The sequence below is a fragment of the Triplophysa rosa genome, linkage group LG10 (genome assembly GCF_024868665.1).
Source record: "Triplophysa rosa linkage group LG10, Trosa_1v2, whole genome shotgun sequence".
Classification (NCBI taxonomy): Eukaryota; Metazoa; Chordata; class Actinopteri; order Cypriniformes; family Nemacheilidae; genus Triplophysa; species Triplophysa rosa.
The window spans coordinates 8,537,637-8,598,584 of NC_079899.1; the positions used below are offsets into that span (position 1 = coordinate 8,537,637).

The following is a 60,948-nucleotide window of genomic DNA, read 5'->3' on the forward strand; positions in this document are numbered from 1 at the left end:
GACTCGAGAGTAATCTCTCCCCTTCCACACTGAACGTGTATGTAGCCGCTGTTGCCGCTCATCACGACCCAGTTGCTGGTAGTCTCTAGGACAGCACAACCTGATCATTTGGTTCCTAAGGGGCGCGGGAAGGCTACCACCTCACCCACGCTCCGTACCCTCTTACGACCTTGATGCGGTCCTGGAGCCCCTCGGAGATGCCGCTCTTTCTCACTTCACGATGAAGACGGCTCTCGGGAGGACGCTCAAGAGGGTAGCGGACCTACAAGCATTCTCCGTGTCCACAGATTGCCTAGAACTCGGGCCCGGTTATTCTCACGCTATCCTGAGACCCCGGCCCGGCTACGTGCCCAAAGTTCCCACCACTCCCCCGAGACACCAGGTGGTGAACTTACAGGCGCTCCCCACCGGGGAGGAAGACCCAACCCCATCCGTGTTGTGTCCAGTACGCGCATTGCGCCTCTGCTTGGACCGCACGCAGAGCCGCAGTAGCTCTGAGCAGCTCTTTGTCTGTTTTGGAGATCAGCAGGGAGGGCTGTCTCAAACAGAGATTGGCGCATTGGATCATGGACGCCGTCACTATGGCGTACCTGTCCTAGTTCGCCTACGCCCACTGGGTGAGAGCTCTCTCCACACGGAGTACAGCCTCCTCGTGGGCACTGGCTCGAGGCGCCTCTCTGGCAGACATCTGCAGAGCTGCGGGTTGGGCTACACCCATCACCTTCGCGAGGTCCTACAGCCTTCGCGTAAAACCGGTCGGCGAGTCTTGCGGGCATCAGGCAAGACCGGCGACCGGTAGGGTGTACGCCTATGACAGTACCTGACCCTAGGGGGTCAGCGTACTACTAGCCTCCCTTCTTCCCCCACTGGGTGAAGAACAGGCACTCCATCCATCACTAGCAAGCACCTCCTGTGGGCGGGCTGGGCAGAGCAGCCCTGCCCCTTAGGCCGGGTATCACCTGAGTTATTCGCAACATAGCTCTAACCGGACCTAGTGCTACCAGACGTTGCAACCCCCCAGCAGGGCGGTTCCGTCTGATGTATCCTCATGCTGGTTCCCACCTTGGTAACCCATGACCTCCTTAGGTGGACCTCCACCTCGCGGTTAACTCCTTCAGTCCGCACTTTCTTCCCATGAGTTCTCCCCCATCGGTGAGACCATGTTGGTATCTCCACTAGTCTCCTCCCTGTGGTAGGAAGTGGTCTCTGTAGCGCATCCCCCGCTTGAGGAAGTAGCGCTTACCCAGTGGCCTTACGGTTCCGGGCGGCTTCTCGCTGTTAGAGAAACAAGGCCACCGCCTGTGAGGCCGAAGGTAGGGGCCTTCCCACCTTTCAAGAAAGCTCTGGGACCCCCTACCTACCCACTGGTAGGTTACAATTTCGCGGTAGCGTCACGGCTGACACGCCCAGGCCAGTCACCGTCGCTTCGTTGAGATTGTGACAGGGCACAGTGTTATGGCGTTTTCCATTGGAACCCCATCTGTCGGTTCGACACAACGTCGAGAGACCGACAGAAAGGGAACGTCTCGGTTACGTTTGTAACCTCGGTTCCCTGATGGAGGGAACGAGACGTTGTGTCCTCTTGCCACAACACGTGCTGTCCACTGCAGCAGTCGTGAGAGGTCTCAGGCTCCTCAGAACTAAGGTGAATGAATGAGGCACGCCGTCTCCCTTTTATACCCGGATATCCGTGGGCGGAGTCCGGCATGCAAATTTCATTCGCCAATTTTCATTGGCCTTTTCTAGAGAAGTCTGAAGCGATTGGTTCTCAAGGACGAAACCCATCTGTCGGTTCGACACAACGTCTCGTTCCCTCCATCAGGGAACCGAGGTTACAAACGTAACCGAGACGTTTTAATGTTAGTTTTAATCATAAAGAAATATCATTTATAATCAAAGAGAAAATGTTGAAACAATGAAGGTTATTTGTACGTGATTGTATGATTATTGTATGATTATTTTAAAACTCGTACCTCTAAAATAAAATGCCACCACACGTACTACTTTAAAAAGTTTTTGTGTTTCTGTTTGTGGAGTGAAGATGTGGAACAGATTAAGTCCAGTGATCAAGCAGTGTCCAAGTATGAGCCAATTTAAAAAGCGGTGCAAAAATGTGTTTTTTACAAGGTACAAGGGAGGAAGAAGGGTTTTGACTAGGTGTTTTCACCAACTATTTATTTATTTATTATATTGTTGTTGTGTTTTTTTTTTGTGTCTGTTTGTTTTGTTTAGTTTTTTGACATTATTCATCTTTACGGTGGATATATATGTAACTGTGGGTTTCTGGATTTTTTGAGTTGTATGGGGATAAAAACAAATACATGTAGAAAATTGTAATCAATTTAGGTGTATGGTGACAGAATTACAAAGATAACATGATGATCATATTTGAGCAGTGGAGAAGGGGGTAGGACTATATAACCTGTTGCTTCTTCCTACTCCTTTTCAGATATGTGTATGTTAAGATTATTTTGTTTAGTTATTGTTTTGTTTATTAGCTAAAATTGTTTTCTTTTTACATGTTCGAAATAAAGCTTTTTCTTTCATTCATTCAAGTTGTCTCGCTCTCCTCAAAGGATCCTGACACCCAGCTCAAGCTCCACTGGTCACCACTTACGTCTGGCTTCATTCCACGTCCACAGGCCCACTTTTTAAGATCCAGTCAATTTTCAATGAGTGAAACCAAGTCCATACTACATTTTCTTCATGAGGAATGAGTTCTTTAAAAGTATTGTTATACAGTTTCACCATTTCATTATATCTGTTACCCTTAAACATGCCCATTTCCTGTTACTTATTTTGGACTGTCTATCTCCACCTCCAGCATCAGTTCTTCTAGTGCCCCCTCATCCATCATTCCAGCAGTGGGAGAATCAGGGGGTGTTCAGATTGACCCCAGAGACTTCTAAATATGTTACCCTGTCTTGGTACTCCTCATATCCTCTAAAAAAGGTGAGTTTAACCACTAACTGAGAAGACATGAGCCAACAGCTGCATCATATAACACACTATCACTATGTTGAAGTAGATTACAACTTCTGCATACTCCAACATGTGATGTTCAGACAATGCCAACCCTGACCTCCTATGTCCAACAACACAGAGTGATGTGTGGTTTAGACCAGATGTAATTACTTAACACAATTTCCTTCCTGTGTTGATATAATTCCTATTAAAACAAGAAAACTGAGCATCAGAAGGGATTGTTTTATTTTTAGCCAGTAGGCGTATGCCATATGAACCATGATTTTAGAACAGAAGAAGGAATCTTCTCATTTACTCTTATATTTTGACTTCCATGTGGCAGCTACAGTATATGTGTTTATAAAGTTTATAAAGACATGGGATAATGGCGACAGAATATTACTACAAAATATGGTCAACAAATCGTCGCCTTAGAATGATAAGGTTCTATCTGACATTTTGGTCAAAATTGAGTTATTCACATGTGCTTATTCTGTAACAACTCATTTACATTATGCCATGTTTGTTTTTTTAAATGTGTGCATTTTGGGACTTTTTTAAGAAAACAAAAAGGTTCTATCTACAAAATCGAATTATAATTTGGTGCTATAAGGTTCTATCTGCAAGAGCCAATCAGCACTTTGAATGCACACAAGAGGTCCAATCAGTATCAGTTTCTTTGTCATGTGACCGGACTCCTCAGCAGTGTTAATTCTGACAGCAAATTTTGATTTAGTTTTAGTCATAGTCTTTTAACGAAAATGCAATTTAGTTTTAATCTAGTTTTAGTCGACGAAATATGACAAACATTTTAGTCGAATAAATATACATTATATTTAGTCTACAAAAATCTAAATGGTTTAAATCATTTACTTGGTGTAATTAAATGTTCCATACAAAGATTCAACTTTTTTGACATAATTTAGTTCACCTTAGAATGAAATTAAACCAGGTAATTACCTTTATTTTTCAGAAAAGTTCAGTAACTACATATGCATTGTTGGAACACAGAATATTAGACCATCAACGACATGTTCCAGTTCATTCAATCCCATTGATTTAAATGACTCGTTAAGTAGGGCGTATTCATTCAGTTCATTCAACCAATGAAACGCTCTGACAGGGCTCACACTCAAAGGCTATTGGCTCATGGCATGCCTCTTTGAAGAAAGAGGAGGATTGCTTGAGACAGCAATGGATGAGGAATAGCTTTCAAAAAGACATATTATATAAATTGTATTACATTTCTTTAGTCATGCAAACATGTTACATATTTGGTTCGAATGTACAGTTTGACTCACTTCATCACTTCTATAATCAGTAGAGGACAGCGCTGGTTTTCTTTTGGCTGACTTTGTTGCATTTCACGTTATGCAGCAGCTCGTGTTAGTGGATAAGTTAAAGGTGCAGTGAACTAGGACCACATTAACCCGAGCTTTTGTTATATAAGAGGGAATCGTATTCAAGCGAACATCCTGTAAGTGTCAGACCTGAAAACGCCCTTGTTACTGAAATAACAACTGTTATTGACATGAGCCTCAGCAAACGGCAGGTTCTGGAATGCACCTATCCATTCTCCCCCTGTCGATAGATTCGGTGGAGGGCCGATGCGGGCCTAAAAATGCCAGGGCCGATTTTTCTTCCCAGACCAGCCCTGCACATAGATAGGTTGAACACCGCCTCCACAGAAGAATATCAACGCCTACTTCTCGAGCCCTGCCCACTGGTTCGCGCATGACAGTACTGAACACAAGCTGCACGGAACCAGATAGAGCGAGTGTAAGCATCATGCCGTTAAAGATCGCAAAATATTGTGCATTGCCTGGTTGTGGAAGAACACAGTCGCTGCATAACCTTCCTTCGGATTCCGAAGGACACATTATTATAAACTAATTTCGTGTTTTAACAAAAGTTATAAGTAAATTGTTTGTGTTGCTTGAAAATGTATTGATTTAATGAATGTTTTGCAGATAGAACCATATAATTAGTTCTATCTGTGTTTGACCGGTTCCAAAAAACCCCATTTACAAATTTCATAAAAAGTTGATATTGTACATTTGGAATAAGGGTCTCTGACTTTTTCATGTATAAAAGAGATTTGTTCCTCATTTAATTTTGAAATGCAAAAATTTTAAAACTCAATATCTCAAAACTGCTCTGACCGCAGATAGAACCTTATAATTCTAAGGCGACTAAATATTAAAGGAGTCATATTGCACGGCTAAAACGAATATTATTGTTTGTTTTAGATGTAATGCAATGTGTATACACCATTTAAAGTTTAAAAAATTCTGTATTTTCCACATACCGTGCATATTCGTATCTCCTATTTGCCCCGCCTCTCTGAAACACGCTGATTTTTTACAAAGCTCATCGCTCTGAAAAGCGAGGTGTGCTATGATTGGCCAGTTCACCAGTGCGTAGTGATTGGTCAAATACTGCAAGCATTTCACGGAAATGTAACGTCTCTTACCATATTCGGAACATCAGGTTCCAAAGCAATTGTACTGACAGGTGGATACAATGAGATTTACAATTACGGCCACCTTAACTACGTGTAGATTTGGGCGGTCTTAGTCAAATCATGTTACAAAGTTCGGCAGATTCGCCGGGGTGTGGTTACTCGAGGCGTTTCAGGCAAGTCTGGTTGAGCATTCGCTTTTAGATAGACACAGTTGTTCCCACACTTTCATTTGTGCAATTTTATGTGTATAATACATGCATGGGCAACTTATAACACACCAAAAACACAGAAAAACACGTACTTCCGCCATATGACCCCTTTAATAACATATATAGTATTGTAATTATTATATGCATTAGTTCCACTGAGCTTTTTGTTTTTCTATGCTTTTTTTCTATGCAGCAGTTTGCTTTTTTGCCCAACAATTTGGTAAATATCTTAAAAGTTTAGTGTTTTGTTTTGTCCATTTTGTACATATTTTGATGTTTTAATGGGGGTCATTAACAGCAAATATAGTTCCCGGACATCACTTTTGGTCACTACAGTATTTTTTATTTTTATATGTATATAAAACAGCACAATAACTTGAAGGCACAATAAACAAACCAGTAACTTCATCGGTTTGATTTTTGAAATCAGCATTTTCTTTGTTTGCTGTAAAATCCCACAATCCTTTGCATGGTTAGTGGTTGGAGGAAAGGAAAATTACAACCATTGAAGTGATTAAATAAAGCAGATTAATTCACATATTTTTTACTTGTATTAACCTATGATTGCATCATGATTTTATTAAGGTATATTTTGTGCGCCTGTCTGTCTCCTTACACTTTTATACAAAAACACTGACAGCTGGTTTTGGTTTAGGACACAGCCAATGTCTAAATAAAGGTGTCCATAAAAGCCATTTCTTACACTTGCAAGATTTATACTGCTTACGGATAAAGTGCTCGGACACTAGAAGCAACATGTGATGAAGTTGTAGTTTTGAGGAAAGGGCTTTCACACAAATCCCCAAAGGGAATTCTTAAAAGGTTTTGAATCACAGCAGTTGCTTCGGTTTCATTCTCATCGAGTCACTAGATTGCTGACTACAGAGCAGTAAAAAGGTATCCCCCCTTGAACTTCAAGACATTTGTCAAACTAAAGGCCATTCTGAAACTGATCTGATCTGCGTGTTTAAGATTTTTACACTGTGTCAATTTTTCCAATGTGCAAGGAAGAGAACCCAGGTGAAGGCAGCGGTACACGAAGAACTTAAACTTTATTAATACAAAAGCCCACGATGTGGGTAAAACAAGAACAGCATAAAATATAACTGAAACAAAAGACTTCCCATGATCGAGGGGGCATAAAACAAGAGAACAGGAACAAACTAAACACTCACACGATTCAGACAGGACTAGGAAAATAAGGCATCAAGACAAGGTAACACTCCAAGATGACAAAGTAATAAATCAACATGGCAAGGCAAACGTATCAGGGTAACAAGCAAAACAAAACAGCAAACACAGGGGCATTAAATAGGGAACCAAATCAAGAGGGTAACAGGTGAGGCCCATGAAAATAATTAACAATCAATAATGAGGGATCGAGAGGGCGGGAACAAAGACGAGATCGGAGAGAGCGCATGGCATGCCAAAACAAACAATGCCATGTCTCTCTCCACACTAAACACGTGGGGCTGTCATGACTCTGCCACAAGACTAGAAAAGCATGACAAGGAGAGGCAGGATAATGACACACTGTAAGATTGCTGTAAGATGAGACCTGTGGCTTAACTGTTAAATTAATAATAAATACAACCACAGTCTTAATTAAAATGGCTCCAAGAAAACTGTAAATTAACATAAATTACATCAGTATATGAGTGTATACAAGTGAGCCTATTGTCAACCTAAAAGCTCTAGCATAATGGGAACAACCATAATCACCAATGTAACAGAAGCTCTTTTAAATATCAACATAACAAAGCATTAATAAGTATATCCCTTTTTTCATCTTGCTTGAATGCATATAACACTTTCTATTTTTACAGTCTCCTTATCCAGTCCCATGGAAAGCATGCTGAGAACTGGAACCCCTCTGCCTACTTTTTGCAATGGTTCTTGTGCACCGCCAAAAACAGTCATATACTGTAGTCCTGCATATTTGTCCACTTTAGGGTTATTTATTAATCCTGTATTAAACCAGGATAGGTTTGACAATCCTTGACATCAGAGGTTTGTTTAGTTTGTCAGCCTGAGCCCAGTCCTGTAACCCTGAGTTATTCAGTTTACTTCATTGAACAAGCCTCTTTTCAAGCATAAACCAGCAATGATCCAACAAAAACCAGCATGACCAGCACATTTCTGGGTAACAGTTTCCTGCACATTGCAATTCATGTTGGACTTATCTCCTCAGCAGAGAGATGCTCTTATGTTTAAGCCTACACTGGGAAAAGAAATCCAAGAAATCCTTTTAATTGAATCCTGTTACGCATCAGGAACTGTTCTGGTTCCCCGGGTGGGGGGACATGTATTGCTGCGCTCCTGCTATGTCCATGCAAGGCTGCATGGACGGGAAGAGCGTTTGCCCAGAACAGTTTCATTCCGCCAAACTAAATATATCGTCGCTGTCGGGCGGAAACCTCCTATGTCCAAATTTGGTCAATTTCATATTTTTTCACAAATCGATGCTATTGGTCAGTCCCCATGTGGGTCTGTTATTTTTACAAATTATTAACCAATCTAAAGTGTTGAAAATAGCTTGAGAGCAAATCTCTTAACTCCATTGGACACTTCAACTGTCTGAGAAGTCTCGTAACTCCACCTCTTCTTCACTCCGCGGGAGCCTCTCGGCATTACGTCTCCTGATTGAAAGTTTTTTAGACAATAACGAGTGAAAATAGTTAGGTTAGATACATTTGAGTAGGCCTGTTTTGTTAAAAATCGATAGCTGTAATGCTTCAGTGCAGAAGGAAGCCCGTGAGCCACGAAGGTAAATTTGCGAGCAGATTCGGCTAATTTCTGTTTATTAGACAGCCTAGTCAGCTCATCGTTTTTTTGTATTACATCACTTATAGTTCTTAAACCTTTAAAATAGAGTTTATGAAGATGTATGTAACCACAGTCGTTAACTTTGGTTAACTATTGAAGCCTTTTCTCTTGTCAAGAGGCTCAACGCGACTGCCAACTTTATTTGCCTGCAGATTAATTTCCGCTATTAGACAGCCTGTTTAACGTTTTATTTTGGTATTGCATCACTCATAGCTCTAGCGTTTAAAATAGAGATTAGGAAGATGTATGTGACCACACTCATTAGCTTTCATTAGCTCTTAAAGCCTCGTCTCTTGTCAAAAGGCTCAACGCGACCGCAGACTTTGATGAACACTGCTGGCAGCAGCGACGTCTGTGTCCGTACCATTCTTACCAATGACAGCATAATCTCGTATCTCCCTGCTCCCAAGTCATAAACCTTGTATCTCCGATTAAACATGGTTTTGGGGAAATGTTGTGTTAATGTTGGTACACAACAGTATATGATAGCAATATAAGGTATAATACCAACTTTAACGATACAATGTTTAATAACTCAAAAAATATGCATTTTTTTTATTTCCTGAAAAATAATGGTTTTGGAGATGTGAGGATTCCGCCCGACAGCGACGATATGCTATAGTTAAATAATTGACGACATCCGTAAAATAAAGTTTTTCCCATGTAAAATGATAGGATATAAGGTTATATATGAAATTGTTGTCCCCATTTTTCTTGTAAATGTGTTGTCTTTTTCTGTAATTTTATAGTTTTTGACCGTATTTAAAAAATGAACTGTAAAAAAACTGAAATTAAATGGTAAAATAACGGTTTTACCTGTAAAATTACATGTCCCCCCTGGGTTTTTTTGTTGTTGTACATTTGCGGTCTTTTTCTCTAATTTTAAGGTTTTTCACTGTTTTTTAAAAAATAACATAAAATCTGTAGTTTTTTTCAGTGTATTATAGTTATAGTTTAGCAATAATGTCATAATAAACAATAATATACACAAGGGGCATGTTATAAACAATAACCACATTTAAGGTTAAAGATGAAGAAGGATTTAAGCATTTATTCTGAAAATATTACTTTACTGGTAAATGAGTTTTCCATTGGACTTAATTTTGCCACGATCCCTTACTTGTACCTCGTTTGTTTAACTCGCACATGTTAATTGTTATCGTCATCACTTGTACACTATTTAGCCACTGCCTTTTTCATTTGTTCTTTGTCTTGTCTACTGTGTGGTAACTGCCTTCTTGGAGTTCTGTTTATTAGTATCGAGTGCTTTCATTAAGTATAGATACTTTCGTCTCCATAACAATGAGATGGTATTTCTGAATAGAGAATTATTGGACAATCATGGTCCATAAAGGTTTTGAAACAATGACATCATCATTATTGTGTAACAGTGATTTAATGTTTCTTTAAAGACATCACATTGTGGTGTATATGGTATGATTTATGGGAAAAGAATGGAACATTTTCAATTCCCCCTAACATGAAACTTGCATGATTTTCTTTCTTCTGCAGAAAACAAAGAAACATTTTTGAAGAATGCTGGTAACCAAGAAACATTTTTGAAGAATGCTGGTAACCAAAAAACATTGGCGCCCACTTCCATTGTGTGGCACACAAAAGCACTGAGGCATTTTTCAGAATATTTTATTTTGTGTTCTTCAGAAAAAAGCTTATGAACATGAGGGTGAATAAATTATTTTTAGGTGAGCTCTCTCTATAAAACAGGGACTCCAGGTATAAACTATAGAGTCCAGAGAAACGTATACAGTAGTCATAGATTGTTTTAGACAAAGTCTTGGCTCACAGATGAAAAAGAGAGAGAAAGACACTGCATGTTCACTGCGCTATGATGGCGTTTCCCTCTCACGTTTGCTGATGCATGCACATTGAAAGGTCAGATGCCCACCGTAGCAACAGATAATCCATTTGCTATTAATTCACTGCCGTGTGAACAATTGATGATTTATGCTCTTATTTACAAGTGTGTTATGTCATGGCTATTTTATGTTGAAATACCTAAACAATATTTTCCTAAACATTATTTGCATGATCAAGACAAGGCCAAAAAACTAAGCAATTAAGATATATAATTAATACTTTTTGGTGACAAATGTGCATTCATGAATCATGGATAAACCAGATCAACAAAGCAGATAGGATTTGGGATTCATTGTTTAACTGTCCTTGTTAAGTCATCCATAACTCTTGTCTGAGTGGATCAATGTACTGTAGGTGTATTAAATATTCATGAGCCTGTTTTATACATGACCTTTGTTGGACGACTGGCCATAAAATGAACAACATGGAGACTACAAAGAATATGGACGACAACTGAAAACTACATTACATTTTTTAAACCCTGTGCAAAAGATACCACTTTGCAGTTGCTAGGGTATTTATGGTGCTACTGGAAACAAAATGATTCCACCCCAAAGTCTTTATGACAAAGATATTGCTTACAATCCTGCTTCAGTATCTACAGGATTGACACAGCCAAACAAAACTCATAAATCCGATCAAAAGAAAAGCAGGTGCCATAAGGGCATCTGTAATAATTTTAGGCTTGAAACCCCACGGTTATCTTTAGCACACAAGGAATATTTATTCCAGCTGGGGGTGGCTGTTGAAGACACCGATCACAAAGGTGACCCATTAGCCCAGAGAAGCAGGGTTGGACTTCGGATTACTGCTCTCCTTCAAGTGTCCCCGTACATGAAATGCTTGATAGCCATACTTTATGACAGCTGTATCTCAAAGCCTCACGGTCAATATGTGACATAAGAGAGTTTTTGAAGCGTGCCTTTGAATGCATACCGTTATGCATGCAGTACATACACTTGGGGATTAAATAATTTTATATCTGTAAACACAAACGCGCTAGGGAGCTATTTCTGAACACCAATAAAAATCATCTTTAACAAAGAGGTACAAACTTAATGCTGCTATTCTATATATAGAATCTGATATTTGCGAGCTCTGTGCTGGACCAATATCCGTATGCGCGTGTAGAGATGGAATTGTTCAAAAAATTTCAGAATGCAGTCCAGCTGGAAAGTTCCGGGCCTCGTGGTCAGCCGCATGGCTCATCAAGTTGTGCGAGGCAGCAGAAGTCCATTGTTCCTTCTTTCCCCCCAGTGGGGGGAAAAAGGCAGTCTTCAAAGAGACGCCACAAACCAGTTTCTGATGAGGGCAGGTATAGAGAATAAAGGCCAAGCTTCGTTTTTCAGAGCAGGCTCGATATTTAACTTCATGAGAGGGCATGTCCACCTGAGTTTGAATCGACCAATCAGAGTTGAGCAGGGAAGAGGTTCTTTGTCCACTCAACAGCTAATTTGCATCTTTATGACCTCCTAGCAATTTTACAAAATACCATTCCAAATTATAACATAATGTAAAGAAAATGTTCTATGGTCACACATATATAAACACGGAGGAATTGTAAAGACAAACATTTAGATATCAAATATTCTAAGGTTTGAATTGCATGAAGTCATGATTCATCTCGGATGTACGAATACAAACAAAGCCTGAATTACAGATTATTTAAAATGGCAAGAGCGACAACATACAGTATAACCTAGATAAGTAGATATATTTATAGAAAAGGACAGTTTAATCACACAAGTTCCTATTTGTCAGAGGAGTTTCTCTGGATAGCCTCAGATGTTAAGTTCCTGGTGAGACAAAACAGAGAGACTTCTCACCTCTGCTTTGAAGCTTAGGAGTCGTAAATATCCCATGGAGAAACAAAAGGGGTTATCATCACTTTCGGTGAGAGCGCCAACCTAAATCCAGGCCCCCTGGTTTCTTGATATCAACATCAAAAGACCAAAAAGAGAGTGGAGGGGGTTTATGGCTCTTCTTGATTCCGAACATTTGGCTTATGCTAAAGTCTCTACAATACCCTTAACCATTAGAATACCCTTACAATGAATTTTGTAATGTTTTAAAATTACTTATAAGGGTATTCTAATGGTAGTGTGTTTTGTGCATTATTCCAGTAGGATGTAACATCCCACCAATAGAATCCACCATATACTTAAACATATTAAATTTAACTAATCGATATTGTGCTTATATATGTCATATTGTAACATTATATGCGCTAAAAAAAAAACATAATTTTGTAGAATCTGTTATTTTATTTTTACAGATTTTTTATGTATAATGTTTTTTAAATACGGTCAAAAACGTAAAATTACAGAAAAGACTGTAAAAACAGGGAAACGTAATTTTACAGGGAAAAACGTCTTGGGTACGTATGTAACCTCAGTTTCCCTGATGGAGGGAACGAGACATTGTGTCAAACCGACAGATTGGGGTTCGTCTTGAGAACCTATCATCTTCTGAGTATTTTGACAAGGCCAATGAAAATTGGCGAATGAAATTTGCATGCCGGACTCCTCCCCGGATGTCCGGGTATAAAGGGAAGCCGGCGTGCTCATTCATTCACCGTTTGGTCTGAGGAGCCTGAGAGCATCCCCCGACCGCTGCGGCGGGTGGCCAGCGTTGTGGCATAAAGGACACAATGTATCGTTCCTTCCATCAGGGAACTGAGGTTACATATGTAACCAAGACGTTCCCTTTCTTTCGGTCTCTCGACGTTGTGTCGAACCGACAGATTGGGGTTCCTATGGAAAACGCCACAGCGCTGAGCTGCATCACAATCTCTAGCGGAGCGACGCTGACTGGCCTGGGCGAGTCAGACGTGAGCAATATCGCGAAATTGTAACTGTAATTGTAATTGAAATTGAGAGGTAGGGGGTCCCAGAGCTTTTTCGAAAAGGTGGGAAGCCCCTGCCACTGGCCGTCACGGGCGGAGGCCTTAATTCTCTAACAGCGAGAAGCCGCCTGGCACCGTAAGGGCCACTGGGTAAAAACGCTACAGAGACCACTACCTACCGTAGGGAGGAATTAGTGGAGACACCACATGGTCTCACCATCAGGGGAGAACTCATGGGAAAATGTGCGGACTGAAGGAGTTAACCACAAGGTGGAAGTCCACCTAGGGAGGTCATGGGTTGCCGAGGTGGGAACCATTCATGAGGATACATCAGACGGAACCGCCCAGGGGGGGGGGTTACCACGTCTGGAGCACTAGGTCCGGTTAGAGCTATGCAGATGGCTCAACTGTTCCCTGGCCTAAGGGGGCATGGCTGCTCTGCCCATCCTGCCCCCAGGAAGGTGCTTAGTGATGGATGGAATGCCTGTTCTTTAGCCAGTGGGGAAAGAAGAGAGGCGGAAATAGCCGCTGACCAACCTAAGGAAGGGGGGAAGGGCTTTCGCAGGCTGCCGGTCCTACACGTTGCCCTGCAGGATGCTGGCTGACACCGGTTCCACATGTAGGTATTAGAACCTCACAAAGGTGTTGGGTGCAGCCCAACCCCCAGCTCTGCAGATGTCTGCCAGAGAGGCGCCCTGAGCCAGTGCCCATGGGGAGGCTACACCCCGAGTGGAGTGTGCCCTCCCTCCTAACGGGCAGGGGCGATCTTGAGATCGGTATGCCGTAGCAACGGCATCCACGATCCAGTGCGCCAGCCTCTGTTTGGAGACAGTCCTCCCCAAAAACAGACAAGAGCTGCTCAGAGCTTCTGACGCTCTGTGTACGGTCCAAGTGCGCGTACTGGACACAACACGGAAGGGGTTGGGTCTTCCTCCCCGGTGGGGAGCACCTGCAGGTTCACCACCTGGTCTCTAGGGGGAGTGGTCTGAACTTTGTGCACGTAGCCGGGCCGGGGTCTCAGGATAATGTGAGAATCACCGGGCCCGAGTTCTAGGCAATCTGTGGACACGGAGGGTGCTTGTAGGTCCCCTACTCTCTTGGAGGTGAGCGCCATCAGGAGAGTCGTCTTTATCGTGAGGTGAGAAAGCTCCGAGGGGCTCGAAGGGGGGGCCTCTTGAGGCCCGCCACCTAGGTCGTAAGAGGGTACGGAGCGCGGACAAGGCGGTAGCCTTCTCGCGCCCCTTAGGAACCTAATGACCAGGTCGTGCTGTCCCAGAGGCTTCCCAGCAACTGGGTCGTGATGAGCGGCCGTAGCGGCTACATACACTCCCAGTGTGGAGGGGGAGAGGTTACTCTCCAGTCTCTCCTGAGGAAGGGACAGCCTGTTCCCGTTCGAGCAACTCCGCGGGTCTTCTCACCGAGAAGAACACCAGGATGAGAAGAGGCGCCACTTCTGGGCGTATAGCCGCCTAATGGCCGAGGCCCTAGCCTGAGTGATGTCCCAACCAGCGCAGGGGGTGGGCCACTCAGGATCTCCTCGTCCCGTCCAGACATGGAGGTTCCAGGGGTCTGCCTGGGATGCCGTAATGTGCCCCTTCCCCTGGGAAAGCAGGTCCTTCGCCAAGGGGAGCGGCCAGGGGGGAGTTGTTGTCAAGAGCCTTAGCTCCGAGAACCAAGTCCGGTTAGGCCAATAGGGCGTAACTAGTACCACTTGATGCTCCTCTTCCCTGGCCTTGCACAAGCCCTGTGCAATGAGGCTACTGGGGGGAAGGCGTAGTTCCGCTTACCCTGCGGCCAGCTGTGCGCTAGGGTATCCATGCCGAGGGGTCCCTCTGTCAGGGAGTACCAAAGCGGAAATGGGAGGAGTCCAGGGAGGTAACACGTCCACCTGCGCCTGGCCGAACTGCTCCCATATGAGCTGGACTACGCGGGGATGGAGTCGCCACTCTCCGCGAGGCGTCGACTGACGAGAGAGCGCGTCGGCTGTCTGGTTCAGGTCGCCCAGGATGTGTGTGGCTCGCAGGGAGCTGATCACCTGCTGACTCCAGAAGAGGAGGCGTCGGGCGAGTCGTGTTAGCTGCCGTGAGCGAATGCGAAACACTCTCCCCGAGGGGAGTGAGGGCGGCTTTCACGGTCTTCGTGAAGACTCGTGGGGACAGGGACAGACCGAAAGGGAGGACTCTGTACTGATACGCCCGCCCGAAAGCGAGACATCACAGTAAGCATCCTTCAGGTCGATTGCCATGAACCAATCTTGACGTCTGGTAGACGCCAGGCTGCGCTTCTGCGTGAGCATCCTGTACGGCAGCTTGAGTAGGTGCCTGTTTAGGGTACGCAGATCTAGCAACCCCCTTCTTTGGGGATGATGAAGTACGGGCTGCAGAACCCGTTGAACATCTCGGCCAGAGGGATGAGCACGATCGCTTGCCAGAGGGGTGGTGACCCTGGCCCGAAGCACGGATGTAAGACTGAGGTAAGAGGATGTCCCGAACTCGAGCGGGCGTCTGGTAAGTTGTATCGCGTAGCCGAGACCGATCATATCCTGTAGCCACCGTGACGGTTTGGGGGCTCTAGTCAGGCTCCCAGGGACCGAGACCAGGGCTAGGAGTACGATCTGCTTCATCGACCTCCCAGGGGGTGGTTCGATGGCTGGCAGTGCGGATTCCTTGCCGTGGGGAAGACCCCGGGGAGGAGATCGGCTCTGCTGACTTACCTGCCTGGCGATGATGTAGCATCTGTCGATTGAGAGTGCTGAGGGCTACTGATTATCCTCGACATTGGGTCTCGCCGTGACGCATCGTCGAGTTGCCGAACACCGTTGTGTAGAGGGTGAGAGCGGCTGTGATACACACCCAGAGAGAGAGAACTCTTAAGCCAGTGGGCCATTGGGGACGGGGCAGGCGTCTCGGACCGACTACCCAGCGTGGAATGGCCGGGGTCGGGCCCGATGGTATTCTCGATCTCCCCGGTGTCTTCCCATGAGGGCCTCTGCTTTTCCCGCGGCTGCTGACAGGGCAATGGTCTCCTCCTCGATGTCTCTTCTGGGGGGCCGCCTGAGTGGGGGCCCCCCAGCAGACGGCCGAGGCGGCCGAGTCGCGGCGCGGGAGGATATGCTTCTTTACTGTCGACTGCGGGTCGACAGAATAACCAACCAGCCCCCCCCCCTTGCGAGATGGGTGCATCGAGAAAGCGGACCTTCTCTGCGTTACTCATCTGTCAGAGGAGTTTCTCATGGACCACAAGTGTTGACATCGGCCGACCCAGGGCCCGCACGGTCACCTTGGTCGCCCATAGAGCGAGGTCGGTGATGGCGCGGAGTTCCTGCATAAGCGCTGGGTCGGTCTTACCCTCGTGTAGCTCTCTCAACGCCTTGGCCTGTCAGTAGCCATAGCGTGGAGAGAGGAGGCAGCTTGGCCCGCAGCAATGTAAGCTCTCGACACCGGAGATGCCGAGACCCTCCATGCTTTGGACGGGAGTCTAGGTCGAGCCCCCCGCACGAGTGCACCGCGGCGGAATACTCCACCTGGGGGACATCGACGTATCCTCTAGCTGCCTCACCCTCGAGGGAAGAGAGGGTGACAGAACTTGTTTGACGTGAACGTGCCGGAAAGGGGGCGTTCCAGGTCTTACTAAGTTCCCCATGCACTTCCGGTAAACACAGCACTGGGGGTGGGCATGGCTTGGAGCCACGCTCAAGCCCGAGAACAGAGAGCAGACGATTCCAGCAGAATATTGATCACTGAAGATCGCTGTGTCGCTCATCAGATGCACAGGCTCTGAAGAACAAACGGTGAATGAATGAGCACGCCGGCTTCCCTTTATACCCAGACATCCGGGGAGGAGTCCGGCATGCAAATTTCATTCGTCAATTTTCATTGGCCTTTTCAAAATACTCAGAAGATGATAGGTTCTCAAGACGAACCCCAATCTGTCGGTTCGACACAACGTCGAGGGACAGACAGAAAGGGAACTTTTAGTGTTACAGTTCATTTCTGGCACCCCAGCTGCCGGAAAATTGTTGTTTTTTAAGGGATTTTTTTTTTTAAGTTTATTTTTTGAAAATAAAATCAAAACCGTAAAATAACAGAAAGAGACAACAAATTTACAAGGAAAAACAGGGGGAAACATGTAATTTTAAAATTCTGTCACCCCAGCTGACAGAAAATGTCAGTTCCCCTTCATTCGGTCTCTCGACGTTGTGTTGAGAGACAGACTGGGGTTTGATCTTGAGAACCTATCATCTCCGAGAGGAATTTTAAAACGCCAATGGGCTTGGCGAATGGCACACGCACGCCAGTCCCTGCCCTGTGCATACGGGTATAAAAGGAAGATGGCTGCGGTCATTCATTCATCCTTTGTTCTTCGGAACCTGCGTAGCACATGATTGTCAAGTGTTATCTCTTCAAGACTCTTCATACTGCTGGACTTACGACGCAGAACAGCGGACTTCTCCCTCCTGAGAGCGGACTTCCCCTGGGCGTCTCGGCAGTGAGCTACAGACTTAAAAGAGCAAATTTCTCGAGCATGTCTCACAGCTGTGTCCTTGGGTGTGACAGACTCATCCCTGAGTCAGACAGGCACGACACCTGCGTCACATGCTTGGGGGTCAAACATGCTGAGGCAGGGTTTGTCAATCCGGCATGTTCTGTCTGCGAGAAGGTGTTGCGGTTTACGTTCTTTGTGAGCACTGCCGCCACCCCGTCTGCTTCCCAAGCGAGTTCGACTGCCACTTCGGCAAGGTCGACCGCTTCGGCGAGTAGCGGGGGTGATTTGGGGGTTCCTATGGATGTTGCTCCATCAGCTTCGGCTTTGCGGACCACCCATACCCCAGCACGCTCACCTGGCTTGTCCCCGATGGGCGGCGGTAGACCGTCCCATAGCGGGCAGACTCCACAGAGAGATGAGGACGAACTCTCTGTCATTGCATCGGACAGCTACCTCCTGGCATCAGATGCGGAGGACCTATCTGAGCTCCCGCCCCCAGGCAGTCGAGCTCAAGATGAGGCCGACGCTGAGATGTCAGCCACGCTTGCCCGGATTCGTGGTTTCTGGGGTCAGAGCGGGGTCAAAAGCCACGCACCACCCCGGTGCCATTTTTCCCGGAGGTGCATGAGGAGCTCACTAAGTCCTGGAATGCACCGTTCTCGGCGCATTCCAGGGTAGCGGGCTCAGTGACTGTTACTTCCCTGGATGGCGGGGTGACCAAAGGCTATGTCGACATCCCCCAGGTGGATCGTGCAGTCGCGGTGCACCTGTGCCCACAGACAGCTGCCACCTGGAGGGGTCGACCTAGACTTCCATCCAAAACTTGTAAGCTTTCTTCGACACTCTGCTGGACAGGCCGCTTCCGCTCTCCACGCTATGACGATCCTTCAGGTCTTTCAGGCTAAAGCCCTGAAAGACCTGGACGATGGGAAGGCCAACCCAACTCGCATGAGTGAGTTACGCACTGCCACTGACCTCGCGCTACGGGCGAAGAAGGCCACAGCACGTGCCTTGGGTCGGTCGATGTCCACACTCGTGGTCCAAGAGAGGCATCTGTGGCTCAACCTTGTGCAGATTGGCGACATCTCGCAAGCTGGGCTGTTTGGTGACACCATGGAGGATGAGTCACAACAGTTCTCCGCAGTGCAGAAGCAGACTAAGACGATCAAACAGATCCTGCCACGCCGTGACCACCTATCGGTCGTCACGGTCCCAAGCGCAGCCCGCTTCCCAGCAGCCCCCCCCCCCCCCCCCCCCGCGGTGGCTCCTCCAGTTCCAGGGCCCTCCCAGATGACGGCCCACCTGAGACACAGACCCCCGCGGAGGAAGGCATCTGCCCCTGTCAGCAAGCCGCTAAGAGGTCCTCTAAGCGGCCCTAATGGGAAGAACCCGGGGAAACTAACATCGGGCCTGACCCCGGCCTTTTTAACGCCCACGGGTCGGAGAGGGACGCTGCCTGCTGAGTTCCCATCAAGTACGGCGCCCACATTCTCACAAAGAAAGAGTTTTTTCCCTGGGTTTCCTTCCTCCACAGCACCCTTGACTCGACGGTGTCTTGGACGGATCAAGCTGCCGGCCGTAACCTCCACCGGACATTGCATTGCTCAGCGACAACAAGCATGTAAGTCAATAGAGCCGTCGACCTCCCCGGGGTTCTGCCCCGTGCGAGGTGACTGCTCTGTCAGTCACCAAACCAGTCTCCCACGGGCACGGTGAAGCAGATCGTCCCTCTGGTTCCACTGTCACGGTTCTTGGGCGCTTGGCAAGAGTGCACCAGCCCGTCATGCTGGCTAGAGAGGACGATCCGTCTCGGTTATGCGATCCAGTTCGCCAGGCGCCCGCCCAAGTTTCGGGGCATTCTCCACACCTCGGTTTGAGGGGAGAATGCTCCCGTGCTTCGGGACGAGGTTGCCGCCCTTCTGGCGAAAGGTGCGATCGAACCCGTCCTTCTAACCTAGATGTCTTCCGGGTTTTACAGCCCGTACTTCATAGTGCCCAAAAAAGGTGGGGGGCTGCGCCCCATTCTGGATCTGCACCTCCTGAACAAGCACCTACACAAGCTGCCGTTCAGGATGCTGACGCAGAAGCGCATCTTGGGCTCAGTTCGTCACCAAGATTGGTTTGTGGCAATCGACCTGAAGGACGTGTACTTTCATGTCTACATCCTCCCTCAACACTGACCGTTCCTGCGGTTCGCGTTCGAGGGAAGAGTGTATCAGTACAAGGTCCTTCGGTCTGGCCTTGTCTCCTCGAGTTTTTACCAAACTCTTAAAGGCTGCTTTAGCGCCCCTCAGGGAGCAAGGCGTGCGGATACTCAACTATCTCGACGACTGGCTTATCCTGTTACACTCGTGAGATGTGTTGTGTACACACAGGGACCTCGTGCTCCCCAGCGCAGAGCTCCTCTTATCTCGGTATGAAACTAGACTCTGTCCTTATGTCAGCACGTCTCACCAGACGAACTGTCTGAAATTGGTCAGGCAGACTCCAGCGGTCCCGCTGAAAAATTTTCAGAGGCTCCTGGGGCACATGGCGTCCTTGACAGGGGTAATCCCTCTCGGGTTGATGCACATGCGGCCACTTCAGCACTGGCTTCAGAGTCATGTTCCCTGGATGGCGTGGCACACCGGCACCAGGTGCATTACGGTAACGCCTCAGTGTCTTCGCACCCTCAACCCCTGGTCAGATCTGGCCTTTCTCCGAGCGGGGGTTCCGCTCGGGCAGGTTTCGAGGTGCGTCGTGGTCATGACAGATGCCTCCCTGCAGGGGTGGGGTGCTGTGTGCAATGGGCATGCAGTATCGGGGCAGTGGACGGGTGCCCGGCTGTGGTGGCAAATCAACTGCCTAGAGTTGCTGGCTGTCCTTTTGGCACTGAGGAGGCTCCGGCCCCTCATGCAGGACAAACACGTGCTGGTCCGGTCGGACAGCATGGCTGCCGTGGCGTACATCAACCACCAAGGCGGCATACGCTCACGGCAGATATTACGACTCGACTAGTTTTACAACCTCTGCCTGGAACCAGTGTCAGCCCGTGTCTTACACGCTACCGGTTCCTCCTTTCACCACAAAACTCTGTTTGTTTTCTTTGTGATATGACTTGAATCTGAAGTATTTCTGCGCGCATCTCTTGTGGATCAGAGCCGCGCTTATCCGCTCATCACGTCTTATTGCGTCTATAAAAAGTTTCCGACTGACAACCTGTCAGACAGAGCATCAATACCCTTTTGACCCGGTACGTCGGTGGTACCGGGTCTTATGAAAATTAGGTACCTACAACTTTTTTATTTTTAGGTACCGACTTGGACCCGAAGTACCGGTACTTTTGACAACACTACACACAAGTGAAAGTACCGTCTGCGCATGCTCCTTCTCCTGCTCTCCTTGCTGCTGCATGGGCGTGCCGCGTGCTTTTCCGGGAGAATTGTCCAATAAGGGACTAAGAAAAATTGTCACGAAACTTTCCGAAATCTGTACGATCGCTGGGGGAGTGTATCGAGCACAGAAATACTACGTAATACGCCCAACTCATTTTTTGACAAGTTGACCATGTTAAGCATGAGAAGACAGCACGTTTAACATAGTCAGAATGCATGACACACCGTTGCACCACCCCTTTAAGAATTTGCTCAATCTAATTCTGATCAAGCCATTTACCATTTTCATTCTTATCAATTTCTTTTTGTTTCTACATACTCTACAGAGTCTTTCTTTTTTGCTATTTGCGAATTTGAAAAGCAAATGTATTTTTTATTTGAAGCAAAGTGTCTGTAAAAGCCCCTTTGGGATTTTTTCCTTTTCCAGCACTTCTGATCCGTTATAATAAGTCTATTTGTCTCACTTTAATGTTTCTATATTATCTGGAAGTAACAGTACATCCTCCGACTCCACACCTCCATGAAATTATAAGCACATATTTTGTTACATTTCATTTAGCAGCAGCAGATATTTTGACTCTGTTCCAAAACCTAGTAAGCTGCCTACCTAGACATTGTAAGTCATCAAAAACTTGTTGATATAAGGTTTTCCAAAAGGCATCCAGCTTAATTTTCTGACTCATAAGATACCTTGTTTCGCATCTTTTGCTGAGAAGCACTGCAACTCATTCAGAAATGATAAAGAATTAAGGAATTAAAATAAATGTAACTTTTTCACCCAATAATTGTGAATCGTTTTTGCTTATCAGAAAATCAACTTCACAGTAAAGATACCTTTGGACTACATATGAACAAGTCTATTATATGCTGTGTCTCAAGTGGGGAGAGCTTCTTTTTGTGATGCACATGTAGAACCATTAATGGGCCTGTTGCCTTTGTAAATCAAACACTTATGAGGTTCCGTTATGATTTTGATGCTGCTCAAAGTATTAACTGGACATCGATTTAACTCATCTTTTGTACCTTTTTTAGTAATACAGCTCTAGAGTATATGTAACAAAGTGCATACAAAAGAAAGAACTGAACCAGATCAGGACAGTGCTATGTGGTTGCTAGGTGGCTGTGTTTTTTAGCATCATGCTATTTGTTTATGTGGTTCGTCGGGTGTTTTCCGGGTGATTGTGAGTTGGCTGTTTACTGGGAATTGAGAAAGAACCAATTTCCAACTATTTTGCTAGTCTCTGTAATACTTGGTAATAGTAATTACTAGGAATGCATGTCTGAGGCATCACTATTCCAGACTATTAACTTAAGAGCCAGTTGTCTAATGAAGAGGACATAGAGAGGAAAAAACAAGTATAATTGCTACATCTTATAATTAACCAGTTTATATTACTCTCTCGCCAATCAAGCCTGTGCAATGTTACACTGAGGAGAATCTCATTACGATCATGTCTCTCCCACTGACAAACCCTCCCTCCTGTGGCAGCCAGACAGACACTTAAGGTTTACGGCAATTATGCATTTAAAATCTGTCTACTCTGCTTCTGATTGTGAATTTCGGTTCGACCTCCCCAGCTCTCCCTAAGCATGCAAACGACAAATAAATAAATAAAAAGTGATTCCAAGTAAAATAATGAGGGAGAGAAAGAGCAGATGAACTCCTATCACATTTTTTTAAAATACAATAGTGCCTACACCCGTATGTTGATAGGGCATTAGCCGCCCAGTGAATTATTGACTAGGCTGTGTCGTTTCTCTGAGCACAGAATCAGATTCTAAGGACACTGTGGAGGGCAGTCTGTTGGGTAAAATCCTTATTATCATGTTGAAGACCTCCTCACTATTCCTACAATTCAATTCAATTCAATTCAATTTTATTTATATAGCGCTTTTCACAATGTGCATTGTTCCAAAGCAGCTTTACAGGAGCAAATAAGAAAAACACAGAAAGGTAAAACACAGCACAGTGCACGGTGTTTATAGACCAAGTAAGATCATTATAATAAATAATATCTAATAAATAAATGAATAAATAAATAAATGCAGTCTCCCGGTGAGCAAGCCAACACTGCACTGCTCTGCTGTGGTGAGGAACCCAAACTCCAATGATGAATAATGGAGAGATAAAAAAACCTCGGGAGAAACCAGGCTCAGCCTGGAGGGCCAGATCTCCTCTGACGTGTCATAGCTGCACTCAGTGACCCCGACCAAAGCCACCGAGCAACGTCCACGAAGAATAGGGAGAGCCCACGAGCCGCGACCCAGGAAGCCCCACCCGCCGAAACCGTGCAGGTCCAACCCGGTCCCATTCCGTGATCAACAACAGACAACAGAGGAACAACCAGGGAAAAGTAGTAATGGCATAATTAACTTTATTCCTCTGTTGTCCGACATCGACCACAAAACAAGACCAACCAGACCAGACCCACACAGTCCCAACAATTCTGAAGACCTGCACTATTCCACTCTCGTCTCTTTCAATTTGTCTCCTACTCTCTAGAAGGTATATTTGCAATTTTGTCCGTATTGCAGCACTAATGCTAAATGGCCGTCAATGGTAAAAAATGTGTTTTTGTGGCTGCTGCAAGGTGTAGGCTACAGCATCTTCCAACAGGGGCATTCCTGATACTAACCAGGCATTATGGATCGTTTGACCAAACAGAAAATCCCCAAATTCATGGCATTTGTTGAACCGGTGTTGCTGTGTCGGGACAGTTGCGATGTTACTATTTTAACAGCAGCACAACCAAAAACTTTTAATTCTTTATTTTTAGGAAAATCAATCGCTTACTTTTAGCTACTACATTAAGTCTCTAAAGTGCATATAGGGCTAAAATGTAGAATATTGAATTCATAAGAAACAAGTGTGGTAATAACATCGTATAACCGTTTTCGGTAACACTTTAAAATAATGGTCCGTTGTTAACAAGTAACTATGCAGAAAGTAATAGGTAGTACTACATTAACACTTACCTTAATACTATTAACTAATATAGAAGCAAGATTAACTAAGCAATAAGTAATAGCTAATTTAGGACAAAGGTAGTTCCTTATTTGGTATTTGATCATTACTAAAGAAAAATGCCATCATTGAGAACTACTTGCGAAATATGACCAATTAATAAAGAGAAAACAATTAATTACTAATCTCAACATTAACGTACATAAAGTGAAAAAATAGGTTGTTTGTGGAAACAAATTTATGAATAAATACAAATACCCAAAGCCTAATACCAAAACATGAATGGATATGTTCTACATATATAGCCTATCCATAGAAGTGTTAATGTAGTACTACCTATTACTTTCTGCATAGTTACTTGTTAACAACGGACCATTATTTTAAAGTGTTACCCAGTTGGGTATGTAATTTGTGTCTACTCTGGAAAATATACAATTAAAGGGATTGTTCACCCTGAAATGAAAATTCAGCAATGTTTTATTCACTCTTATGACATTCAGAACCTGTATATGACTCTTTCTTAGTGGAACAGAACAGAATATATTTTAAGAAATGTGATTTTGTGTCCATATTAACAGGGTAAGTCAATGGAGACCAGTATTGTTTGGTTACCTACGTTTTTCAAAATTCTTCTTCTTTGGCAGAAAGTCACACAGGTCTAGGAATGACACTGATCTCTTAATTACACAATTTTACTGTGAAGAATGGTAGGAGCAGTGTTGGGTGTAACTAGTTACTAAGTAATTAGTTACTGTAATTTAATTACTTTTCCTTTGAAAAAGTAAAGTAAGGGATTACTCTAATTTTTTCTGTAATTTAATTACAGTTACTTTTGATGTAATTAAACTAAATACTTTGTGTAATATGTGTGTGTAATAGTGGAATTGACATCAACATTCAGAGTCTAACTTTAAAATCTGTGCTTTAATGTATAATTCTCACATTTGTAATACTTTGGTCAGTTAATAATACTACTTGTTTACTATTATTTATTTGAATGAATTAAAAGAGCCCTTTCATGCCTATCCTTGAATCACTTAACTAATCAAGGTTGATGTAGGATATAGAAAGTAATAAGTAATAAGTAACTAAATACTTTTTGGACAGAGTCATTTGTAGTAATCTAATTACACTATTGAATATGTAATTAGTAACTAGTAATTAATTACTTTTTGAGAGTAACTTGCAACACTGGGTAGGAGTCAGAGATAGTAATGCAGTCTGCACAGAGAACAAAAGGAAACAAAACAATGTGGAGAGCAGATTGGTTTAGCTATACTGCGAGGGATGGGAAGCTTATAGAGTCTGGCACTGTAATTGGGCCACATATGAAACTCAGCAGGTGTCCCACTCTCCAAGAAAATCCGAGCGGACCGTGAGAAAATTCCCCTTCATGTGCCGGGGATCTATTTCACACAAAGTACTGAAGACTTGATGTAGAGCCATTGAGGAGTCACTGAAATAGACTTGGCTTGTAATATTGGACTAGGTTTTACATGAACCTCAGCACTTTCTCTGGACGTTCTTTGCAAGAAGCATTGCTTTTGAATAAGGTGCTTTAAGCAGAGAACAGCAACTTTAAACTTTATTTCGCTTTGCTCTGAAGTTCCTTATTGCAGAAAAAAAGTAGTTTTTACAAAAAACTTCTGCTCCAAACGGTTTCTGAATGCAAATTATATTTTCATGATATATTGATTTTCATTCCATTTTAAAGTTCCTGTCTGTCACATAGCCTATTCTATAAAACATTTCAGTTCATCTTTTACACTCAGGATTCAAAGTCACATGCGATTTAAGACACTAGGTGGGTTTAATTATTATATCCATGAAAAGTCGTCTGTTTTGTCTCTTGAGAAGCATATCAAACGCTGAAATATTGGTATACCCAACAGTATCATCATGACGACAGGACACACTGATGCTGTGAGTCTATTCGTTTCTCCTCTTTTGTAATAAGGTCTTTTAAAATGGATCTTGCACACTCATAAGTCAGCATTTGACTTTGTAGGCTACACCCTGCACTATATAGACAAAGCCAATGTTACTAAAAATATCACAAATGAACATCTGCGAACACAAAACTCGGTTATTTGTCTATTTATACCGTCCGCACGAACCGATTCGCTGAAGTGAACGGACTTTCTGAATCTTGCCGCCGTCTGTTCGGAGCATCGTGACGCCCCCTACTGCTTGACAGACGCTGGTTTGGGCAAGTTTCACAACCCTGAGCGACTCCTCAAAGCAACGTGCGTTGGAATTTGATCGGGTGATGCTCTCCACAGCGGGTTTCGCATGCTTATCTTTCGTGACCTAACAGCTGCCGTTTTGCCCGTACGGAGGTAAAATGAGCAGCACGGAGAGTCCAGATTTGGGAGAGCAGCCTTGCTTTCGCCTGGAGAACCTACCGGGCAATAGCACGCACCTAACGGGCAAGGCGTCTCCGCAGGTGAACAACCGCTGGGATGCGCCTGAAGTGACGGCCAACGGGGTGCAAGACATTGAGAACCGGATTTTACGAATTACTGGCTATTACGGTTATAACCCTGGATACTCTAGCCATAAAAGTAAGTGTTTATAAACACGCGACAGAAACAAATGCAATAGTAATGTGGTGGTGCAAAGCATGCACATGCACGTTTGTGCGTAGATCACATCATTGTGGTGGCCTTTAATGATGTATATCAATACAATACCGAGGTGTGAATCTAGAGGGAACATAAGCTTTGTTGTCTGCTTTATTTTGCTTTATTTTAAGTTAGTGTTTGCTCACTAAACTTAGCTTTTGCAGAACTTTCTCTTACATTATTAAATAAGTTTTAATAGAATAAAGCAGGTTAGAACAGAATAAAGAATACAATAGCATACAGTAAAATAGAAGTATGAATCTATAGCCTATTTAAATAGAATCTCTTATAGATCTGAAATTAGAATATTAAAAATGCATCAATAATAATACATTTTTAGACAGAAATATGAGTGGACTTTTTTGCCAGTGTGTAAATGTGAAATGTCTGCTGACAATTTGATTTTAAATTATACATTTGATGTTTTAATAGTGTAAGAGGAATAGCATATGCTTTATAAAACAGGTTTGTTTACAAATCAACAAATCTGCTTACTACATTGCATACTGTGGCTGCGCATAAATGCAAATATGTAATGGACATAAACAAGCCATTGTGCTGTTACAAGCAAAATTAGGAGCAACAAGAAATGATGAGCAGTAACAAACAAAGTAAGGCATTTGGCTAGATTGGCTTGTAACCGAATGCACAGACACTAGATGATATTCTAAAAAGCTTGTTTAAATGACAATGTGAATGGAATGGAGTGAGTATCGGATGATGCTAAATTTAGGTCTGTGTGCCTTTCCTGAATTTCACCACCCTATAGGCTATTTTAATGCAATCGAAAGAGTCTTGGGACAAAGGATTTGAGGTTCTGCTTCGGTTGGCATGCAGAATTTTAATGGGCTTTTTTGAATGCCGCCAACTGCAACAATTGAGGTGAATCTGTCTGTTTATATATAAATACCCCCCCCACACACACACACACACACACTACACTGCGCAATGCTGTATGTGTGAGCATCTAAGGTCTAGTCTGAGTCTCTGGTGTGCCGTTCTTACACTGGTGCAGTATGTCATGTACATGAATCATGTCTAATGAATATGTGTGTGTGTCTATGCGTATGTGGTTTTTTACATCCCTGAGGACTGTAGATGGGAATGTTAACCCTTCACATGCATTTATCTTTTCCACTATTTTTATTATATAAGCGCATCATTGATGGGGCTGTTTCAGAGATGTCAATCACAGCAAAGAAAATACAAAGCAACACACTAACAAAGAAAGATTGGTGATTTAAAGAAACATCCCACTAAAAAAATCATAGTGAATTTTTCAAGAAATTCTCTAAAACATTTTCTGTGAATTTTTTTCTTCGTTAAAGTCATAGTTGACCCCCCAAAAAAAGGAAATTATGTCATCATTTACTCATCCTCTTGTCATTTCAAACCTTTATGACTTTCTCTCTTCCGCAGAATACAAAAGAAGATATTTTTAAGAATGTTTGTAGCCGAACAGTACTTGCCCCCATTCACTTCTATTGTATAGACACAAAACCAATGCAAGTGAATGGGTGCCAGTTAACAACATTTTTCAAAATATCTTCTTTTATGTTCTGCAGAAGAAAGAAAGTCATACAGCTTTAAAAAAACAAGAGGGTGAGTAAATGATGACAGAATTTTCTTTTTTTGGGGGGTGAACTTTAACTTTAAAATCAGAAATTACAATTGTGCATAACCCCTCAAAAATTCTCTAAAACACAAAAATAGCTTTTTTTGTGTCACAATGATCTGTCTCCTCTGAAAATATGCTATGCTTATCACTCCTTTAAAGGTCCAATGTGTAATTTTTTGGAGGATCTATTGACAGAAATGCAATATAATAAACATGTCTTCAGAGGTGTAAAAAGACCTTTCATAATGAAGCGTTATGTTTTTATTACCTCAAAATTAGCTAATTCTGTCTACATTCACTACGGGTCCCCTTGCATGGAATTGGCCATGTTGTTTCTACAGTATCCCTAAACGGACAAATTTCTCTACAGAGCGCGTTTCGTAAATATGTTATCTCCTTCGGCAAAGAAGCAAAAACATGACGACATGGAGTTAGTTCTGTGTCAGCCACCGTAATGCTTCGAGCCATTGGTTGCAATTCGCAACCTCACCGGATGCTGCTAAATTTCATACACTGCACCTTTAAGACCTGAGTTAGTACTTTATACAAGGAATGAAAGTGACTTAGACAGGCAGGGAGAACAATGTGAAATAACTATTAGCTGTAACCACCACACATTCTTAAGAACTCCGCCTGTACATTTTGTCATTGACAGGAAAGTCCAAATTGATGCATAAACATTCAAAGACCGGATATGTGGAGGAAGGGATTTGCTGAGATAAATCACACAATAAATGCTCATATTGTGTTTGGTCCAAGCAAAGCAAAGGGAAGATGAACATATTGTGCATATTTCTCATAGTCATGCTGATTAAAAGCAAGTGGTAAAGTGAAGTCTTGTCCATTTATTGACTGTGAAAGTAACAGATCAATATCTTCTTGGTCAAAAGTCAGTAAAGTCAATTTGACCTTGGCATTCACAACCTAATTCACTTTTGTCAAAATGTACAACAGGGCTTGATTTTACTGGCCCTTCTATTCCGAAAGAGGACCTTCTCATCTAACCCACATTTAGAACGCCGTTTGATGTAGGGACAAAGAGGCCAAGGTCATATTCAACCAGTGGTTTGGTTGCACTAAAATTCATTAAAAAGTCCTTCAGGACGATTTGCAGATCTGTTACAAACATGCAAGGTCGACCTTTGACAGGATAATTCTATAAATAAAGTATTATGATACGTATTACTCCTCTCAAGCGATTTATGTCTGCATTTCGCTGTTCCCCACTTACATTCACGACACACATTCAATGAGGGCTCATACTGTAATGACACACACTGATGACAGACACGATAAACACCAAAGGTAGATCAAATCCGGTTTATAGAGTCAAAAGGGTAACTTGAGAAACATCCAATTTACACAGAACAGAAGTCAGCGATACGGTTAACATGTACATGAAACAACTAGATCTGACAATGGTGAACGGATGAGTGCAGGATATAAAGGGTGTTCATGATAGAGTACGGTTGTGAGTGTAATCAGTAATGAATGAAGTCCATAACTAAAAGTCTGGTGAAAGTGAGCGGGAAAGTATATGGCGAGGCACTGGTGCGGGAGGTGTGGCCGGTGTTGGTACTGCGGTTGTTACACATACTACCCCTGCTTGACATTGTTACTTTTATTGTGGTTTACATAGCCTTGAATTTGACTAACACTAACCTAATGCTTTGTTTTGAAATATACATTTTATGCTATGAAAATTACTGCATAAACTATTGCCACTACAGTAGATTCAGTAATTTATGTTGCAATAGTGAATGCATTACCTCTAAAAGTAGACTAAAACAGTGCTAAATTAACTGTTTTACTATAACATTATTTCCATCAAAAGTGATGTCAGTCGAAATAGAAAAATGTACACTTTTTTACTGGAATGGTGTGCATAAAATAAAAGCAAAATAATGGAAATGAAAACCATGTTTGCACGCTGGTAAACCTTTTTAACTTTTAATTGAGGGGTATTTAAAGGTGCAATGTGGGGATTTTAGAGGCATCTAGTGGTGAGGTTGCGAAGTGCAACCAACGGCTCACTCCACCCCTCCCTTTCGAAGCATTACGGCGGTTGACACAGAACTAAGATGTCATCACATTTTCACTTCTTTGCCGAAATAGATAACATATTTACAAAACACACTCTGTAGAGCAGTTTGTCTGTTTAGGGCTACTGTAGAAACAACATGGAGAATTCCATGCAAGGGGACCCGCGGAGTATGTAGATAGAAATAGCTCATTCTTAAGTAATAAAAACATAATGCTTCATTATGTAAAATCTTCGTACACCTCTGAAGACATAGTTACAGTATGTATATTATATTGCATTTCTGTCAACAGATCCTTCCAAAAAACTACACAATGGACCTTTAAATAGTAGTAAAATGTGCAACAGAATTGTAGAAAGCCTGGTCAGTGTAGTGTGAATGTTTCAATGTTTCCCAGCAGCCCCTAACCAGCCCTGATGATACATACAGTACCTACCATTATGGTGTAATTGCATCAGATCAGTCTGGTTGAAATAACTGATGCACCCTTTGTTTTCAAAACTTAAAGGTGGGGTGGTTGACTTGGAAAGGTGCTAACTTTAGCCTGCTAGCACTGAAATTATAATCCCACCCTCTATGTGATTTGCCGTCCAAAGCCACGCCTCCTCCAAACACATTAATGTATTTCATAAATCCACGAAATTAATTACAAAACTAAATCCTCTAAATTCTTCTCGAAGCATGTACATACGTGTTCAAAAGAAAGAGAGCAACCATGGTACCTTGCAGGGACCCCTCTACATCGTGTAAAAGCTGAACCGATGTTAATTCGTTTTTTCGTCACTGCTTTTTCAAAAACTGACTTTAGTTTTGTAGACTTATTGTCAGTTCCGCAGGAAAGTTTGATTGCCATTCTCCCTTCATTGATCGCCACAGGATCGCCACTGCTCCCCCCGGAGTGGGAAGGGCTTCCGCAGGCGTACGCCCTACCGGCTGCCGGTCCCACACCTTGCCAGGATGCGGGCTGACACCGGTTCCGCGCGTAGGTATTAGAATCTCACGGAGTTGTTGGGCATAGCCCAACCCGCAGCTCTGCAGATGTCTGCCAGAGAGGCGCCCTGAGCCAGTGCCCATGAGGGGTGTGCCTCACTCCCAACGGGCAGGGGCGGATAGTGATCGGTATGCGCTAACGAGGGCATCCACGATCCAGTGCGCCAGCCTCTGTTTGGAGACAGCCTTCCCTTCTGCTGACCTCCGAAACAGACAAAGAGCTGCTCAGAGCTTCTGGGCTCTGCGTGCGGTCCAAGTAGAGGTGCCGTGCGCGTACTGGACACAACACGGATAGGTTGGGTCTTCCTCCCCGGTGGGGAGCGCCTGCAGGTTCACCACCTGGTCTCTCGGGAGAGTGGTGGGAACCTTGGGCAAGTAGCTGGGGCGGGGTCTCAAGATAACGTGAGAATCCCGGCCCCGAGTTCTAGGCAATCTGTGGACATGGAGGGTGCTTGCCGATCCCCTACCCTCTTGGAGGTGAGCGCCATGCGGAAAGCCATCTTTATCAGGACTGAGAAAGAGCGGCAACCCCGAGAGGCTCGAAGGGGGCGGTGCCTCTTAAGGCCCGCCACCTAGGTCGCAAGAGGGTACGGAGCGCGGAAGGTGGTCACCCTCTCGCGCCCCTTAGGAACCTAATGACAAGGCCGTGCTGTCCCAGAGGCTACCCAGCACTTGGGTCATGATGAGCGGCCGAAGCGGCTACATACATTCCCAGTGTGGAGGGGGAGAGGTTACTCCCCAGTCTCTCTTGAGGACGGGACAGCTCGTACCCGACCGAGCAACTCCGCGGGTCTTCCGAGCACCAGGACAAGAAGAGGCGCCACCTATGGGCGTATAGCCGCCCAGTGGCCGAAGCCCTAGCCTGAGTGACGTCCCAACCAGACCGGGGGTGGGTCACTCAGGATCTCCTCGTCCCGAGCAGTTATGCCAGACACAGGTGGTCCTGTTGCCTCCCCGGACTCCACCCATTGTCCGCTTTGGTACTCCCTGTCCGAGGCAACCCTTGGCACGGATGCTCTTGCGCACAGCTGGCCGTGGGACAAGCGGAAGTACGCTTCCCCCCAGTGAGCCTCATTGCACAGGGTCCTGTGCAAGGCCAGGGAAGAGGAGCATCAAGTGGTACTAATTACGCCCCTTGGCCTAACCAGGACTTGGTTCTCGGAACTAAGGCTCTGACAACGACTCCCCCCTGGCCGCTCCCCCTGGCGAACTGCTTCCCCAGGGGAAGGGGCACGTTACGGAGAACCTGGTCTCCAGCCGGCTGCGCGGGGATGGAGTCGCCACTACCCGCGAGGCGTCGACTGACGAGAGAGCGCATCGGCTGTCTGGTTCAGGATGCCTGGGATGTGTGTGGCCCGCAGGGAAGTGATCACCTGCTGACTCCAGAGGAGGAGGCGCCGGGCGAGTCATGTTAGCTGCCGTGAGCGAATGCCACCAATGAAATGCGCCACAGCAGCTGTGCTGTCCGACCGGACCAGCACGTGCTTGCCCTGCACGAGTGGTAGTAGCCTCCTCAATGCAAGTAGCACAACCAACAACTCTAGGCAGTTGAAATGTCAACGCAGGTGGGGGCCCGTCCACCGCCCCGACACTGCGTGCCCGTTGCACACGGCACCCCAACCCTACAGGGAGGTATCCCTAAGGGGACCCCTGTCCACAAGAAGGTCATGGGAGACCAGGGGGTTAGGGTGTGTCGGCAGAAAAGCGTGATGACTAAAACGCCTGCTGCCGGTGTGCCACGCTCTCCAAGGAACTTGACTCTGTAGCAGTTTTGGAGCGGTCGTATGTGCATCGATCCGAGGGGGACCACCCCCGCCGAGGATGCCATGTATCCCAGGAGCCTCTGAAATTGTTTCAGGGGGACCGCTGACTGCCTGAGAGCTTCAGGCAGTTCAACACTGATCGGGCTCGCTCTGTAGTCAGTTGCACTGGCTCTGGGAGGCCGCGTGGGCGCGGCTTCCTCGTCGCAGGTCTCGCGTCCCCCGCGGGGGGTGAGCGGGGCCGCTCATGAGGACAGAGTCGAGTTCCATACCGAGAATGGGGAGAGCACCGGGGAGAGCTTGCTCTTCTCAGTTGACCTGTAGCCCCACTGATCTAGGTGCCGGAGCACCAGGTCCCTGTGTGTACACAACAGATCTCGAGAGTGCGCCAAGCTGAGCCAGTCGTTGAGATAGTTTAGTACCCGCACACCTCCTTCTCTAAGGGGAAGGAGGGTGGCTTCCACGACCTTCGTAAAGACTCGTGGAGACAGGGACAGACCGAAGGGGAGGACCCTGTACTGATATGCCCGTCCCTCGAACGCAAACCGTAGGAACGGCCGATGTCGAGGGAGGATCGAGACATGAAGTACGCGTCCTTCAGGTCGATTGCCATGAACCAGTCCTGACACCTGACGGACATCAGGATGCGCTTCTGCGTGATCAACCTGAAAGGCAGCTTGTGTAGGTGCCTGTTCAGAACACACAGACCCAAGATAGGGTGCAACCCCCCACCTTTCTTGGAGTCATTGAAGTACAGGCTGTAAAACCCGTTGAACATCTCGGCTGGTGAGACGGGCTCGATCACTGCCTTCGCCAGAAGGGTGGCGACCTCGGCCCGAAGTATGGGAACATCCTAGCCTCTGACTGAGTTATATCGGATGCCCTGAAACTTGGCGGGCGTGAGGCGACTGGATTGCGTAGCCGAGACGGATCGTCTTCCCTAGCCAGCCTGACAGTGTGGGAAGCCGGACAGGCTCCCAGAAATGAGACAGGGGGACTAAAGGTACGATCTTTTTCATCGTCCCCCGGGTGGTGGTTTGATGGCTAGCAGTACGGATTCCTTGCCGGGGGAGGTCCCCCGGGGAGGAGATCAGCTCTGCTGTTTTTCCTGCCTGGCGACTGCGCAGCTCAACGCACTGTCTGACTGAGAGTGCTGAGGGCTGGTGTTTATACTCGACATTGCGCTTCGCCATGACGCAACGTCGAGTTTGCCGTTCACCATCGTGCAGAGGGTGGGAGCGGCTGTGATAACCCAGAGAGAGAGTAAACTCTCTTTTTTGAGAGTAAGTGGGTGCTAGCCCCCCGGAGGGGGCCAGCAGATGGAGAGACGGGGCAGGATCCATCCCTATCCGACTTCCCAGCTATGTGGCTGGGGTCGGGCCCAATGGTAGCCTCGATCCCCCTGAGGTCTTCTCATGAGGGCCGCTTCGCCGCGGCTGCTGATGGGGCGATGGTCTCCTCTTCGCTGTCTCCTCCAGGGGGGCCGCCTGAGTGGGGGGTGCCAGAGCTGGAGGGCGTCGAAGAGGACCAGGGCTGCTGGGAAGCAGACAGTGCACGGGACTCGACGGCCGAGGCGGCCGAGTCGCGGCACGGAGGACTGCTTCTTTACTGTCGAGAACCCTCCGGGGGAGGCCGCGTGCTGGTCTCTCGCCCCCGACGGGCGGGGGGTGAGCTGGGCCGCTGCGGCTCGACAATAACACCAACCAGCCCCCCCTTGCGAGACGGGTGCTTCGAGAAAGCGGACCTTCTCGGCGTTACTCATCTGCGCAAGGATCGGCCAGAGGAGTTTCTCATGTACCACAAGTGTGGACATCGTCCCACCCAGGGCCCGCGTGGTCACCTTGGTCGCCCGTAGAGTGAGGTCGGTGGCGGTGCGGAGTTCCTGCATAAGCACTGGGTCGGTCTTACCCTCGTGGAGCTCTCTCAACACCCTGGCCTGGCAGGTGCCATAGCGTGGAGAGAGGAGGCAGCTTGGTCCGCCGCAATGTAAGCTCTCGACACCAGAGATGCCGAGACCCCTCATGCTTTGGACGGGAGTCTAGGTCGAGCCCCACGCCCAGGTGGCCGCCACCTACGGGCACAAGTGCACCGCGGCGTCATACTCCACCTGGGGGACATCGACGTATCCTCTAGCTGTCCCAACCTCGAGGGAAGAGAGGGTGACAGAACTTTTTTTGACGTGAAACGTGCCGGAAAGGGGGCGTTTCCAGGTCTTACTAAGTTCCTCATGCACTTCCGGTAAACACGGCACTGAGGGCGGGTGCGGCTTGGAGCCGCGCTCAAACCCGAGGCGCCATGTAGCCAGCCGCGAGCGCCGGGAGAGGCAGTGCGGGCACTGCAACCCAACACTCACGGCGGCCCGGGAAAGCATGGCTGACATTTCGACATCCGCTTCTTCCTGGGCTCGAACCCCCCGAGGGAGGGAGCCCGAGGAATCGTCGGAGTCGGATGGCAGTACGTCACCCCCCGATGCTGCAAGAGACATCTCATCATCACGCATCGTGTCCGAATACGTGATTGAGGAATAAGACGGCGGACCGTCTCCTGGGGAACAGTCAGACGAGCGAGACGAGGTGCGAACGGTCCGTGAGCCAGTGGCTGGCGGATTATCGCTCACAGGAATCCTCATATCACCCTCGCTGCTTGCCGTAGCGGATGGCAGGGCCATAGTCCTGCCGCCACGGAACGGGGAGCAAACGAGGTGGTGGCTGAGTCCTGTCCAAACACAGCCACCCGTGACTCAACGTCTGAATCGTCACCGCCCGCAGTGCGGGCAGGACGTATCCACAACGTCTGCCCCAGCGTACAGGAAGCAGGCATCGTGTCCGTCCCCCTCCTCGATGAGTGTGTTGCACCCACGAGAACAGCGGGACAAGCCACGATGGAGAAATTTGCTCTTTTAGAAAAGGAAATTTGCTCGAACACCTCCGGAACTGCCGAGACTCCCAGGGGAGAGTCACTGCAGGAAGGGACCGTCCGCTGCACCACGTTGAAGATTCCAGCACCAAAATGATCACCAAAGATCGTAGAGAAGCTCATCAGATGCGTAGGCTCTGAAGAACAAAAGGTGAATGAATGAGCACGCCGGCTTCCCTCTTATACCCGGACATCCGGGGAGGAGTCCGGCATGCAAATTTCATTCGCCAATTTTCATTGGCCTTTTCTAAATACTCAGAAGATGATAGGTTCTCAAGACAAACCCCATTCTGTCGGTTCGACACAACGTCGAGAGACCGACAGAATGGGAACTGTATCTCAGCTAAAAGCCTTAGTACTGCGGGTCCTAACACGTCTCTGCTGTACTGTAAAGTCTTTATAATATTAACACATGTCCTAGCTCCTATTCTGACTTTTATCCTTCTTTTTAAACTTAAAATCCACAAACCTTTTATTTTATGTAATAAATAAGACGTAGCTCTTTCTACAGTCTTTCTAATGCCCGCAAAAATCTCTTCCCTGCATCAACATGAGAACGACATCTTTTTGTACTGTGGTGGCCTCCGTCGTGTTTGGACTGAGCGATTCATGGCAAATCTATAATACAACGCTAGTGGCCGCTGTTAATCAAGAACTGCGCCTTTAAGCCATTTTGTCTTATAAGGCTCATGCTTTGGATGAAACTGTTTTTAAATTTTGCTCATTAGCTGAAAACCCTTTCAAACTCTGCCGAATGAGAAAAAAATATATTTTTATCCCCTAATGTGTGCACCAGAAATAATCTGCTGATATTGTCACTGGGATAAAAGCAGCAGCCATGTTGCCTTCTGACTTCTCATGTATGGAGATGTCTGCTTTAGTATGACCTGATCTAAACATATCCTCAGCGGGCGCTCTGACTGCAGCACATACTATGCATACACCATCCACTTCCATTTCTCCACAGACCACCTCGCCTAGAGAGCTATTTTTAGCTGCATGCCTGATGGGACTTTTCTCATCTACTTAGCCAGAGAGGCACCTTTAACTGTGGGCTTGCTAGGGAGCATCAGAAACTTAAGAACAGACAGTTGGCAGCCAGACATTATCAGCAAAGAATCGTAGACCCTAAAATAAATAAAAAGGCTTATGCTTAAAAGCTTATGCTTAAAATGTTTTTTTTTCTGCTCAAGTCCTATTATATTTTGGTGACGTTGCCCTTTAAATGTCCAGTGTATGAAATTTAGTGGCATCTAGCGGTGAGGTTGCGAATTGCAATCAACGGCTCACTCCACCCCTCCCTTTCGAAGCACTAGGCTGACACAGAACAAAGATGTCATCACATTTTCGCTTCTTTGCCGAAGGAGACGAATTCCATGTAAGGAGACCCGCGTGTATGTAGAAAGAAATAGCTCATTCTAAGGTAATAAAAACATAACACTTCATTATGTAAGGTCTTTATACACCACTGAAGACATAGTTATGTATATTATATTGCATTTCTTTCTATAAACACACCGGCATGCATACATCCCCTTACACTGACAAGTTAATAATAACACTATCAACTAATTTTTCTAATATAATGCAGTATTATATGAAATGAGCTTTCCTGTGGCTCAGTGGTTAGAGCACGGCGCTAGCTATGGCAAGGTCATGGGTTCAATTCCAGGGGATTGCACATAGTCAGAAACGAATGTATAATACAATGCAAAGTAAGTCGTGTCTGCTAAATGTAAATAAAAAAATAAGAGTGATCAGTCTTCAATTGAATTATTAGCATTATTAACAATTTGAAGTAACATTTTAAGAGTGTAATTAATTTCATTGCCACTATTGAGTTTTGTCTATTGTTGTTTGTACAAAGAGATAATTATGCCCCCTTAAACTTACAACACTGGTTGAGCTGTTGTTGCTACTGTATGTCAGGTTAGTCAGGATTCTTGAAATAATATCGCAATATATTGAAAATGCCAGAAAATACACTTTTTGCGGAACCCAACTTAGGAAAGCCTTACTTGCAGTATAGATGTCTTTGCACAGGCACATTTTAACAGAATAAATTACACTGTTGTTATTAGCCTGTATTGTCTATATTATCACTCTTAAAGCAATCTGCATTGTACTTTAAACAGATACAATTTTGCAGTTTTATACATAACACTGCACAGTGTAATTCATAAATTATTATTTTTCTCACCAAAAGCAAATTAGTTTGTTATGACAAATGTTCAGTTTTAGCCAGTTAATTAAAAGTCGCATAAATTCTGTCCCAACTGTATACACTAAATTCATATATTAAAAAACATACCTGTATGTATCTGATGTACCTGTACTTTACACTTAACACACCATTGACTTTTTACTGGAACAATGACGTATTATGTTTTGCAGAATTGCTGATGATGTGCCAAATGTTTTAAAAGCTTTTTTCAAAAGCTTGTTGCTATTAAATCTTAATATGTTATCTTTATCTACAGTAAAACCCTGTTGTAAGCTTAGCTCACAGATCTTTGAAATGTGTGGCTGTGTAAATCTCTGATCAGCATTTTTTAATTGTTTGTAATTGCTGGATTTGTGAATAAAGTCGGGGGGAAAAAAAACATATTTTGCAAGACCTGCACAAAATAGCTTGAATATGTATTTATACATCTTATGGCAATCAGCCATGGCTAGAATAAGCACTACCATGCTGCCCCCATCTGGTCATTTAGCATATTTCCCATCGTTTGTTTTATTGATTCAGGCTCATATAGGACACTGAGCATATGTTTATCACATACAGACAGAAAAGGGTCAAATTTTTTAGCCGTTCTGCTAATGTTTATTCTGACTGTGTTTATTGGATAAAGTGTAAGGTAGGGTTGCACAGAAAGTGTTACCATCTGGCCATGATGACTTAGTGTTGGGTTTGAGTTTCTAGAACTTGAGATGCAGCCCCGCTGCCAGGCCACAAGATGTCATCCTTTACATTTTGCTAGTAAGGTTTGTAATGCCTGAGAGAGTTACATGGCGCATTTACCTTCACTCCACTGGCAGTTGCTTGGCTGGTGCGTGGCCCCTCGGAAGTATGCCATCTGCTTGTTGCCATCTGTGCTCAGGGGCAGTTAGTTCTAAGTAAGCCATCACCAAAACCATAAATGCCATGAGTAAAAAAATAAGCTTTTGCCTCCATAATGGTTTCGTTATGGCACCTACCAGCATCATCTTACTGCACCATGCTAACCAATCAAAACTTGACCCGTTGTATTTTACATTACATACAATTTACCTAAAGATGACAAATATGGACTGATATATCTGATCATTTGAACTCAGTTAAAACTTGAATTTGTTGATATATAAGGCAAAATGTGATTACGTACATGTTTTTTTTCAGAAACAAGCAGAACAGGTGACTGACCTCTAGAATTTACTTAAATATAGCAAATATAGGGAAAAAAACAGAGCAATGCTAATAGATATGTAGCAAAAAAAGTTTATCTTAATGCAAATAACCCATCTCCTCTATCGTTGTTGGGGTTTTGACGAAGTGGTTATGAAGTGCACGTTACACTCATAGCGTCTCGGTACACTATTCTCATCTTGCTCTCATCTTTGGTAATAGACATGCATAAAGGACGCAGCAGGTCTGTCTACAATGGTGGAGGATCATGGCACTGATCTAAATGACAAAGGTGGTGAATGGGTTGCAGTGGCAGCGTCGAAGGTGGAACACAAGGGCCAGACGTTGCTATGGCAGGACGTGAGAGGAGGTGGAGGCAGGGCATTGGGACGAAACAACAGCCATTTCAAATGGCAGGTGTTTGTTTGATAAAGAGAGGTTGGAAATGTATGACCAAACGTGTGCGTGTGCTTTTTATTTTCTGTGTAGAAGGGTCAGAGCGTATGGAGAGTGAAGGCCTTTTATAGCTCACTGGAATTGGATTATGGTTCAATAACTGCAGGGTAGTTTATTATAAATGCATCAAGCAGAGAAAAAAAATGAAGTCATTAGAAGGGCTGGGGTTTAATTTTTAACGTTGGCACTACAAAATGTATGTAGTCTTGCCACAACATCTATCATCAAGTACGGGTATATGAGCTTATACTTCAGACACAAGACTATTAGAATATGTCTTTCAAGACCTCATTCCCTGTCTGTGTGCTGGGGTTATATTTTCTCTGTCAGTTTACACAGTGAAGATATTAACGTGATTAATGTAGAGGCAAACTCGAGACTAAAGAACATACCTTTTGTGCCTATAAAGGATACCAAAAATATTTAGACGCTTATGCCATAAAAATATCTAAGAATGTTTCTGCACAACATACAGTATATATTCTACAGCCGCAGAATAAATTACTATTTTTTTTTTAATTAGCGTTTTGTCGCCATTCTAGTCCAGTGTCTATTGAATTTCAACAAAATCAAACCTCAGGAGTGACTAAGTCATCCAACAGCAATGTGAAGGATTGACAGCATGACAAGATACATGAAAACTGTGATAAAAATCAAGGTTATCACCTAACAACAACAAAAAAGTTGAACTGTTCCTAAATACATGTGCAAATATGTTGTGTTGCTTAAAGGTGCAGTGAACTAGGACCACAATTTTAACCCGAGCTTTTGTTATATAAGAGGGAATCGTATTCAAGCGAACATCCTGTAAGTGTCAGTCCTGAAAACGCCCTTGTTACTGAAATAACAACTGTTATTGACACGAGGCTCAGCGAACGGCAGGTCTTCGACAGAGCTTTCGTAGTAGCTGGCCCTAAACTATGGAATAGCCTGCCACTATCTGTCAGGATTGCTCCCACGTTAGCCCAATTTAAATCGAAGCTAAAAACACATTTTTTTTCTTGTGCGTTTGACTCTTTGTAATGTTTTTATGTTTTATCTGTCTGTTTTTACTCTCTTATATATTGTGGTTCATTTAATACTCTTGTACAGCACCTTGGCAAACTTAGTTTGAACTATAAGGTGCTATAGAAATAAAGTGAACTTGAACTAAAGTAGCCTATTTTTGAGTCACACGTTGGAGCGGTATTGTAGATTTAGTATGAAGAAACAGAACACTCACTTGAGTAAATAGTGGCACTTTGTATGGGTGTATCTGTCTGTGTGTGTGTTCGAGCTCGCTGAAACTCTAGTGAGGTACATTTCCTGGCACAGTATAGTCAGGACTGCCTTCGGATGGCACGCTCCGAGCCCGTCCGAGCAAACTGACTCTTCTTCAAAAGCAGAGGCAAATTTGCCAGTATAATGAGATCTGGATAAGCAAACAAGCTTTAACAGAGTTCAGGATGCAATGGACTCCAATCTATATTACTAGAAGCAGTGTGTGTTGGGTTAAATAAAGACAGCATGAATGAATTAGAGGGAGAAGGCTTTATTTTCTGTGTGTGTAAGCCTTTGTAGTATGACACTAGGGGAAGCAGACGTTGGAGTCATTGTATGTGTGTGTGTGTGTGCAACACAGTATCATAATCTATTGATTCTTGCTCATTGACTCAAATATCTCCCTTTTTTCGTGTCAGTCAGTACAACGTTTTTTCGGGTTACCCAGCACGACTTTCAATCTAACGTATTTTAATACACAGTATCTTTCATATGTATAAATACATATCAACGCAATCTGATGGGAGTTCATACCTATTTTACAAGGTGGCTCATTCGTGTGAATTCCTGCTTCCTACGATTTGATTTGTATGTTTTATTATGATTTGACTTTGACCCTGTGACTTTAGGTTTAGGGGCGGGGTTAGGGTGGCCCTTTATCCATGCTTTGCCACCTTGTGAAATGCCACCTCGTTTTTAGCTAAATTTGCCTTTGCGGCTGTGATTTTATGGTTTGGGATAGGGTAAGGTATAGCCACCTCCTAATATGTACGACTTTGGTATCAGGTTATAAATGAAGTTTTATTAACAAATAATTACACAGCCACTTGTCATCAGCAATTACATCATCTATCCTATCAGCGTAAGAGGAAGCCCCTATAAATATAGACAAGCCCTCTTACCTTCATTCTCTCAAGTGTTTTCAGTATCCCTCCTCCACCCTGACTCTGCACCGTCGGCCCATTTCTTATACCTCATCCCGAAACACGGGGGGAGCACTCAGGGTTCGGGCAAATACCGAGCTCGGAGCCGTCTCCCTGGACAGCATGTCAAATACACATACCATTCTTGCCCACTTTATTCAATTATTTGCTTAGGCGAACTTGTGAAATATAATTGTACATACACACGCGGTCTGTGTATTAAAAGTCGTGCTAAGTGACACGAAAAAAGTTTGTGTTGACTGACATGAAAAAAAAGGAAATTTCTGTCCTTGAACACGAATCAATAGATTCCAAATTTCGTGCTTATGCCACAAACTGCTGTGAGACTGGGTTGGTGTGGGTGTATTGTGGGTAATCGAGTGTGTGGCTGGGGCAACTGGAACAAGCACTATTGGGGCGTATTAAATGCAAGGCCATGAAAACCCCAAAGAGGAGCAGCATGTAATAGACCCTGCTCTGGCCGGGCAGACCTGCACTTGATATTCAGTGTGGTCTATGACTTTGTGACTCCATTTAGTCTAATAAAATCTCATCACTGCAGACACTGCAGTGTAACATTTCCTCACTCTCATGTCGTTCCATATCTGCACACAGGACGGAAGCATACGTTGGCTGTAAGTACTGCAATCCAAACAAAGTAACTTTTATTATGTTGCTCAAACAAAGTTATGAAATGCTTTCAAAAACATATTATATGTAAAAATAAAGCATACGTTCAATTACTTTAGAGTGATTTTGTCTTGTGGTGCTTCTTGGGGAGAATAGCAGCTTGACTTTTCTTTAAACTGTCTCCTTTTGTGTTCCACAAAAACAGGTTATAGAATAGTAGAAACATGAGATAACTAAATATTGAGAAAAATATATTTAATAATAATTTAGGTTAAATATCCCTTTATTCTGAATGGAAAATAATGTGATAATAAATACATATTCTGACTCTTCTGGCACCTCCTCGAGTGGTGAGAAGAGATGAAATCATTTCATCCAGGAGTTCTTTGGATTTTCAGAGAGGATACTTTTTGCTATGTGCCTTTTTTATTAGCATAACACGACAGAGATTCAGACAGCAAGATAAGACCTCTGCTAAAGCAGACAGTGAAGGGCTTTCAAGTGGAGCACAAGTGCTGATGGAAGAAGAAGAGAGAGCCTGATTGGAAAAGCAAAGGTATAAAGAAAAAACTACTTTTTTATGCTTAGATCAACTGGATCACCCATGCCTTAACAGAAATCTGAAAGTGGCAAGGAAGTGGATGTGGGTGGAAAAAGGATGGAAGTTGGGAAAGTGCAAAAAAGGAGAGCAAGAGGAAGAGAGAAGAGAAAAGGGGCCAACGCAGCATAATTAGCTCGAGCTGCTTGGTTACCTTCCAAACAGAGCAAAGGATACTCTGAGCAAATGAGAGGCGGGGACAGAGAGAGAGAGACAGAGAGAGAGAGAGAGAGAGAGAGAGAGAGAGAGATGAAGGGGTTGATTGCATTCTACACACACTTGCAGCTCAGTCTCCCTAGGAGACGCAGGCTACCAGCATGACAGTGCAACATCTACTCTAGAGCCACAACTGCATGACTCTATGATTATAAGCACCAGGCGGGGAGTGAGCGTGAGAGAGGCTGAGGAAGAGAGAGAGAAGTTTGTCAGTTGTCAGAAGGAGAGACGTCAGAGCAGGAGAACAGAAGATATCAAGAACTAAAGAGGAGCTGTGGGGGGACAGCAGAGATGCGCGTAGGAATGAAGTGGGTTTGGCGGAGGAGTTGAGCCGTGTTGCTCACCCACACACTTTCCAAACCTATAGGACCCCCAAGGAAGGAGGAGAGAATGAAGAAACACTCGGCCAGAGTGGCCCCTCTCAGCTCATATAGCACCCAGGTGCTCACCTGCCCCATCTCTGAAGGTAAAACATCATGTGTGTTTCTGTGGAAGTTTGCTAAGTCTGACAATAATGAGTCAAAATGGTTCATTAATAAAGTCAATAATGCTATTTTTACTAAATTTACAGTAGGGTATAGTTTGGCTAATTTACAGTAGGGTATAGTTTGGCTAAGGGTTAATCTGTAGTAAATCTATTTAGTTTCATATAAAATTGTGTATCTGCTTGCATTGTGTTCGTTTATAGATGCTTTGTGTGTTTGCAACAAAAAAGGACTAGAATGTTTCGTCTCAGCAGTTCGGATTACATTTTCAGAATTGAATTTCATTTTATTTAATAAGGAACTGTTTGTTTATTTAGGTATAATACAGTAACATGGTGTTGCGGTGCTTTTCTGTGAGTTCTAGAAAGAACCACACAAGAGTCCACTATATGTCTGGTCACATTTAAAACAAACCTAAAGGTAGATTTACTTAGCGAGTGTTTTGTGATGTCGTCTTTAAAGCACCATATAACACAGTTATGGGATTGTGACTAGCCAGTAATTTCATACAAATGGACCTCACATCTACTTGGCCAGGTGATTTGACCAGATGTTAAAATTGTCAAAAACATCAGCTTTATAACAAAATGATTTGAAGGTTGTTTTTTATAATTTGATGTCTGTATATATTTACTTTGCGTTAGGTTCATTAGTTTCATTGTACACATGATGTTGTAATAGCTAGTGAATTTCTAGTGATTGTTGGTTCTGTCAGTTTTCACTTGTTTAAGGGCAAACAGGAGGTCAAAAAGGAGTTTAAAATATGTAATACTTTGTAACTGCTCAACATCATTCAGGATATGTTACAACTCTGAGAAACATCTCCAGGAATTTGGTCCTAACTTCCCCAAATTACATTGACCTTGTTCAAAAGTTTTGTTTTGTTTTGTAATGTTTATGAATCTCCTTGCTGTAAAATGACAATAGTATTTTGTGTTATTTTGTGTAGAACCGTGAAATATGTAGGTGTGGTAAATCAGGGATTTACCCGTGATGTAACATTTCTGCGCCTCCACATTTTGGACCTGCGGTTGCCTGATTGTGTTGGCCTTCTCAGGTTGTTGAGCTGTTCAGCCAAGCTATCCAGGGGATATAAAATGTCTGCCAGTGTAGGTGTACACTGTGGGGGCCCATTTTAACCAAAAAATAGGTATAAAAAGTTGTCAGGTAGGAGGTTTTTTCTTTAAAAACGGCACCATTCGAGTTGAGTAATGGTTTAGCTGTTGCTGTGACAGAAAACAAGTGAAACATCTTCATTTCAATTTGGTGTTATATTTGAGTTCCAATATTACATTTTCTGTGGTTTTTAATGGTGCGTAAATGTTTTATTTCTTTAGATTTGTTTTACTTCCAAAATCCTTGCACCAAAAATTGTTCCATGTGCCTACCATGACAAATTTTCATAATTTATCAGCAACTGCACCATACTCAAAATTGTACCAGTTGTAACAGTTTTAAGTGGAACATTTTATTCATGTTATTATGTTTTATTACTGCAGTATGTTTTACAACTGAAGTACTTGCTGACAATGAAATCTGCCATGAATTATCTGTAAATAAACGCTTTAAGGCGTTTTTTTATTGTGTTGAGATTTCATATACTTCATATACGCATGAAGTATATGAAATCATATACTCGCTGTTTAGACTCCCCTTCCTATCAAACTGTGGTTTTTATGTCACTGATTAAAAATAAAGAAAAAGGGTTTTGTGTCATTATATTTTTTCTATATACAGTATTGTAGAGTATGGTTTTAGGTTTCAATTTGCCACAAACTCAAATTTATTATTTTTGTTAACATTTAGTTTATATTTTTTCATAGCTACGTAGTGTAATAAACATGCTGTACTTAAATTGATTTGTAGTTTTGTATAAATATTACACATTCAGTTAATATGATCTCATATTAATGAACAAACTGTAAAAAGTTCTGCTTACTCTTACTATCCAGGGACCTGGTGGCCAGTATTATGTTTGGTACAGTATGTGTGGACCGTCCCTTGTAGAAACAGAGAGCCGGGCAGCTTTATGGTGTAGAAGCAGCTTAATAAAGCATTGCAGTGAAATTAGATAATGATTTATTTCACTAAGGCAGTTTGTGGTTTGGCCTAATGCATTATGCCCTGGACAGAATGTTTACCATGTTGCAGGATTTTATTGAGGCTGTTCTAACTTCATTGAATTTATGTTGAGTTAAAACATGAGTAACTATTAATAATACAGAAACAGTGTTCATAAGGCCAGTGTCTTGTACAAGTATTCAAAGGACTTGAGTTTGTGTTTTACCATTGCTGCTGATCTGTCCTGCAATGCGACTTACTAAAGCACATGATATTTCATCTCAAACCCCCGGCATCTCATTCACGAAAGGACCCAAAAACATTTGCTTAGCTCCTTTTTTCATTCAGGCGTTTTTTTTTTCATTCTTTCAGCACAAATCTATTTGCCTTGTGCCCTCAAAAGTATTATCATTACCCTATTGAGACCTAAGGGGTAGATGGGTGGTGGAGTGATCACTGTATTTGTTGCATTCTCCTAGTGATTTTTGACAACATTAACCCGACATTGCCCGTAATAAGGATTAGCTTTAAGGTATATGGCTTAACTCAAAACCAAAGAGGCTTTGTAAGTGAAAGTGTGTGTGTGTGTGTGTGTGTGTGTGTGTGCGTGCGTGCGTGCGTGCGTGCGTGCGTGCGTGCGTGCGTGCGTGTGTAGATGTGTAGATGTGCTTGCTGACCTAGCAAACTGCAAGTTAGTGACCATGGGCCAGTGCATGTCATCTTTTATTCCTGGCCTGGTGTAAATTGATCACTCTGAGTCTACAGCATAGCGGATCTTGGCTTTGTGATACAAGCGCTCTTTCTCTTTGTTCAATCTCAAGAGCCATTTCCAATGGCATATGTCTGTCTATCTATCTGTCCGTCCGTCTGTCTGTCTGTCTTTCTTTCTTTCTATCTATCTACCTTCTACCTACCTACCTACCTACCTATTTTTTTTTTTTTCTATCTATCTGTCTGTCTGTTTCTCTGCATCTGTCTATCTATGCAATGTAGACCTGGATGTAATGTTTACAGTTAGACTGAATACATCTGCGGGTAAAGGAAGTCACGACTCATGACTAAAAACAGGCAGGATGTTTTTAGATGTCTGTGTGGACGCCTGCTGGTGTCAGGTTTCTACGTATATCTCACTATGCATGCTTTATCTGAATGGTCTCTGTATGCTTCTCCATGACCCTGTAGCTATTTCTGACAGAGGCTTGACTGCAACATAGGCAGATTTTTATACACCAGCATTAGTGCTTCACCTGCAAGTAACTGACACTGACAGCTACTGATCAATACATCCCTACATACCATAGAGAGATGTCTGCAGCAGCATTTCTCATGAGTAAAACACGCCAACAAAGCATATAATTCGCTTCACTCCTTTCACATAAAAATGTGTAATATTTTGTTGTAAACCTAAGACAGGAATTATTGTCCTTTGTAAAGAATAGTTTTAGCATAAAATAAATTACTGTAATGTAAGTAAACCTATACAGAGTTACAGAGTGAAAAACAGATGGAAAAAGATAGAATTTTCATTTTCATTTATAGGAACATGTTTTATGTTTTTGTTTAACTACCTGAGCCACAAGAAAAATTGTGTCCTTGTGTTTGACTATGCTGATTGGCTGATGACACTCCCAAACCCCTCACTGGTAACTATTTTGAGCTGTGACGTCAAAAGGGCAGACAGGGACACATATCAGGCTTTTAACAGCCTGACAAATGTCTGTTTTTAAATGGCTTTCAATGGAAATAAATTCTTTTTGTGTCAAGATGGTATTGTTGTGGCATGGGGTAACTGGGCCTTGCTACCAAACAACATCTATTGCTTGGAAGAACCGCCTGCCTGGGTTGTGAAAAGGCACTCAAGAAAATCTGCTTTGAACATTTTTTATTTTTATTTTGCATATACCGTACATTACTTTTAGAAAATTTAGATTCCCTTCAAGTGATAGTTCACCCAAAAATGACAATTCTGTCATCATTTACTCACCCTCTTGTCATTTTAAACCTGTATGACTTACTTTCTTCTGAAGAACACAAAAGAAGATATTTTGAAGAATGTTGGGAACAGCGACGGCACCTATTCACTTGCATTGGTTTTGTGTCCATACACAAGAAGGGAATGGGTGCCAATGCTGTTTGCTTACCAACTTTCTTCGAAATATGTGACCCGGGACCACAAAACCAGTCAGTCAAAATTATCGATTTTTCTTTTATGCCAAAAATCATTAGGATATTAAGTAAAGATCATGTTCCATGAAGATATTTTGTAAATTTCGTACTGTAAATATATCAAAACTTTATTTTTGTGAGTAAGATGCTATGCTAAGTAAGGACTTCATTTGGACAACTTTAAAGGCGATTTTCTCAGTATATTGATTTTTTTGCACCCTCAGATTCCAGAGTTTTAAATAGTTGTATCTCGGCCAAATATTGTCCGCTTCTAACAAATCATAGATCGATAGAAAGCTTATTTATTCAGCTTTCAGATTATGTATAAATCTCATTTTTGAAAAATTGTTGTCCAGGGTCACATATATTATTTGTGTTTTGCAGAAGAAATTCATACAGGTTTAAAATGACAAGAGGGTAAGGAAATGATGACAGGATTTTCATATTTGGGTAAACTATCCCTTTAACTGAAGGGTTTCTCATGAAACGGTACATGTACGGTAAGCAGAAGCTGAATTAATTACAAAAAGTGTGCAAAGAATAAAAATAAGATATTCCAAAGCACTGTGATCATGTTTTATTTGCTTGTTTATACAGTAAGAGCGAGTAAATACATATCCGCAGTGATGGTGCAACACTGATGTCTCTGTTTCAGGAGAAGATGGTTCAGAGTCACACGCAGAGACTCCAGTCAGTGAAACCAGTGGTGATGGATCTGCATATCAGACCTGCGCCACCACAGTCCTGAAGGTGCTGGGTGGCCTGCTTGTGGTTCTGTGCGTCTCCTCGTCCTGGGTGGGCACAACGCAAGTGGTCCAGCTGACATATAAGTCCTTTTCCTGTCCCTTTTTCATCACCTGGTTCAGCACCAACTGGAACATCCTCTCCTTTCCCCTCTACTACTCTGGGCACGTGGCCACCACCAGAGAGAAGCAGACGCCCATTCAAAAATTCAGGTGAAGTGAAAATCAATCAATCAGGTGAATTAGGATACAGAACTTTGATCGATAATGTGCATGTAGGATGTTTACAAAGAAAAGCAATTACATTTTCTAATGCAGGGAATGCAGTCGGCTGTTTGGAGAGGAAGGCATGTCTCTGAGGGTCCTTCTGAAGAGAACAGCACCTTTCTCCATATTATGGACGTTGACTAACTACCTGTACCTCCTGGCGCTGAGAAAACTAACCGCTACGGATGTCTCAGCACTCTACTGCTGCCACAAAGCCTTTGTCTTCCTGCTGTCATGGATCGTCCTCAAAGATCGTTTCATGGGTGTGCGGGTAGGTGGAGCATATCCTTGATTATTACAGGACTCTTAATGTAGGAATAGCTCAATTCAATCAGAAAACCACGAACTGGGAACACTAGTTTACAGACCGGTGTCATGACAAATTCTACCCCCCGTGTGAACTGTGTCCGCTTAGGACACAAAAGAACGTCTAATAGGTACTCTTTTTAGTGCCTGATTGCAATTCTTTCAAAATTACATTACGATTTATGTCGCTAGTACTTGTTAAAATGACCATTATTGTCTTTTTCAAACAAATAAATAAACTGTTTTAGTTATTTAGTAAAATAAAACCATGGTAATTTTAAAATATCAAAAGATGTTTTTTTTTGTTTAAGCAGATGTTGACCCAGAAATAATGGCTTTTATGTTACATTAAGCTTTGACAAAAAAATGCGCCTTCTATGTTTTTCGTAAACTTAAATTTTAACGTCATTTTAATGCTTTTATTTTATACAGCGTATTTAGTTCGCTAGATGCTAACACAGCTTTGGTTAGCCATACAACAACATATCGAGATAACAACTTTGTGATCAGGCTTTACAACTACCTACTAGATTGGGTCTTAAATGGAAACAATTCACACGGGGGCAGAATTTGTCATGACACCAACTCACACGTTCCAATATGGAGGATGACCTACGTATAGAGGTTATGCATGTGACGTCACTTTCCCACGTGAACACGCCTAAACAGGCTCCCTTGAGTGGCAAAACACTCAGCAAAATGGCTGCTTACAATATCAGGAAATGCAGTGTCCAAGGACACCTGGTTCCTTTGTAAATCATAAGGATCATCGTCGAGTCCAACTGCTTTTAATTTCAGCAAATAATCGCGTGTTTTAGTCCTAATTGAAAGCAGCCATTTTGCTGCTTGTTTTACCACTCAAGGGAACGTGTCCTGGCTCTCAAGAGGGCGTGTCCCGGCGTGTTCACGTGGGAAAGTGAAGTCAATGCATACCCTCTATAGCGGCCCATAGAAACAGCTGCTAATTTGGCATCTAGTTATATAGACCGTTTCATCGGACGTGCGCGCCTCGACTGCAGTTAACTTCCGGTCTGTGTTTGGCTAGTGTCTAATAATATAACTGTTTATATAAATTTATATCATTATTTTATTGTATAATAATTGTTTTAAATAAACGATTTGTTGAATTTTGTTGTATGTTAATCTTATTAAATAAACAATTTGTTGAATGGGTCATGTATTTTTGTGGCATTTAAAGAAACCGTATGGGACATTGACATCTAGTGGTTGAGCTTGGTATCGCAGTCTAAATACAAAATATTGCGAGAGGCTGGTTTAGCCAAGTAACGGTTCTTCTTGGTTTATTTTGCTTGTTATCAGTAATAATCTACAGGCACTCTATTATTTGCGAACGTGTACCGGAAGTTAAGGGCAGTCCACAAACGCGTGCATACGCAGTAACGTTTGTTTATGCTGTCACATTGTGTCACGTTTCTGCCGTCCTGGTTCTGTATTTCTAGTCGTGTGGCAGGATCGGGACGGAGCCCTTAGGTTCTATGTGAGAAAGCCATGAGATGTTTATGTTTTTGACATCTCATGTGTTTTCTCGTGTCTTGTCATTGGCCCCGCCCCTCTCGTTTCTTGTATTGCTTCCCTGCCGTGTCTAATGTTTCCCACCTGCCCTGTGTAATTATCCCCCGTTTGTCTCTCCTTTAAAATGCCCTCTTGTTTCATTGTCTTGTTGCTCGTGTATTACGTTTGATGTGCGTTCTGTGTACACAGATGTCCTGTTCCATACCTTGTCCGTTGATCCGTGAGTTTTTGTGTTGTGCCCTGCCATGGTTTTTGTTTATATTGTTTGGTTGTGTTTTTCTGTTTGGTTTTTGCTGTTCTTGTTTTCTTGTTTGCCCCCACGTGGGAAGTCTTTTGTTTTATATTTATCTATATACTGTATATTGTCTTAGTTCCGTTTTCCCCATCGAGGGTGTTTTGTTTTGTTTAGTTAAATAAAAGTCTTGTGTTTAACCCCTTCATCACTGCCTGCCTGCATTTGGGTTCTTCTTGCCACACCCGTGACACTTTGATACCGTCCATGTATAACTGGTAACCTAGCAACCAACCTAGCAACCAACATTAAATAAAACGAGGAAACCGGAAACTCATCATTCATGAAAACAAATGATAAGTCACATACTTTTAATGTTTGCTACTGTACGTCAGACTATGTTCTGCAAATGTGTTTCCATCTCCCATAAATTTTTCGCTCAAGTCAAAAACCACCTCCTTTTTTTAAGAATTTTGCTGATGTGATCCATAAAAATGTGCATAAAACCGGGTGATGGAAACATAGCTACTCAGTCAGGGTTAGTTTTGCAACAATTGCCAATAATTTCCAAGGGCAGCTGTTGGGGGAATTTTCTGAGGAGATTTAAAGAAATCTTTCCGATCACAAGCGCTTGTCAAAGTGGGAAATTATCTTAAGAAATCACACAGTTCCGTCTACAGACTGGTCAGTGCAATCGTTTATAAATTTATGAATGGAGGGTCCCCTTCAGTCTAACATTTTAACAAATTTATCTTCTGCTTTTTCACTGTTGCAAATTTATAAACGTAAATCATACAAACGTATCATAAATACACACGCTTTGACATTATTCGATTATTATGATTTCCATTAATAGTTTTGCCAAACATGACATTTACTCTTCACTTGTGTTTCTTTAGTGTGTTCTGTTATCCACACTCCTGCTCACAATGGCTACAGTCATAATCAATGGTATCTAACTGTTGATTATGATCAGATGCTATTGGTTGTTTATGAGGGAGTCACATTGAAATGAGCCTCCCTTCAGCAAATAATGTTACCTTATTTGAATAACTGTTCTGATTGCTCAGTTTAGGAACAAGGAGGCACTTTTCCTCCACTGATGAGCCGACACTTATTTCTTACATACATTCACAACCAATAAGATACATTAATGGACTCATAAACCACCATCAAAATAGTTACAGAGTGTGTGTTGAAATGAGTTACATAAGTGATTCTCAAATGAATCGTGAAATTGGTTTGAAACTGCAGCCTGAAGATTACTGAGAGCGAACAATTGATGTGGCACTTATTTTATAACAGAGTTACAAAAGTCCTTTGTGAATCAGTAAGAATTTGGTGTAAAAAAAAGCTGTTATAGGCTTATGCCAAAATTCCTTTATTCCTTTGTCACAATTTATTAGTTTATCGTGCCAAGTAAATCAGTGTTTCAGCTTCCAACTAGATGTTTGTGGTTTAGTGACAGATTGTTTGTTAATCTTTACCAATTTTTTCTCTTAGATTGTGGCTGCCATTATGGCAATCACAGGGATTGTCATGATGGCATATGCTGATGGTTTCCATGGGGATTCATTCATGGGTGTGGCCTTTGCAGTTGGCTCCGCCTCCACCTCAGCGCTCTACAAGGTCAGTACAGTTAGTTTTCCTGCTCAGCAGACACAACAATTCCAAGAACAGACCTTGATGATCATAAAAACTCCTTTAGTATTTAATGTTGATATGCATTTCCAGCAAAACCTCTTTGTGCCACTCAGGTGCTGTTTAAGATGTTCCTTGGCAGTGCCAATTTGGGCGAGGCAGCTCATTTCTTTTCCACGATGGGTTTCTTCAACCTCATCTTCATCTCCTGCGTTCCTTTGATTCTCTACTTCACCAAAGTGGAGCACTGGGGTTCCCTGTCCTCCTTGCCATGGGGTTACCTTTGTGGGGTGGCCGGCCTCTGGCTAGGTATCACTGAATTGATGGAAAAAGGCTTTAAAAACATTACGAGCAGTACATTAGCAATGCTGCCATTTATCATGTCATTAGACTAACATTGTTCTTTTCTAAAGTAAGGTCGATTGAAACCTGTATGTAAGTACAGAAGTTTCAGATGTTCACATAATTTTTTTATATATATTTAATAATTATTTATAAATAAATTATTTCTAATTTTTAACATTTATTTTATAATGAAGATATTTTATATTTATTTTATCATTAAATTATAATGTTTTATTTTATAATTACATTTTTATCATTTAAATTTTTTAAGAAAATTGGGACATTTCATTTCCGCCCACACAGGAATAGTATTCTTACAGCTTTTACCACTTAATAAAAACATTTTATGAAAAATCATACAAATTTTCCCATCCCAACAGTTCATTCCCATATAATATTCTGTAAAATTTAGTGAGTGAGCAACATTTCCCAAAGTAGGTGGAGCTTAGCAAAAAAATTTGACAATGAATGACATGAAATACTGCTGATGGATGGTAACATTTGATCATTGCTGTGTAATTGAGTACATTGTTGTTACAGTAATGGATCATATACAACACCTAAGTACACTTCCAAGAGTACTTTAAGTGCTTAGTAAGTAAGAGAAATCAGGTTAGAATCAATTTACACTCCGAAGTAGCGTTTCTTAGATATCCAATACGTGCTGCGTCAGACAGTGTAAACCATGATAGTAACAAATCCACTTGTATTTACTGTATATTTGATCTAAAGTGAAGTGCTAAGTCTCTGGGGTGTTTTAAGGACAGTGGGATATCCATTCACTTTTGCCACTCATCAAAATCTTGTGAAGTTATCTTTGTTTTCAACCACACAGAGAGGATAGAATGACAGACACTTCTAGGTATGATTAACTATGCATGACGAAACCATAAGATAATATTCTCTCCCTTTCTCTGTTATAGTTTTCAACATCCTGGTCAATGTAGGAGTGGTGCTCACATATCCTATACTCATATCCATTGGGACGTTACTCAGTGTTCCAGGCAATGCAGGTATGTTGTACATCATTACACACAGAATTTCAGACTTTAATTCAATTAAATGAATGAATTTGAATTTGAATTGACTCCACCCTACAGGATGTTGAATTGAATTTGAATTGGAATTACAGGAAGTGGAATTGAATTCATTGCAATTCAGAGAAATTAATTCTTATCACATATCATTGAGAATGTGATACTTTTAACATACATTTTTCTTCCTAATGGAAGTACAGACACTAACATTAAGCATACATTCCCTTAATGTTGAATAATTAGCAATATCTTCATTTCAAAGTAATCAAATGAAACAATGTTTTGGTAAATGCAATTATCATTTATTAAAGTACTTTACAGGGTAACGCTGTTGCATCTAATGGTCAACAGTTCCTCAAATGTTTGGTCAACCATTTTGAAGACTTGGATACAGCAAGGTATTCTGGGAAATGAAGTGCTATCATTTTCCACAATTTGAAAGTTATTACAATTTTAATGATCTGTTTTATAGAGTATGTTTTTGATGTCAATTTGTGGTAAAAAAAAAAAAAGAAGGTCTATTTACTATAATAAAGTATTGTGTACATAAAGTCCATACAATAATATATGTATGAAATTCATGTTGTAATCATATGTAATATATACTGTAAAGCTTCATTGTCAAATACACCTTAATTATGTATCATGAATTTCTTTGAATTTTATGGAATTCCAATTCTACTTACTGCAATTTGAATTTGAATTGCAATTCAGCTTCCTGTTTGCAATCTCAATTCAAATGCTAATTCAAATTCAAGAACTGAATTGGAATTTAGGGGTCATTCTCAATTCAATTCTGAATTTAGTACAACCCTGGAAGGAACTTTAATGGGCCCAGACCTGAACCCAGCTGAACACCTTTGGTGTGACTTGCAGGCTTTGAGCCAAACACTTATCAACCAAACCCATCAATGACTTGTCAATGGCAGAAAAAGATCCTTCCAAAACTGTTGCAGCAAAGATGAAAACTAAATTCTTTAACATGGTATGGCATAACATTAAAAGTTGTATTTGATTGAAATTACTGGAATATATAAACATGTTTATAAGAAGAGGGTGTCCCGGTACTTTTGTCTATAAAATGTATGTCATTTAAAATTACAATGCACAAACTGTATTCCAAACTATATTATATACAGTATTTAACCGTATTAAAATATAAATAAAAACAGTGGTGAAAATGTAAACAATGGTAATACACCACTACCAATGAATTAATACACAAGGAGTTAATACTTCACAATGTATGATTTGAGGAAATGCTCTTCGTTGTCATCAAAATGTTGCAATGCAAAAAAATCTTAACACTCTTAAAATCAGCCCTTATGAAAAATAGGTTTTAATAAAATGTTAATCAGTATGAATGTATACAAAAATTTTAAATAACCTGGAGATTTTCCTGAAAGGCTTTGGGATAATCACCCCAAAACTGTAACATATTTAATCTCTCAGCCTTCATCTGAAAATAATGAGTAACTAACTATACAGTGTCCTCGCTAGAAGCAATCTGCCACCCTGTCACACAAGGGCTTTTGAGGTTTCCAGTACAAAAGTAAATGTCTTAAGAGTGCGCTTGGCTTTAAAAACTATCTTCAAGGTCACCAAGTTAATTCACGCGTGGTTTTTCTTCGTGCATCTGCAACAAATCGAATTTGTGCTACATTCTTTGTGGCTCTGAATTTTACTGATTGTCCTGTATTATTAGAGATAGTGAAGGTAAATTGGTTACATTTTATTATTACACGGCTCGTTGGAACTTGGAATGCTTCATTCTGATTGGCCAGTCCGTTATTCCCAGAAAACAACCTCTCAAAACACATGGTAACATTTTGACAGGTTTTTTTGACAAATTAAGTATGTCTTTTAATAACATACAGTATATTACATTATATTTACAAATTATTAAACCAAATTGCCTGTTCGTGACATTTGAACATCGTTTCTTACCTTACGCGAAATAAGCCCCTTCAGTGTGATGCAACACCCTCCCTTCTTAGATAACAACCGGCTGCCTGTACCTTATCATATTATCATGAAATGTAATTGTAATAAATTCTTTCACCATGTCACAGTCAATAATGTGGAACTCAAGCAATAAACATGATTTGATTTCTTTGGCCTTGTGAGCAACAGTTGTAAAGAGTCAAAAAACAGGCACAGAAAAAGAAGAGTTCTTAAAATATCAGCCACTGTAAAGCTGCTGTATTTTTCTTTATTAGCAGTTATGAATCTTAGTTGACTGAAATTAATTGGTCGCCTAGCCCAGAGAACTTTGCAAAGTCAGTTATTCCCACCTGCTCATGGTGTTTGGACAGTGAAGATAAGAGGTCACATTTAAATTAAAGAAAGCCAGTCTTGTGTAGTTAAGCTTAAGCAATTAACAGGAGTTTCTATCAAAACATTGTACTATTAAAAAAAGAGAAAAGCATGACTACAATGCACCCGTTAATTATTAAATAAAAACATTTTCAGAAAATGTTACAAAATAACATTTTTGTCTTTGTAAAAGTTCACATAGTTCCCGTCAGGTTTATGTCTGATAATCAGAGATGGATAGTTGTGGAGTATTTTTACTTTTACTCAAGTGCATTTTTCACGTTATTTTTGTACTTTGTGAGTGTTTTTACTTCACTACATTGTAGAGCATACAGTATATTATACTTTTTACGGCACTACATTTTATGAATACATCTTTTACATGTTTTTAACCTTTAATATAGTACTGTAGTACATAAAAAAATCTAGTACTTTACATACTTTTAAAAGTAAAAAAATTACATTTGGTGGAGTAAAACTTATGCTATATAATGTTGTGAAGTAACATTTTTCCAAAGTAAAAACACTGATAAAGTACAGATATTTGAAAATGTACTTGAGAGTAAAAATGCTTCAATATATTGACTTATAAATACTTGCTATTTGTTTTCACTTTGTCCAGGTCCATATATTGAATTAATTTCGAATTTTTATATTTCAAAATATAAAAATGGTAATATTTCGAAATTAATTCAATATATGCACCTGGCCAAAGTGAAAGTGAATATTTCAACAAAATCAAACCTCAAGAGTGAAATAAAGTCATACAACAGAAATGTGAAAGACTGACAGCATGACAAGACGAAAGAAAACTGTGATATGACATGTACAAATATTACTGTTGTATTGCTTAAAAGTGAATATGAACTTGTTTACTTTGCTATATTTGAGGTCTGAAAAAATACAGAGAATCTTTCCTATTATTTTGACCTGTTTCTCCTGTTTTCATTTTCTGCAAATGCAAACAATATTTTGATTTGAAATTTGTTAGAAATATTAGTAGTTCACAGAATGAAACAAAAATGATCATGTTATACCTAAACACATAAATATAAATAGCAAAATCAAGAAAACTGGAAATAATTTTAAATTGGTCTCTTAATTTTTTCTACGGCTGTATACAGTATATCACAATAAGAAAAAGTAGAAGTCATGTTCACCAACTTTCAATTTTTGTTTTTACTTTCTTTTCCTTTGAGTAGCCATTGATGTGCTGAAGCATGAGGTCATCTTCAGTGTTGTGCGTCTGGCTGCCACCTGCATCATCTGCCTGGGTTTCCTGCTGCTTCTGCTCCCTGAAGAGTGGGATACGGTCACCGTGCGCTTCCTCACCGCCCTGGCAGACAAGAAACCAGAGGAGCACGGCGAGGAGCTCACAGAGTCCAGCATCCAAACGCGCAGCCGGAGCAGAGCCAACGGAGCCGTATTAATCCCTATGGCATGACCTTTAAGCTTGCTGTGACCTGGGAATGAGTAGCCCGCGGTCCATTTGCCACGAGGCAAAGTGAATGATTGTATTTACTGTTTTGGAAAAGAATAGGGAAAATGTTTTGACAAACAGCAGAGAAAATATGTTACATTATTTAATAATAACAAAACAATCCGATCAAAAGAGCGAAATTGAGAGTTGAGAATATGCTGTTACTAATTGAGTGTTCTGAGAATAGCATCCCACTCTCTTATAACAGGGATATTTACTGACAGTATTTTTTTATTTAATTTTACAGAAGAGATGTAATATTCTCTTCCTTGTGAGGGCCTGACATTTCTGTTGGGAGATAAACTCCTATGGTATAATACATAAAAGTGAATGAACTTTCGACGATCTCCCTCTGCACGCAAAACCCGCATCCCAGCCAGGCCTCCCAATGGACTGTATTCTGTGAATATAGACTTTGTCAGGGCCAGTTTGGCTCACTGTAAACATGAATGCATTCAGAGATATACTGTATATGAACATGAAATATGAAATTATTTGCATTGTACGTAGTAGTATTATATTGTATATACTGTATGTAGGGAAAATATATTATGCTTTAATGAACAAGACTTCTTTTATAATAAAAGATAAAAATAAAGATATTTAAAAAGCTCCTGTTATTTCCATGATTATGATGTTATTACTGTAGATAAGGAAGAAAGTAATTGTTACATATTCAGAGGCTGGACAAAATCATGCAAAGACCCATTTTTATAGGGGTTAATATTATTTGTGTCAAATAGCAGTGGGAAACACATCACACTCCTCTCAGGAGTAAACACAAGGACCTGGCAATCATGGGACTTCATTCCGTGTGAACGGCTATGATGACTCTAATGAGATATTAATGGACAGGTTGAGCATCTTCAAACTGCTGGGGAAGCCCAATTAAACCAAATGAGGTAGAAAAAGGAAGTAAAGGTAAAAGGGAGGGGAAGTATAGAGAGGGCAGAGGAAGTCTTTAAATCCACATTATTGGCCACTGGTTAAACCACCTAGGAGGTGATGATGATAACAGTCCATGTGCTATCGCAGTTCAGGAAAGATTAACATACATTTATCCGTAGGGGCCAATAAGATGATGCACATTTTGTTGGTAGTGTACTTATTGATGTATTTAAAGAAATGTATTTTGCATACAATTACTTATTATTAGGGCTGGCAATCATTTGAATTTGATCAATTCCGATTCTGCTTATCGATTTCGATTCTTATCGATTCCCAGCTTCGATTCCACAGTTGAAGTAAAACATTTAGATATCAACCTGTATGGTCATTTAGCCTGCTTATTGACTTGTTTGCAAAAAATATATACATTTATGAGCACCGTTTTTGTGTATATACAGTATACACACAGAACCATGTTTTTTCTGATTTATTACAATTTGTATTACCATAGCTAAACTACATCATGGTTAAACTGTAGTAACTATAATGAAAGTATGGTTAATTTGTGGTTCCTGTGCTTTTTATTGCAAATACTATAGTTAGACTATGATTACTATAGTAAAAATATTGTTAATTTTCATAAGGGCTTTTATTGAAATATCAGCAGATCACGCAACCCGCGTAGCTACTTTTCTGAAAATATGCACACAGGAATTGATACGAGGAATTCAAATTTTAAACTCAAGTATCTGATTCCTATTCCTTTTGTTTCAGATTCCTAGCCTTTCGATTCCGATTCCAAATTGGAATTGACTTATTACTAATACACCTCTTTAATAATTAACACATTTCTCATTTAGATTTTGAGGTGAAAAAACATATCTGGGTGGTAGTATTAATGGTAGTAATGTTCTCCAAACATCCCGTAGAAAAACCTTAATTTTCTGGCAGAAGGAGCACCAGTAAAATACCGTAAAATCAACCGTTTTGTCACTAAATTGCCAAGGTGTAAAGAGTACCTGAAAACCATACTTAAGTAAAAGTACAGATACCTTGCAGCGAAAATTACTCCATCACAAGTTACAAGTCATCAATTCCAAAACCACTTCAGTAAAAGTCTTAGAGTATCTGATTTTAACAGTACTTGAGTATTTTACTCATACTGAATGTAGGCTCAAAGAAACACTAGTCCTCTACACCTATGAGACATGTCAGTGAAAAACAAGAAACAGTTGATTTGTGAGGAGAGCAATTGCATTTATTTTCTATAATCATAATAAGACTGAACACCTCAAAATTGCATGGTCGACACCATAACCTATGTCTATTACAAACACCCAAGTCTCATTAAAGCTCAAGTGCTCATAAGTAAACCAAAATCCTTCAAAAAGGTCTCTTCAATATAACGGATGAATAAAATAATGTTAAGTATAATTTAAAAGGCAAAGCCTTTTTGCACTGGACATGCTGGTTTTGGCCTCATTGCCAGCTGCAGTCATGTCCTCATTTCACACATAAACCGCCAGCGATGGACAACTACCTGATAAGAGTACATACAGTATACTTGTTCAAAAATGTAGTCAAGTAGAGAGTAAATGTTGCTAATATCTTTAATACTCAGAACAACTACAATGTAGCCAAAAAGATACTTAAGTACAGTAACAAATTACATTTACTCCAATACTTTACACCACTGCTAAATTGACATGTTTTTTTGTAAATGTGCGCTCTTTTCCTGTAATTAGATTTTTTACCGTATTTCAAAAATATATGAAAATCTGTAAAATTACTGTTTTTTTACAGTGTATATTTCAATTTTTTCTTTAAAATAATGATTAATGCTAGATTACCTAATATTTACTAATATTATGTTTGAGGTTTGAAATGAAAAAAATATCTTGGTAGTATTAATGTTGTGAGATAGTAAATTCTTGAGCAATTCTCCCCAAAGTCATATCAAACAAACAAACTTTTTAGTTTTTTTTATTTCAGAACTAATGGACTTCATAATATTTATGAT

At 42.2% G+C, this 60,948-nt stretch overlaps 1 protein-coding gene across 3 annotated transcripts; it reads left to right on the forward strand.

Moving 5' to 3' along the window:
• The first annotated feature begins 26,215 nt into the window (after nucleotides 1–26,215).
• slc35f4 (solute carrier family 35 member F4) lies at nucleotides 26,216–58,646 on the forward strand. 3 transcript variants are annotated; one of them, XR_008963648.1, is made up of 8 exons: nucleotides 26,216–26,574; nucleotides 48,796–49,096; nucleotides 49,202–49,421; nucleotides 52,725–52,850; nucleotides 52,979–53,171; nucleotides 54,131–54,220; nucleotides 54,566–54,642; nucleotides 57,763–57,875. XR_008963648.1 is itself a non-coding variant. In XM_057343434.1 (7 exons), exons 1-7 carry the CDS (start codon nucleotides 26,355–26,357, stop codon nucleotides 58,002–58,004), a joined length of 1,392 nt encoding a protein of 463 aa, XP_057199417.1. In that variant the 5' UTR covers nucleotides 26,216–26,354; the 3' UTR covers nucleotides 58,005–58,646. The 3 variants fall into 3 exon arrangements, 2 of the variants coding, with proteins under 2 accessions (XP_057199417.1, XP_057199418.1); XM_057343434.1 differs by lacking the exon at nucleotides 54,566–54,642 and having other exon boundaries at nucleotides 57,763–58,646; XM_057343435.1 differs by lacking the exons at nucleotides 26,216–26,574; nucleotides 54,566–54,642 and adding an exon at nucleotides 43,483–43,894 and having other exon boundaries at nucleotides 57,763–58,646.
• Nucleotides 58,647–60,948: the final 2,302 nt, after the last annotated feature.

Excerpts from the sequence above, each read along its gene's own strand:
- slc35f4 (XM_057343434.1), top strand. The coding sequence starts at position 26,355 with ATGAGCAGCACGGAGAGTCCAGATTTGGGAGAGCAGCCTTGCTTTCGC. Across the intron at positions 49,422-52,724 it reads ATCGTTTCATGGGTGTGCGG|ATTGTGGCTGCCATTATGGC; the intron begins GTAGGTGGAGCA and ends TTTTTCTCTTAG. Across the intron at positions 52,851-52,978 it reads CCACCTCAGCGCTCTACAAG|GTGCTGTTTAAGATGTTCCT; the intron begins GTCAGTACAGTT and ends TGTGCCACTCAG.